At 44.4% G+C, this 72,089-nt stretch overlaps 1 protein-coding gene across 1 annotated transcript; it reads right to left on the bottom strand.

Moving 5' to 3' along the window:
• Positions 1-23,254: 23,254 nt before the first annotated feature.
• On the bottom strand, positions 23,255-38,294 carry LOC126212671 (piggyBac transposable element-derived protein 4-like). The gene is made up of 2 exons (XM_049940092.1): positions 37,531-38,294; positions 23,255-23,300 (listed from the first exon to the last, which is right to left on the bottom strand). The coding sequence occupies exons 1-2, from the start codon at positions 38,292-38,294 to the stop codon at positions 23,255-23,257; spliced, it is 810 nt and encodes a 269-aa protein (XP_049796049.1).
• Positions 38,295-72,089: the final 33,795 nt, after the last annotated feature.

Genomic DNA, 72,089 nt, shown 5'->3' with positions numbered 1-72,089 from the left:
TGTGCTGTTTCAGCAAGACAACGCACCCGCACATCGAGCTAACGTTACGCAACAGTTTCTTCGTGATAACAACTTTGAAGTGATTCCTCGTGCTCCCTACTCACCTGACCTGGCTCCTAGTGACTTTTGGCTTTTTCCAACAATGAAAGACACTCTCCGTGGCCGCACGTTCACCAGCCGTGCTGCCATTGCCTCAGCGATTTTCCAGTGGTCAAAACAGACTCCTAAAGAAGCCTTCGCCGCTGCCATGGAATCATGGCGTCAGCGTTGTGAAAAATGTGTACGTCTGCAGGGCGATTACGTCGAGAAGTAACGCCAGTTTCATCGATTTCGGGTGAGTAGTTAATTAGAAAAAAAATCGGAGGCCTTAGAACTTGAATGCACCTCGTACAACGTGCTGACATCAGGAAAGTTCCCAACCGATTTGCCATACACAAACAGCAGTTGACCGGCGTTGCCTGGTAGAACGTTGTTGTCATGCCTCGTGTAAAGAGGAGAAATGCGTACCGTTTCCGACTTTGACAAAGGTCGGATTGTTGCCTATCGCGATTGCGGTTTATCGTATCGCGACATTGCTGCTCGCGTCGGTCGAGATCCGATGACTGTTAGCAGAATATGGAATCAGTGGGTTCAGGAGGGTAATACGGAACGCCGTGCTGGATCCCAATGGCCTCGTATCACTAGTAGTCGAGATGACAGGCATCTTATCCGCACGGCTGTAACGGATCGTGCAGGCACCTATCGATCCCTGAGTCAACAGATGGGGACATTTGCAAGACAACAACCAGCTGCACGAACAGTTCGACGACGTTTGCAACAGCAGGGAATATCAACTCGGAGACCGTAGCTGCGGTTACCCTTGACGCTGCCTCACAGACAGGAGCGCCTACGATGGTGTACCCGACGACGAACGCGGGTGCACGAATGGCACAACGTCATTTTTTCGGATGAATCCAGGTTCTGTTTACAGCATCAAGACGGTCGTATCCGTGTTTGGCGACATCGCGGTGAACGCACATTGGAAGCGTGTATTCGTCATCGCCATACTGGCGTATCACCCGGCGTGATGGTATGGGGTGCCGATGGTTACACGTCTCGGTCACCTCTTGTTCGCATTGATGGCACTTTCAACAGTGGACGTTACATTTGAGATGTGTTACGACCCGTGGCTCTACCCTTCATTCGATCCCTGAGAAACCCTACATTTCAGCAGCATAATGCACGACCGCATGTTGCAGGTCCTGTACGGGCCTTTCTGGATACAGAAAATGTTCGACTGCTGCCCTGGCCAGCACATTCTCCAGATCTCTCACCAACTGAAAACGTCTGGTCAACGGTGGGCGAGCTACTGGCTCGTCACAATACGCCAGTCACTACTCTTGATGAACTGTGGTATCGTGTTGAAGCTGCACGAGCAGCTGTACCTGTACAAGCCATCCGAGCTCTGTTTGACTCAATGCCGAGGCGTCTCGAGGCCGTTATTACGACCAGAGGTGGTTGTTCTGGGTACTGATTTCTCAAGATCTATGCACCCAAACTGCTTGAATGTGTAATCACATGTCCAATGAATACCCGTTTATCATCTGCATTTCTTAGACGTGTAGCCAGTGTATATACCGCTTGGCATCCTCCACTTGCAGCTCTGGTAGCAAATTTCGCTGAATGCTTTTACAATCTCCACGTAATACCTATGGCTTCACCCAAATATGTTCCCTTTTATCCGCCGGTTTTCTTCCAAAAACACGCACAGTGCAATTGTGCTAGTAGCAACTGGAGCGGGTAGTAATTTGCTATTCGCCATCTTTAAATTTGACGACAGTGTAGTACCCCTTTTCTAGCGCCACGTGCAAGGTCTTTGTCAAAGACATGCGATGAATGTTTGATCATATTTGTTTGTCAAGGAGATACGATAGTCAGTAATACGGGCCTTAACAAGTACCAGTGGCTGCACGGGGGACTTTAAACGGTTCTCGGCTGCCGTCGACGTGCGATGACGCAACATGTGCGCTTCGAGTCGCCGCCTGCCCCCCGTAGCTGTAGTGGGTACAGAACCGGTTCCCTAGGCGAGTACAGCACTGGCTGCCCCTTACTGTCAGCCGGAAAGCTGGCGCCATACCAGGAATCGACGCGGCGGCCTTCGGCACACGTAACCCGAGGTCGTCTCACTACACACACACACTCACGTTGCGTAACTACCGTAAGCGGGCACCGCAAGCACGGCTGTAGTGGACCCAGGTATACACCCCGTTTGTTATAACAATAAACCTCATGTGAACATTTGTCCATCAGACCAAGAAAATATTACAGGGTGATTCAAAAATAATACCACAACTTTAAAAATGTGTATTTAATGAAAGAAACATAATATAACCTTCTGTTATACATCATTACAAAGAGTATTTAAAAAGGTTTTTTTTCACTCAAAAACAAGTTCAGAGATGTTCAACATGGCCCTCTCCAGACACTCGAGCAATATCAACCCGATACTCCAACTCGTTCCACACTCTCTGTAGCATATCAGGCGTAACAGTTTGGATAGCTGCTGTTATTTCTCGTTTCAAATCATCAATGGTGGCTGGGAGAGGTGGCCTAAACACCATATCCTTAACATACCCCCATAAGAAAAAATCGCAGGGGGTAAGATCAGGGCTTCTTGGAGGCCAGTGATGAAGTGCTCTGTCACGGGCTGCCTGGCGGCCGATCCGTCGCCTCGGGTAGTTGACGTTCAGGTAGTTACGGACAGATGAGTGCCAATGTGGTGGCGCTCCATCCTGCTGAAATATGAATTGTTGTGCTTCTTGTTCGAGCTGAGGGAACAGCCAATTCCCTAACATCTCCAGATACTGTAGTCCAGTTACAGTAGCACCTTCGAAGAAAAAGGGACCGAAAACGTTATTGGCTGAAATGGCACAGAAAACGTTCACCTTAGGCGAGTCACGTTCATACTGAGTTGTTTCCCGCGGATTCTCAGTGCCCCATATACAGACATTGTGACGGTTGACTTTCCCGTTAGTGTGGAAAGTTGCTTCATTACTAAACACAACCTTTCAAACGAAAGATTCATCTGTTTCCATTTGAGCAAGGATAAAATCACAGAAATCGATTCTTTTAATCCTATCAGCTGCAGACACTGCTTGAACCAATTTCACACGATAAGGTTTCATAACTAACCTTTTTCGTAGGACTCTCCATACAGTTGATTGTGGAATTTGCAGCTCTCTGCTAGCTCTGCGAGTCGATTTTCCTGGGCTGCGAACAAATGCTTGCTGGATGCGTGCTACATTTTCATCACTCGTTCTCGGCCGTCCAGAACTTTTCCCTTTGCACAAACACCCATTCTCTGTAAACTGTTTATACCAACGTTTAATACACCACCTATCAGGAGGTTTAACACCATACTTCGTTCGAAATGCACGCTGAACAACTGTCGTCGATTCACTTCTGCCGTACTCAATAACACAAACAGCTTTCTGTTGAGCGTTCGCCATCTTAGCATCAACTGACGCTGACGCCTAGTCAACAGCGCCTCAAGCGAACAAATGTACAACTAAATGAAACTTATAGCTCCCTTAATTCGCCGACAGATAGTGCTTAGCTCTGCCTTTTGTCGTCGCAGAGTTTTAAATTCCTAAAGTTGTGGTATTCTTTTTGAATCACCCTGTAGATACAGGCTCCCAGATAGATGCCATTTTCCTTGACTTCCGGAAGGCGTTCGATACAGTTCCGCTCTGTCGCCTGATAAACACAGTAAGAGCCTATGGAAAAAATGGTTCAAATGGCTCTGAGCACTATGGGACTTAACATCTGAGGTCATCAGTCCCCTAGAACTTAGAACTACTTAAACGTAACTAACCTAAGGACATCACACACATCCATGCCCGAGGCAGGATTCGAACCTGCGACCGTAGCAGTCGCGCGGTTCCAGATTGAAGCGCCTAGAAGAGCTCGGCCACTCCGGCAGGCAGAGCCAACGCAATATCAGACCAGCTGTGTGGCTGGACTGAACAGTTTTCAGCAAACAGAACACAGCATGTTGTTCTCAATGGAGAGACCTCTACAGACGTTAAAGTAACCTCTGGCGTGCCACAGGGGAGTGTTATGGGACCACTGCTTTTCACAATATATATATAAATGACCTAGTAGATAGTGTCGGAAGTTCCGTGCGGCTTTTCACGGATGATGCTGTAATGTACAGAGAAGTTGCAGCATTAAAAAATTGCAGCGAAATGCAGGAAGATCTGCAGCGGATAGACAAATGTAATGTATTGCGAATACAAATGGTTCAAATGGCTCTGAGCACCATGGGACTCAACTGCTAAGGTCATTACTCCCCTAGAACTTAGAACTAGTTAAACCTAACTAACCTAAGGACATCACAAACATCCATGCCCGAGGCAGGATTCGAACCTGCGACCGTAGCGGTCTTGCGGTTCCAGACTGCAGCGCGTTTAACCGCACGGCCACTTCGGCCGGCTATTGCGAATACATATAAAGCAGGATCCTTTATTGCATGATTATATGATAGCGGAACAAACACTGCTAGCAGTTACTTGTGTAAAATATCTGGGAGTATGCGTACGGAACGATTTGAAGTGGAATGATCATATAAAATTAATTGTTGGCAAGGCGGGTGCCAGGTTGAGATTCATTGGGGGAGTCCTTAGAAAATGTAGTCCATCAACAAAGGAGGTGGCTTACAAAACACTCGTTCGACCTATACTTTGGTATTGCTCATCAGTGTGGGATCCGTACCAGATCGGGTTGACGCAGGAGATAGAGAAGATTCAAAGAAGAGCGGCGCGTTTCGTCACAGGGTTATTTGGTAAGCGTGATAGCGTTACGGAGATGTTTAGCAAACTCGAGTGGCAGACTCTGCAAGAGAGGCGCTCTGCATCGCGGAGTATCTTGCTGTCGAGGTTTCCTGAGGGTGCGTTTCTGGATGAAGTATCGAATATATTGCTGCCCCCTACTTATACGTCCCGAGGAGATGACGAATGTAAAATTAGAGAGATTCGAGCGCGCACGGAGGCTTTCAGACAGTCGTTCTTCCCGCGTACCGTACGCGACTGGAACAGGAAAGGAAGGTAATGACAGTGGCACATAAAGTGCCCTCCGTCACACACCGTTTGCTGGCTTGCGGGGTATAAATGTAGATGTAGTAGTTATAGATGTAGAACAGTACACTACGTATTCTTCCGCATTTGCCGGAATCTCATTGGATTTGATTTCACGTGCAGCGAAAGCAAAGCTGTCTCGAGTACAGTCAAGTAAGATAATGAGGATATGTTTTACGCTGTGCGTTACGCGTACATCGGCTCAGCGATAATGCGGGAGACAGCTTTACCGGCGCATTTAACTTGGACAGCACTGGCCAGCAGCTAACGTGCAGTGATGACAGCATTTGAGGTCATCCGAAGACCAGTATCAGTTGCAAAGCGATTTAGAAAAGATTTCTGTACGGCGTGGCACGTGGCAGTTGACGCTAAATAACGAAAAGTGTGAGGTGATCCACATGAGTTCCAAAAGAAATCCGTTGGAATTCGATTACTCGATTAACAGTACAATTCTCGAGGCTGTCAATTCAACTAAGTACCTGGGTGTAAAAATTACGAACAACTTCAGTTGGAAAGACCACATAGATAATATTGTGGGGAAGGCGAGCCAAAGGTTGTGTTTCATTGGCAGGACACTTAGAAGATGCAACAAGTACACTAAAGAGACAGCTTACACTACACTCGTTCGAACTCTGTTAGAATATTGCTGCGCGGTGTGGGATCCTTACCAGGTGGGATTGACGGAGGACATGGAAAGGGTGCAAAAAAGGGCAGCTCGTTTTGTATTATCACGTAATAGGGGAGAGAGTGTGGCAGATATGATACGCGAGTTGGGATGGAAGTCACTAAAGCAAAGACGTTTTTCGTCGCGGCGAGATCTATTTACGAAATTTCAGTCACCAACTTTCTATTCCGAATGCGAAAATATTTTGTTGAGCCCAAGCTACATAGGTAGGAATGATCATCAAAATAAAATCAGAGCTCGAACAGAAAGGTTTAGGTGTTCGTTTTTACCGCGCGCTGTTCGGGAGTGGAATGGTAGGGAGATAGTATGATTGTGGTTTGATGAACCCTCTGCCAATTGCAGAGTAATCATGTAGATGTAGATGTAGATATAAGGGGAGGTTTACTATCTTCTGGTTCAAAAACTGGATTATTTTTAAATTGCTTTTTTCGATCCATAAAGGTGTTTAGAATCCACCCCTGAAACTGTTTCTCCGAATACGGAAGCGAAATGTTTATTATTCGCGGTTGAAGAAAAAAATGCACCTGCCTGAAATCGGCCTTTTTCACGCACCAGTTGTTTTTTCTTTCGGAGGACGAGTTATTGTACCGCTGCTTGGGAGGAAACACACAAAATTCAAATGAAAGTCTGAACGCGTGTGTCTGGAAGTTAGCCCCCATCATTTGCATTCTGGTGCGAAGACTGTGGAGAGTGCGGCTTTCCTGGCAGTGAGCAGCTTCAACGAAGGGTGTTCAGCAATTCTGAAGACCATGACACCGATGGACGCCACCCTGGGACTCTATTCGACACAGTTCGCCGAGCATTCGGACGACAACCGCATTCGAACGGCCGAAATCCGCTTGTCACCGGCCGTACGAGCGGCTGTGGAGCAACGCGGGACGGCCCAGATCGATCAGAACGCCCTCTGTCAGGAACAGGAAGGACTAGTTTATGAACGCGGAATAGCAGCCTGAACGTACGTTGCATAATATTGCATTTATATCTAGTCATAACTTCAAACGCGTTTTTCTCGAAGTGACCTTTCTTTTCCTTTTTTTTTTTTTAATCGCGCGGTATGGTAACTTCAAATCTACTGAACCGATTGGCATGATTATATCCGACGAAGCTACCTAAATTGTCTAGGAGTTTTACCACTTTTATTCCGATCCATCAACTCTAAATATTTTTACTTGACCGACGAAGTCGAAAAATCGACGAAAAAAAAAACAGTTTTGTTTCAAATGACCGCCATTTTGTTTCCTATCGTCCAAATAAGCGAGGTAAAACTCCTAAAGAATCTTATATAGTTCGCTAACGTCGACTCAATTTTGATTTCAGACGAGCCGGCTGACCTGTGACGTACCGCGCGTGCAGGTCTACATCGAAATTTTGTTTCGTTCCGGCGGCACTTCCGCCTTTGCTCTTCGACATTTCCGGTGGAAAAAATTCCAGTTCGTTGAGGAAATATCAATAAGCATTTTGACCAAATTTGACATTGATATCTTTAACACATACCGAGAAAAAAATTCTCAAAAACATGCGTTTTTCGGGCCAAAGATAGTAAACCTCCCCTTAAGATGTAAAAAGACACGAGCAGAGAACAGCATAGCTTTCAATATCATTTAATTTTTAAACAGAAGCAAATAATGCTAAAAATTATAAGTGGTCGGACAGAAAACATTACATGCTCTAGATCATACCTAACGCAGTACTGCAATTAAAAAAAGAGTGATGAGAATTCCTGACTTTTAACGATGGTAATTTCTCTGCATGAGCTACGTGCGACGCAAAAGTGCACTTATGGGATTTTAACACACAGTTAAGTACTGCAGCCACTGAAGGTATTACAGCCAGTCGTCTGGGGCTCTACTCGACATCCTTCATACCGATCAGTGCACTAGGTTAGTAGCGGTGCTGGCATCATTTTCGGTTCTTTACCCGACTTTCCTATTCAGTAAGCTTCTGAGACCTCTTACTGAATGGTCTTGCCGCCGATTTTTCGATAACTTTGGATTTCGGTATGGCCCTGTCGTTCGGTTAGCTGTGGTTTATTTACACCTATAATTTGTTATTTTAAACATATTTAGCGATTGTAGCTTTGGACTTAGTGACTATGTTACTACAGACTCACCACAAGATGCGTCCAGTTGGAAAGCGACTTCATAATACACTATGTTCCTTTGTTGGAAATATGGTTAGGCTAGCTTGTTACTGTGAATGATAAAAAAACGCTTTCGTTCAATATTCTCTCAAAATACCTGATATTTTTATGCAATTAAGAGTTTAAAGATCATTAAATATCAAGACATCGGCTCTGCTTACGTATATTACATGAGTGTTATCTGAAATTACTAGTGACTTTGGAGCATATACTGTATTCAAACATTATGAATCACGTCGAAGGGAACGATCTATTGATACGTAATCACCATGGTTTCAGAAAACATCGTTCTTGTGCAACGCAGCTAGCTCTTTATTCGCACGAAGTAATGGCCGCGTTCGACAGGGGATCTCAAGTTGATTCCGTATTTCTGGATTTCCGGAAACCTTTTGACACCGTTCCTCACAAGCGACTTCTAATCGAGCTGCGGGCCTATGGGGTATCGTCTCAGTTGTGCGACTGGATTCGTGATTTCCTGTCAGGAAGGTCGCAGTTCGTAGTAATAGACGGCAAATCATCGAGTAAAACTGAAGTGATATCAGGTGTTCCCCAGGGAAGCGTCCTGGGACCTCTGCTGTTCCTGATCTATAGAAATGACCTGGGTGACAATCTGAGCAGTTCTCTTAGGTTGTTCGCAGATGATGCTGTAATTTAGCGTCTAATAAGGTCAGCCGAAGACCAGTATCAGTTGCAAAGCGATTCAGAAAAGATTGCTGTATGGTGTGGCAGGTGGCAGTTGAGGCTAAATAACGAAAAGTGTGAGGTGATCCACACGAGTTCCAAAAGAAATCCGTTGGAATTCGATTACTCGATGAATAGTACAATTCTCGAGGCTGTCAATTCAACTAAGTACCTGGGTGTTAAAATTACGAACAACTTCAGTTGGAAAGACCACATAGATAATATTGTGGGGAAGGCGAGCCAAAGGTTGCGTTTCATTGGCAGGACACTTAGAAGATGCAACAAGTCCACTAAAGAGACGGCTTACACTACACTCGTTCGTCCTCTGTTAGAATATTGCTGCGCGGTGTGGTATCCTTACCAGGTGGGATTGACGGAGGACATCGAAAGGGTGCAAAAAAGGGCAGCTCGTTTTGTATTATCACGTAATAGGGGAGAGAGTGTGGCAGATATGATACGCGAGTTGGGATGGAAGTCATTAAAGCAAAGACGTTTTTCGTCGGGGCGAGATCTATTTACGAAATTTGAGTCACCAGCTTTCTCTTCCGAATGCGAAAATATTTTGTTGAGCCCAACCTACATAGGTAGGAATGATCATCAAAATAAAATAAGAGAAATGAGAGCTCGAACAGAAAGGTTTAGGTGTTCGTTTTTCCCGCGCGCTGTTCGGGAGTGGAATGGTAGAGAGATAGTATGATTGAGGTTCGATGAACCCTCTGCCAAGCACTTAAATGTGAATTGCAGAGTAGTCATGTAGATGTAGATCATGTAGATGTACTCTTTTCCGCAAATGGTTTACCCATTTAAGGCGGTGCAGTCATGGACTGTGCAGCTGATCCTGGCGGAGGTTCGAGTCCTCCCTCGGGCATGGGTGTGTGTGTGTGTTTGTCCTTAGGATAATTTAGGTGAAGTAGTGTGTAAGCTTAGGGGCTGATGACCTTAGCAGTTAAGTCCCATAAGATTTCACAAACATTTGAACATTTGACAAAGGTACAGTTAGTCGCTGGGCGCGGAGGGTGACGTCATCAGAAGGCGGTTCGGCGGAGCTGCACGATCTGCAGCGGCCGGCGAGACCATCGACGGCTGTCACACCTGACATGTTGCAAAGAGCTGATGCCGTCATTCGCGAGTGCAGTTTTCGCTGCATCTGTCAATCAGCAAAAGGACGTGTGAGTGCAATTACCCGCAGTATCGGGTATTCGACGAAATGGGAGATATTATACTGCGTGAAGAGTTTGACAGAGCACTGAAAGACCTGAGTCGAAACAAGGCCCCGGGAGTAGACAACATTCCATTAGAACTACTGACGGCCTTGGGAGAGCCAGTCATGACAAAACTCTACCATATGGTGAGCAAGATGTATGAGACAGGCGAAATACCCTCATACTTCAGGATGAATATAATAATTCCAATCCCAAAGAAAGCAGGTGTTGACAGATGTGAAAATTACCGAACTATCAGTTTAATAAGTCACAGCTGCAAAATACTAACGCGAATTCTTTACAGACGAATGGAAAAACTGGTAGAAGCGGACCTCGGGGAAGATCAGTTTGGATTCCGTAGAAATGTTGGAACACGTGAGGCAATACTGACCTTACGACTTATCTTAGAAGAAAGATTAAGGAAAGGCAAACCTACGTTTCTAGCATTTGTAGACTTAAGGAAAGCTTTCGACAATCTTAACTGCAATACTCTCTTTCAAATTCTGAAGGTGGCAGGGGTAAAATGCAGGGAGCGAAAGGCTATTTACAATTTGTACAGAAACCAGATGGCAGTTATAAGAGTCGAGGGGCATGAAAGGGAAGCAGTGGTTGGGAAAGGAGTGAGACAGGGTTGTAGCCTCTCCCCGATGTTATTCAATCTGTATATTGAGCAAGCAGTGAAGGAAACAAAAGAAAAATTCGGAGTAGGTATTAAAATTCCTGGAGAAGAAGTAAAAACTTTGAGGTTCGCCGATGACATTGTAATTCTGACAGAGATAGCAAAGGACTTGGAAGAGCAGTTGAACGGAATGGACAGTGTCTTGAAAGGAGGATATAAGATGAACATCAACAAAAGCAAAACAAGGATAATGGAATGTAGTCAAATTAAGTCGGGTGATGCTGAGGGAATTAGATTAGGAAATGAGACACTTAAAGTAGTAAAGGAGTTTTGCTATTTAGGGAGTAAAATAACTGATGATGGTCGAAGTAGAGAGGATATAAAATGTAGACTGGCAATGGCAAGGAAAGCGTTTCTGAACAAGAGAAATTTGTTAACATCAAGTATAGATTTAAGTGTCAGGAAGTCGTTTCTGAAAGTATTTGTATGGAGTGTAGCCATGTATGGAAGTGAAACATGGACGATAACTAGTTTGTACAAGAAATGTGATGCTACAGAAGACTGCTGAAGATAAGGTGGGTAGATCACATAACTAATGAGGAGGTACTGAATAAAATTGGGGAGAAGAGAAGTTTGTGGCACAACTTGACTAGAAGAAGGGATCGGTTGGTAGGACATGTTTTGAGGCATCAAGGGATCACAAATTTAGCATTGGAGGGCAGCGTGGAGGGTAAAAATCGTAGAGGGAGACCAAGAGATGAATACACTAAGCAGATTCAGAAGGATGTAGGCTGCAGTAGGTACTGGGAGATGAAGAAGCTTGCACAGGATAGAGTAGCATGGAGAGCTGCATCAAACCAGTCTCTGGACTGAAGACCACAACAACAACATCGGGTATTCAAAAGCGTGTGCAACATGGGTGCCGGGGTGCCTGACGGTGGATCACAAATCGCACAGAAAAAAAAAAAACATTTGTCTCTATTTGTTGCAACGTTTTGAAGCTGAGGGAAAGGTCTCCGGAGTTTGACTGGTGATGAAACCTAGGTTCAACATTTTGAGCGAGAAACAACAGTGGATAGAATGGCGCCGTTCCGATTCCCAACAGAAGAAAAAATTTCAAGCAACTCGTTCCGCCGGTAATGTCATGATCATCGTGTACTGGGACTGTGAAGGTGTCTTTCTCATTCATGTGATACCAAGAGGCAGTAGCGTTAATTCAGAAGCATATGCCGACACATTAACAAAACTCGAGACGCGCTTCCGCCGACTTCGGCGCCACAGCAACCAGGAGATGTTTTGCTCCAACACGATGACGCTCGACCCCAAACAAGTCTGGGGACGGCTGAACTCTTCGCAAAAGAGGGTCGGACAGTGTTACACCATTCACCCCACAGCCCTGACCTACCCCCCTCGGACTTCCACTTGTTTGGCCCATTCAGCCATTAAAGGTTGCCTTTCGTGACAGACTTTTTGAGGATGATGACGAGGTGATTCGCACAGTGAAACACTGGCTCCGCCACCAGGACAAGCATTGGTACCGACAGCGCATTCACGCCCTGGTTTCGCGCTGGAGGGAGCCCATAGAACGAGATGGAGATTAGTGGAAAAATAGGGTATATAGATAAAACACTATTCTCTTGTGTGTGTAATTCTCATTAAGTTCAATATACGAGGTGCGGCTAGAAAAAAACCGGACTGATGCTGGAAAAAACATTTATTTACAATTATTTACAATTTCATGTTATCTCCTTCAATGTACTCTCCTCCTCGGTCTCTACACCGCTCCATACGAATTTTCCACTGTTCATAGCAATGCTGCAGATCATTTTCCGTAAGTCCATACATTACTTCCGTCGCTTTTTCTTTTACTGCTTCAACAGTCTCAAATCTAGTTCCTTTCAAAGCTGACTTGACTTTAGGGAAAAAGTCACAGGGGGCCAAATCAGGTAAGTAGGGTGGATGATCTAAGATGGGAATGTTGTGTTTTGCCAAAAACGTCTTCACTGACAACGCACTGTGAGCTGGGGCATTGTCTTGGTGAAGGATCCATGACTTTTTTCCCCACAAATCGTTCCGTTTTCTCCGTACTCGCTCACGTAGGGTAGCCAGGACGCTAATGTAGTAATGCTGATTCACTGTTTGTCCCTCTGGTACCCAATCAATGTGCACAATCCCTTTGATGTCAAAAAAAAACAATCATCATTGCCTTGAATTTCGATTTTGACATTCGTGCTTTTTTTTGTCGTTGAGAACCAGGAGTTTTCCAATGCATCGATTGGCGTTTAGTTTCGGGATCGTAAGTAAAAAACCACGATTCATCGCAAGTAATAACATTTTATAAGAAGGTGGGATCACTTTCAATGTTTTCCAGGATGTCAGAACAAATCATTCTTCGGCGTTCCTTCTGTTCAATTGTGAGACACTTTGGAACCATTTTTGAACACACTTTGTTCATGTTGAAACTTTCACGAAGAATCTGCCTAAGACTTTCCTTGTCAACTCCTGTTAACTCAGATACTGCTCTGATTGTTAAACGGCGATCTTGTCGAACAAGTTTACCGATTTTTTCAATGTTTGCATCAGGTTTTGCTGACAATGGTCTGCCAGTGCGAGTGTCATCACTGGTGTCTTCGCGGCCATCTTTAAATCGTTTAAACCACTCAAACAATTGTGTTCGCGATAAACAATCATCGCCGTACACTTGTTGTAACATTACAAACGTTTCACTTGCAGATTTTCCTAGTTTGAAACAAAATTTGATGTTAACACGCTGTTCTTTCTGTACACTCAACATTTTCCGACGCACAGACAAAACGTCAACTACTTAAAACAGACGCCACGGGCAGACTGAGTGCAGGAGGCAGATGAAACTCGAGCAGTAGGCGGAGCGAGAGTCACGTGACAGTCCACGCGACTTTCAGCCTTATTGCGTTCGTTTTATTGTTTCACCAGTACTAGTCCGGTTTTTTTCTAGCCACACCTCGTACACTATTGGCCATTAAAATTGCTACACCACGAAGATGACGTGCTACAGACGCGAAATTTAACCGACAGGAAGAAGATGCTGTGATATGCAAATGATTATCTTTTCAGAGCATTCACACAAGGTTGGCGCCGGTGGCCACACCTTCAACGTGCTGACATGAGGAAAGTTTCCAACCGATTTCTCATACACAAACAGCAGTTGACCGGCGTTGCCTGGTGAAACGTTGTTTTGATGCCCCGTGTAAGGAGGAGAAATGCGTATCATCACGTTTCCGACTTTGATAAAGGTTGGATTGTAGCCTATCGCTATTGAGGTTTATGGTATCGCGAAACTGATGCCCGCGTTGGTCGAGATCCAATGACTGTTAGCAGAATATGGAATCGGTGGGTTCAGGAGGGTAATACGGAACGCCGTGCTGGATCCCAACGGCCTCGTATCACTAGCAGTCGAGATGACAGGCATCTTATCCGCACGGCTGTAACGGATCGTGCAGCCACGTCTCGATCCCTGAGTCGACAGATGGGGACGTTTGCAAGACAACAACCATCTGCACGAACAGTTCGACGACGTTTGCAGCAGCACGGACTATCAGCTCGGAGACCGTGGCTATGGTTCCCCTTGACGCTCCATCGCAGACAGGAGCGGCTGTGATGGTGTACTCGCTACGGACCTGGGTGCACGAATGACAAAACGTCATTTTTTCGGATGAATCCAGGTTCTCTTTACAGCATCACGATGGTCGCAGATTGGAAGCGTGTATTCGTCATCGGCATACTGGCGTATCACCCGGCGTGATGGTATGGGGTGCCTTTGGTTACACGTCTCGGCCACATCTTGTTCGAATTGACGGCACTTTGAACAGTGGACGTTACATTTCAGATGTGTTACGACCCGTGGCTCTACCCTTCATTCGATCCCTGCGAAACCCTGCATTTCAGCAGGATAATGCACGACCGCATGTTGCAGGTCCTGTACGGGGCTTTCTGGATACAGAAAATGTCCGACTGCTGCCCTGGCCAGCACATTCTCAAGATCTCTCAACAGGATCTATGCACCCAAATTGCGTGAAAATGTAATCACATGTCAGTTCTAGTATAATATATTTGTCCAATGAATACCCGTTTATCTGCTGCATTTCTACCTGGTGCAGCAATTTTAATGTGCCAGTAGTGTAAAATTTTTTCTGGGCAACGCTCGTATTTTATTGTCGATACCAGTTTCGGCAATTCATTATGCCATCTTCCGGCTCCGTATGCACCTCTCAAAATAATCGATACTGGCATACTGGGTCCCTTTGTTTGTGGCTCTCGTGAATTCTCATGTGCTTCCTTCGAAGACTTGACTGCCACAGTGAAGGAATCTGGAACGCGCTGTTGGTGTCTGGAGACACGTGGAGGAGGGGTCGCCTCAGAAAGGTAAACAGGTTGGCGAGGAGGGCCGCAGCTCCCGTCAGCCTGCAGATAAGGCAGTCACGCTCGTGTCCTATCTCGCCTGCCCCGAGTCAGCCTTACAAACAGACCACCCCGTGTCGCAAACCCACTGCTCTTAGCGCGTGCGTGGCACACTGGCCGACGCCAAGTACCACACGTGAACACCGCGGGCGGGGGGTGCACTTGAGAGGGTCACTCCAAAACAAATGCACACTAATTTTTTTTAAACACTATCTTTTATCCTAGATGTTTGAAAGTTTTACAGTGTGTAAATACATGCTTTAAGAAACAATATTTTCATTAATCCACATAATTTCCATCCCTCTCAACTGCCTTACGCCAGCTTGGAACCAGCGCCTGTATACCCGCACGGTAAAATTCTGGACCGACCTGTTGCAGCCACTGTGTGGCAGCGTCACAAGGGAGTTGGTTGGTTGGTTGGTTTGGGGAAGGAGACCAGACATCGTGGTCATCGGTCTCATCGGATTAGGGAAGGATGGGGAAGGAAGTCGGCCGTGCCCTTTGAAAGGAACCATCCCGGCATTTGCCTGGAGCGATTTAGGGAAATCACGGAAAACCTAAATCAGGATGGCCGGACGCGGGATTGAACCGTCGTCCTCCCGAATACGAGTCCAGTGTCTAACCACTGCGCCACCTCGCTCGGTGCACAAGGGAGTCATCATCTTCAAACCTTGTTCCACGAAGAGTGTCTTTCAGTTTCCCAAAGAGATGACAGTCACATGGAGCCAGGTCAGGACTGTAAGGCGGGTGTTTCAGTGTTGTCCATCCGAGTTCGGTTCTTTGACTGACACGTGGCTCTGCATTGTCGTGCAACAGCAAAACATCCTGCTTTTGCCGATGTTGTCGAACACGACTCAGTAGAGCTGGAAGTTTCTTCAGTGACGTCACATATGCATCAGAATTTATGGTGGTTCCACTTGGCACGATGTCCACAAGCAAGAGTCCTTCGGAATCGAAAACCCCGTAGCCATAACTTTTCCAGCAGAAGGTGTGGTTTTGAATTTTTTTTTTTCCTTGGGTGCATTTGCATGATACCTCTGCGTTGATTGCCTCTTCGTCTCCGGTGAAAAATGATGCAGCCATGTTTCATCACCTGTCACAATTCTTCCAAGAAATTCATCTCCACCATTCTCGTACTGTTCCAAAAGTTCGCTGCATACCGTTTTTCTTGTTTCTTTGTGAGCCACTGTCAACATCCTGCGAACACACCCGGCACAAACCTTTTTTAAAGCCAACACTTTCAGTATTCTTCCCCTATCCCAACGTAGCGTGACAATTCGTTGACTGTGATGCGTCTGTCAGCAGTCACCAATTGGTTAACTCTCGGCGCATTGCCTGGAGTGTGTGCAGTACGAGGCCTGCCGCTGCGAGGACAATCCTCAATATTGCCGTGCCCGCTTTCATCACGTAACCTGCTCGCCCACCGACTAACTGTACTGCGATCGACAGCAGCATCTCCGTACACCTTTTCCGAACTCTTGTAGATGTTTCCCACTGTCTCGTTTTCACAGCACAGGAATTCTATGACAGCACGTCGCTTCTGACGAACGTCAAGTGTAGCAGCCATCTTGAAAAGACATGCTATAACGGCGCCACTCACGGGAACTGGTTGAACTAAGTTTGAAAACAAGCGGGATGGGTGTAAATCATGGAGGTATAAGGAGGGGAGATGCCATGACGTGACAAACTTGAAGCCGACAGAAACCGAGCTCCGCCATTGCAGTTTGGTCAGAAGACTCGTTTCTGATTGTGCTACTGTCTAGAGCTGCTGAAGGTTTCTTCATTTTAAAATGCCGGTTTGCGTTGTTTACGGGTGTACTAACCATTGGAATAGTGCTACCAAGTTAAAAGGAATCACGTTCCATGCGTAAGTGGCCCCGTTCGTAAAATATTGTCGTTTATATTCGTGAGATGTGCGGCCTTGTTTACGTTTTGTGAAACTCTTTTCTTCTTATTTTATTTCAGATTTCCGATCAATGAAGCTCGTAGGGCTCTGTGGGTTCATATGCTTATTTTTCTTGACAAAGCACAAACGATGTTTGTATTTACAAATGAAATTTTGTATAAGTGTGTAAACGAGTAAGAAATATCATCCGGTATGTAAACTAGCATAGCTTTCGGGTTCTGCTTTCAGTTTACATCGACACAAATACAGTAAAAGGTGAATTGAGTTATTTTTGATCATTCGAAGTTCGTATCCAAAAGAAACACTTAAGTTAACGAGACCAAATCAGTTGTATTGCTGGGGCAAAAACGCATTAAAAACAAAACGAAAACACCTGAAAAAGCTATTCTGACGTTGTGTTATGCATGTAAACATTGTAACACTCATCATCTGAAATTATTTCGCAGACATAACGTTAAATATGAAGAACACGCAATTCTAACAAGAGCTCTGTCACTGTTTTGACCAATCAAACATGGCGGCCCACCGGCTTCAAACAGACGTACAGCAGACGGCCATAGTGCCATCTCCCCTCCTATACACACTGTACAACTTTCAAACATGCAGAATGAAAACTGTATTTTTAGAATATTAGTGTGCATTTCTTTTGGAGAGACCCTCGTACTTTCAGATCTGTACCACACACATCTACATCTGTGTACGCCGCGGGCCACAGTACGGTGTGTGGCGGAGGGTACTTTGTGGACGACTGCCCCCCACCCCCCTGTTTCCCGTACCAGTCCAGTCGCGAATAGTTCGTCGGAGAAACCTGGTAAGGCTCTGTGTAAACTGCAATCTGCCTCATTTCGCCTTCACGGTCTTTTCGTTGCGGTAAGTTTCGACTGGTGTAGATACGTACGCGCTCGGAATTACGACAGTATAGGACACTGTGATCCGCAACGCCTCTCTTGTACCGTCTGCCGCTGGCATTGGCAGTGCATCTCCCTGCGACGTGTCCGCGCCCACTGAATGAACCTGTTAGGAAGCGCGCAGCTCTTCTCTGGATGTTCTGTGCTTCCTCTATCAGTCCTACCTGATACTGATCCCATGTTGAGCAAGTGGTCGAGTGAGGATTTTGTAAGGCGCGTCGTTTGTGCGGGAGACTACCTTTCCTGTGGGTTCTACGAATGACTCTCACAAGGGAACATTCCCAAGTGACAACGCACGATCTTGATGGAACTTGGTGAGTATGTAGAGGCCCCGAACTAATGCAATACGTACTTTTAGTTTTTGCCCAATTTCACTTTTAAAGGGTAAAACACACCACGAAAGGAAAGGTAATGTGTTGCATTTAAAACCTGAAATGTAATTAAGGTTCTTCTACACTGCATAATAAACTTTCCTAACAATCTGAAATTTTGCAAAATACCTCACCACTATAAATAAATTTTGAAAAATAAAGAACTACCCATAGCCACGCCGTCGTTTGTTCAAAATACACTACTGCCCATTAGAATTGCTACACCAAGAAGAAATGCAGGTAATAAACAGGTATTCATGGGACAAATATATGTGATTACATTTCCACGCAATGTGGGTGCACAGATCCTGAGAAATCAGTACCCAGAACAACCACCTCTGGCCGTAATAACGGCCTTGATACGCCTGGGCATTGAGTCAAACAGAGATCGGATGGCTTGTACAGGTACAGCTGCCCATGCAGCTTCAACACGATACCACAGTTCATCGAGAGTAGTGACTGGCGTATTGTGACGAGCCAGTTGCTCGGCCACCATTGACCAGACGTTTTCAGTTGCTGAGAGATCTGGAGAATGTGCTGGCCAGGGCAGCAGTCGAACATTATCCAGAAAGGGCCATACAGGACCTGCAACATGCGGTCGTCCATTGTCCTGCTGAAATGTAGGGTTTCTCAGGGATCGAATGAAGGGTAGGGCCACGGGGTCGTAACACATCTGAAATGTAACGTCCACTGTCCAAAGTGCCGTCAATGCGAACAAGAGGTGACCGAGACGTGTAAGCAATAGCAACCCATACCGTCACGCCGGGTGATACGCCAGTATGGCGATGACGAATACACGCTTCCAATGTGCGTTCACCGCGATGATGATGATGATGTAAACAGAACTTGGATTCATCCGAAAAAATGACGTTTTGCCATTCGTGCACCCCCGTTCGTCGTCGAGTACACCATTGCAGGCGCTCCTGTCTGTGATGCAGCGTCGAGGGTAACCGCAGCCACGGTCTCCGAGCTGATAGTCCGTGCTGCTGCAAACGTCGTCGAAACTGTTCGTGCAGATGGTTGTTGTCTTGCAAACGTCCCCATCTGTTGACTCAGGGATCGAGACGAGGCTGCACGATCCGTTGCAGCCGTGCGGATAAGATGCCTGTCATCTCGACTGCTAGTGATACGAGGCCGTTGGGACGCAGCACGGCGTTCCGTTTTACCTTGCTGAACCCACTGATTCCATATTCTGCTAACAGTCATTGGGTCTCGACCGACGCGAGCAGCAATGTTGCGATACGATAAACCGCAATCGCGATAGGCTACGATCCGACGTTTATCAAAGTCGGAAACGTGATGGTACGCATTTGTCCTCCTTACACGAGGCATCACAACAACGTTTCACCAGGCAACGCCGGTCAACTGCTGTTTGTGTATTAGAAATCGGTTGGAAACTTTCCTCATGCAAGCACGTTGTAGGTGTCGCCACCGGCGCCAACCTTGTGTGAATGCTCTGAAAAGCTAATCATTTGCATATCACAGCATCTTCTTCCTGTCGGTAATATTTCGCGTCTGTAGCACGTCGTGGTGTAGCAATTTTAATGGCCAGTAGTGTATTTAAAACATTAATCCTTCTGACATCGTGAGAAATCGTAAACGCTACCATTCTGCAATCTCATTTTTAAATACAAAATCATGTCATTTAATTTATGCAAAATAATAAAATTAATACAGTGAAGGATTAGTGTCGAGGTCCAGTGTGCCGGCCAGCCTGTGGATGGTTTTTAAGGCGGTTTTTCATCTACCTCGGCGAATGCGGGCTGGTTCCCATTATTCTGCCCGAGTTACACTATGTCGGCGGTTGCTGTGCAAACATCGTCTGGTCATATGCGTACACCATAATTACTCTACCATGCAAACATTTGGGGCTACACTTGTCTGGTATGAGACGTTCCCGGGGGGTCCACTAGGGGCCGAACCGCCCAATAACCCTGGGTTCGGTGTGGGGCGGCGGTGGGGTGGGTGGACTGCTGTGGCCTGTTGTGGGGTTGTGAACCACTGGGGGCTACGGAGGGACGAGGCCTCTCTGTCGTTCAATACACCATACACACACAACGTGACCAAAAGCTTTCTGTCCACAGCCTGTAAACAATCTTACTTTAATTCATCTTTGAAAATTAATATTGTTGTATGTGTTTGCTATTTGATTATTATTTGACTACTGTGACATGTGTGGTGTGGAGTACTTCAAAAGTGTGCATTAGCTACTGTTACTACGAAAAATTTCCGCTAGCATGAGTTTCTTAGAAGTAGATACCTTAGAAGCAACTCAAATCGCTTGATACGGGCAAGTCTTCAGGTCCAGATTGTATACCGATTAGGTTCCTTTCAGATTACGCTGATACAATAGCTCCCTACTTAGCAATCATATACAACCGCTCGCTCACCGATAGATCTGTACCTACAGATTGGAAAATTGCGCAGGTTGCTCCAGTGTTTAAGAAGGGTAGTAGGAGTAATCCATCGAACTACAGACCTATATCATTGACGTCGGTTTGCAGTAGGGTTTTGCAGCATATACTGTATTCAAACATTATGAATCACCTCGAAGGGAACGATCTATTGATACGTAGTCAGCACGGTTTCAGAAAACATCGTTCTTGTGCAACGCAGCTAGCTCTTTATTCGCACGAAGTAATGGCCGCGTTCGACAGGGGATCTCAAGTTGATTCCGTATTTCTGGATTTCCGGAAAGCTTTTGACACCGTTCCTCACAAGCGACTTCTAATCGAGCTGTGGGCCTATGGGGTGTCGTCTCAGTTGTGCGACTGGGTCGTGATTTCCTGTCAGGAAGGTCGCAGTTCGTAGTAATAGACGGCAAATCATCGAGTAAAACTGAAACGATGTCAGGTGTTCCCCAGGGAATCGTCCTGGGACCTCTGCTGTTCCTGATCTATATAAATGACCTGGGTGACAATCTGAGCAGTTCTCTTAGGTTGTTCGCAAATGATGCTGTAATTTAGCATCTAGTAAAGTCATCCGAAGACCAGTATCAGTTGCAAAGCGATGTAGAAAAGATTGCTGTATGGTGTGGCAGGTGGCAGTTGACGCTAAATAACGAAAAGTGTGAGGTGATCCACACGAGTTCCAAAAGAAATCCGTCGGAATTCGATTACTCGATAAATAGTACAATTCTCGAGGCCTGTCAATTCAATTAAGTACCCGGGTGTTAAAATTACGAACAACTTCAGTTGGAAAGACCACATAGGTAATATTGTGGGGAAGGCGAGCCAAAGGTTGCGTTTCATTGGCAGGACACTTAGAAGATGCAACAAGTCCACTAAAGAGACCGCTTACACTACACCCGTTCGTCCTCCGTTGGAATATTGCTGCGCGGTGTGGGATCCTTACCAGGTGGGATTGACGGAGGACATCGAAAGGGTGCTAAAAAGGGCAGCTCGTTTTGTATTATCACGTAATAGGGGAGAGAGTGTGGCAGATACGCGAGTTGGGATGGAAGTCATTAAAGCAAAGACGTTTTTCGTCGCGGCGAGATCTATTTACGAAATTTGTCACCAACTTTCTCTTCCGAATGCGAAAATATTTTGTTGGGCCCAGCCTACATAGGTAGGAATGATCATCAAAATAAAATAAGAGAAATGAGAGCTCGAACAGAAAGGTTTAGGTGTTCTTTTTTCCCGCGCGCTGTTCGGGAGTGGAATGGTAGGGAGATAGTATGATTGTGGTTCGATGAACCCTCTGCCAAGCACTTGAATGTGAATTGCAGAGTAATCATGTAGATGTAGATGTAGAGTATAAAGTTCAGTCTCAATTTAATTATTCTTATTGGCATGAGGACCTGGCGACCGTTGGTTATTTTCATTAACGACATACTTTGAAAACCTTTTTTTCCAAATTTTCCACTAACTACTGTTAATTAAAAACTAGTTTACGTAATAAAAATATATAAAGTTAACCGAACTTTATTTCCAATCGTCGTTGCTAATATACTGATTGGTGGTGGTTGGGTTATAGCTTCATGTACTTCCCTCGGTTTTGCATTATTTTTCGGAGTAGATGCCTTTTCTCCACAGATTAGGGACTTAGGTACACTGTCATAAAGAAAAGCCTAATTATAAGCGTAGGCTTCCGCGGCCTTTGTCTTCTTCAATAAAATTCTTCAGGGTATCAGACCGCATCGTCATAATTTAAAATGCGCCAACGTTTCGGCCAGCGTTGCAGCTAGCCTTCATCAGGGCCTTACGTTAACTGCTAAATGAACACACTTGGTTCCTTAAATAGCTGCACGAGAAAACCGTGTCGTTACTTGATTGGCTGTAAAAGGAGGAGGAGGAGGGGTGAAAGGTATGCTTTATTGGTGTTTCCTTTATTATGTGTCATTGGCTGAAATAGCTGTTTTCTATTGGTCTTTATATTAATCCACCCCATTGGAGGAGACGGACGAATAGCGAACAGGTGATGGCTGTGACGTCACACTGTTTCCATGCTGTCCAGAAGCCGGCTGCGGCGTGCCATTGCTTTGTGTGTTCGCGACCACTGCTGCGGCTCTCCGCGTGTCTGCATGGGCCGCCACGGCTCTGCCGCCGCTCCGTAGCCCTGCTATTGCAGGCAGCCAAGACCTCGGAAGCTTGTACCCGTCCTCTCTATTCATGTTGGCGGGTCTTTTGGCAGCCAATCAAGTAACGACACGGTTTTCTCGTGCAGCTATTTAAGGGACCAAGTGTGTTCATTTAGCAGTTAACGTAAGGCCCTGATGAAGGCTAGCTGCAACGCTGGCCGAAACGTTGGCGCATTTTAAATTATGACGATGCGGTCTGATACCCCGAAGAATTTTATTGAAGAAAAGCCTAATTAGTAGGAGAGGAAGGAGGGTTATAATACCACCAACAAGTATCTTCAACCCAAGAACGAAAATTTTCGCAGAAGACACTTACTTAACAGACAATCTCAATGAAGGTAATGTTTTTCTTTTTTTTAAAAAAAAAAGTATTGCGTTCACACTCATGATACAGGAATACCAGTTCCTAGTTCAAAATTGTCCAGGAGGTTGCTTTTGTTTGGCGGGCGTTAGGAGGCGCCGTAGGTGTGGAAAGAGGCTCCAAGATAAAAAAAAAAGGGAGAAGAAAGAGTAGACCGCTGGTGACAAACAGCAGGTACAGCTACGAGTCTGGGACAAATTTTGAACGACACGAACTCGTCACAAGTGTTTCTGTCTACTCTCAGCGGCTTACCGTCCAGTCTCCGCCCGTTCCCACTCGCTCAGAAGTACTGACCTGGAAATAAAGGAGAAAAATACAGCTATTACTGCGTGTAAACAGAAATTGCACCACTCAAAAATTAACAAAGAACAAGAAATTATACAAGGTGTATCAAAAAGAATCGTCCGATTTGGAACGTCTATGTTTCTGAAACTAATAAACATATACAATGAATTTTCTTTTTTCATGAACGGGAAACACAAAAAAAATTTTTAATATGTTTTCATAGGTGTTCAGTGAGATGTACGGCATATGTCAGTGCGGTATTCAGATTGTTGCCACACTGCAGCCAGCATGTCTCGAGTTACAGCTGCTGTTACGCAATGTCTCTGTTCATTCATTGCTGTTGGTAACGGAGGAACATAGATTATTTTATAAACCCCCACAAGACATTCTCACATACAGTCAGATCCGGTGATATTGGAGGCTTAATCGTTTGGTCCAGTGCGACCGATCCATCGTTCGGTAATCCTCTCATTAAAAACCCTCCACACTCCCAGATGCCAGTGTGGCGGTGCCCCATCCTGTTGGTAAACGAAGTCGTTCCAATCTGTCTCCAACACTAGGAAAAGAAAGTTCTCAACCATATCGAGATATGTGCTTCCTGTAACAGTCTACCTGGCAAACAAAACTGGACCATACATATTTTCTCGTGAAACTACACAGAACACATTAAATTTTGGAGAGTCCCTCTCATGTTGTACAATTTGATGTGGTTGTTCCGTACACCAAATTCTCACATTATGACGCTTCAAAAAATGGCTCTGAGCACTATGGGACTTACCATCTATGGTCATCAGTCCCCTAGAGCGTAGAACTACTTAAACCTATCTAATCTAAGGACATCACACAACACCCAGCCATCACGAGGCAGAGAAAATCCCTGACCCCGCCGGGAATCGAACCCGGGAACCCGGGCGTGGGAAGCGAGAATGCTACCGCACGACCACGAGATGCGGGCTATGACGCTTCACCTTCCCATTTAAACGGAACGTTGCCTCGTCACTGAACAGTAAGCGTGGAAGAAAACTGACGTTCTCCACCTTGCTAAGAACGAAATTACGGAACTTCACATGTTGTTGTTTGTCACCTTCACGAAGAGCTTGCAGTAGGTAAGTTTTGTGCGGTTTCGTGTGTAAACGTCGACGCAACACACGCCAGACGGACTTCTGGCACATGTTGAACTTCAAAAAATGGCTCTGAGCACTATGGGACTTAACTTCTGAGGTCATCAGTCCCCTAGAACTTAGAACTAATTAAACCTAACTAACCTAAGGACATCACACACATCCATGCCCCAGGCAGGATTCGAACCTGCGACCGTAGCGGTCGCGCGGTTCCAGACTGTAGCGCCTAGAACCGCTCGGCCACTTCGGCCGGCCATGTTGAACTGTGGAGCTGCACGGCGAACGGATTTCTGCGGATTCCTTGTGAAACTGTGGCGGAAGCGTTCGACGTCTGTGTCAGACACTCGGGAAAGGCCCAGCGATTTGCCTTTACACCAACAACCTGTTTCCCGGAATTGTTCGTGCCGTCGTCTAATGCCCTGTGCTGTACGAGGATCTACAACATACCTGGTACGAAAGTCACGCTGAACAGTTATTACTGACACGCACTGAGCAAAATGTACAACAGAAAACGCTTACTGTTTTCCTGGCACCATTTTCACTAGAACTGGAGTGTGCGCACACTGCTGCTACCTAGCGGGAGCCATATAAAACTCGAGAGTTTGCTCTTTCCAACAGTATGTTGTTCATGCACACAACTCAAATACGATACAAGCTTTGATTTTTTAAAATCGCATCATTCTTTTCGATACACTCTGTATACAGCCGTTTCCAATGTAGCGCAGTTAAATGTTAAAATGCGAGGCGCATGTACTGTGTTTCCTCCCTGATGCTCATTTCATGTAGGTGTGAAGTACAGGATCTCTCAAAAGGTAGTTTCCAACTTTTGAGCTCATGAATGCGAATTTCGACATGCCGATGGACGCGATTCGTCCCTTCAAATCCACCTTTCCCGTGCACTATGACGCAGATTAAACTAAACTAAAAAATGGTTCAAATAGCTCTTAGTACTATGAGACTTATGAAGTCATCAGTCCATAGAACGTAGAACTACTTAGACCTAACTAACCTAAGGACATCACATACATCCATCCCAGAAGCAGGATTCGAACCTGCCACCGTAGCAGCAGCGCGGTTCCGGACTGAAGCGCCTAGAACCGCTCGGCCACAGCAGCCGGCTGCAATACGTCCATATCAAGTTTTTTGTTCAGAATCACGCATAGTATCACGCCTCAAAGCATATACGTTTCCTCCTGACTCACCCTGTATAGGGATTTGACAAATCACGACAGGCATACATTTTCAGGAAGACTCTATGGCCGGCCGGTTGTAGGCGTTTGAGTCCGGAACCGCGCGACTGCTACGGTCGCAGGTTCGAATCCTGCCTCGGGCATGGATGTGTGTGACGTTCTTAGGTTGGTTAGGTTTAAGTAGTTCTGCGTTCTAGGGGAATGATGAGCTCAGATGTTAAGTCTCATAGTGCTCAGAGCCATTTGAACCATTTAAAAACTCTATTCATTTCTTCATTTACAGGGTTATTACAAATGATTGAAGCGATTTCACAGCTCTACAATAACTTTATTATTTGAGATATTTTCACAATGCTTTGCACACACATACTAAAACTCAAAAAGTTTTTTTAGGCATTCACAAATGTTCGATATGTGCCCCTTTAGTGATTCGGCAGACATCAAGCCGATAATCAAGTTCCTCCCACACTCAGCGCAGCATGTCCCCATCAATGAGTTCGAAAGCATCGTCGATGCGAGCTCGCAGTTCTGGCACGTTTCTTGGTAGAGGAGGTTTAAACACTGAATCTTTCACATAACCCCATAGAAAGAAATCGCATGGGGTTAAGTCGGGAGAGCGTGGAGGCCATGACATGAATTGCTGATCATGATCTCCACCACGACCGATCCATCGGTTTTCCAATCTCCTGTTTAAGAAATGCCGAACATCATGATGCAAGTGCGGTGGAGCACCATCCTGTTGAAAGACGAAGTCGGCGCTGTCGGTCTCCAGTTGTGGCATGAGCCAATTTTCCAGCATGTCCAGATACACGTGTCCTGTAACGTTTTTTTCGCAGAAGAAAAAGGGGCCGAAAACTTTAAACCGTGAGATTGCACAAAACACGTTAACTTTTGGTGAATTGCGAATTTGCTGCACGAATGCGTGATGATTCTCTACCGCCCAGATTCGCACATTGTCTGTTCACTTCACAATTAAGAAAAAATGTTGCTTCATCACTGAAAACAAGTTTCGCACTGAACGCATCCTCTTCCACGAGCTGTTGCAACCGCGCCGAAAATTCAAAGCGTTTGACTTTGTCATCGGGTGTCAGGGCTTGTAGCAATTGCAAACGGTAAGGCTTCTGCTTTAGCCTTTTCCGTAAGATTTTCCAAACCGTCGGCTGTGGTACGTTTAGCTCCCTGCTTGCTTTATTCGTCGACTTCCGCGGGCTACGCGTGAAACTTGCCCGCACGCGTTCAACCGTTTCTCCGCTCACTGCAGGCCGACCCGTCGATTTCTCCTTACAGAGGCATCCAGAAGCTTTAAACTGCGCATACCATCGCCGGATGGAGTTAGCAGTTGGTGGATCTTTGTTGAACTTCGTCCTGAAGTGTCGTTGCACTGTTGTGACTGACCGATGTGCGTGCATTTCAAGCACGACATACGCTTTCTCGGCTCCTGTCGCCATTTTGTCTCACTGCGCTTTCGAGCGCTCTGGCGGCACAAACCTGAAGTGCGGCTTCAGCCGAACAAAACTTTATGAGTTTTTCTACGTATCTGTCGTGTGTCGTGACCATATGTCAATGAATGGAGCTACAGTGAATTTATGAAATCGCTTCAATCATTTGTAATAGCCCTGTACTTGCCGATAATTATAAATACGTTAGTTCAAATGGTTCAAATGGCTCTGAGCACTATGGGACTTAACATCTGTCGTCATCAGTCCCCTAGACTTAGAATTACTTAAACCTAACTAACCTAAGGACATCAGACACATCCATGCCCGAGGCAGGATGCGAACCTGCGACCGCAGCAGTCGCGCGGCTCCGGACTCAAGCGCCTAGAACCGCGAGACCACCGCGGCCGGCGTTAGTTCTAACTAAATTTAATTAAAATGGCAAGTGCTCAAATATTTTTTTAAAATATTATTTCTTGTGGAGAAGTGGTACAAAGGTGTATCACTTTTCAACATAATCTCCTCCACGCTCAATGCAAGTCCTCCAGTGGTTACAAAGTGCATAAATTCCTTTAGAAACAAATTCTTTTGGTAATCCGCGCAACCACTCATGCACCGCGTGGCGTACCTCTTCATCAGAACGGAAATTATTTCCTCCCATTGCGTCTTTGAGTGTTCCAAACATAAGGAAATCGCTTGGCGCAAAGTCTGGTGAGTATGGTGGGCGAGGCGGGATTCGAACCTGCGACCGTAGCAGTCGCGCGGTTCCGGACTCAAGCTCCTAGAATCGCTAGGCCACCGCGGCCGGCAAACTAACCTGAACTCCGCCCGAATAAGCCATGGAAGCCAAAAGGACCGACCGGCCGCCGTGTCGTCCTCAGCCCACAGGCGTCACCGTTTGGGGATACGGAGAGGCATGTGGTCAGCACACCACTCTCTTGGCCGTATGTCAGTTTACGAGACCGTGAGAGGCACCCACTTGCCTTTCTCATACTGTGGCATCAAGCAGTCAGGCCTGCAAGATGGGTGGTTTGCCAAGCGAGTGGATTAGCAACATGAATTCTCGTATCTTACGATTTTGTTACAAATTATCCTCCTGCATGAATAATACGCAACGGAAACACGCATCTGACTATAGAACTCTGTCTGCACACTACGCACTGGCAATACCACACTTACTTTTTGTCTTTGATTTAACGGCTTTTATACAAATTCGGGACATTATGATAACATACAATTTAATGAAATAGGCCACTAATCTCTTTCTTTTCACTATTTGATTTATTCATTAGCACACAAATTCTACAACCTACGACAATATCATAAGAGAATTTCCATACTACGGTCTCGTAATCTATCTACCACAACTGTGCACTCCCTGGACCGGATGGTGGATCTTTTATTATACCTCACACTTCGCCTCTCACAATCATTCTCCAGAAACATTCCTCCAGATCGAGCGATGCAGAAGGAACAGGCATACCCACAAAATCTTCCGAAACTACCTTGCTACTCCCATGCAAAACACACATATTCAAATTACAAGACATACCCAATACAACAATCTGAAATAATACACAAGAACCGTTACAACTTCATCATTTTCCGCTTTCCCACTTCAATCAATATTTAACCCAGTTTCACTCGACACTGCCCCAATTTGTAATTCCAGTTTCCTACTGTGAACTCTGGAGATAAACGCTCGTCTTCCTGTGCAATGCAAGCCAAGTGGCGTTGCTGGAAAAACGGCCGACTCACCTTGATTTTCTCTCAGAGTTTAAATTCAGCGTCACACGGAATGATATTTCTTAAATACTTCAATTTATGATACACACGCAATTCTTAAATATATCAGCTTATTGTACACACGCTATTAATTCTCAAATATTTCAGCTTATGGTACACACGATATTAATTCTTAAATATTTCAGCTTATTGTACCCACGCTAGTATCTCAACTTATAACTACACGTGGTCCCTTTGTGACCGTTGGTTTACTATAATCCCTTTAAAATTACCTGCCTCACTTTGTAATTTTCCCCACAAAAGATCCTAGGAAAGAGAAATGATTAGTTCTAACTACTCTTAAGTATTCCACATCCATACCATGCCTCCACGCTTTCATTACGGAGCACAACAAAAAACAGGTCTTCACAGCAGAAGGTTCAGCGCCAGAGTGCCGAGTCTGAAACATGGCCGTCTTTTCGTTCTCTCGCACCTCTCTCGAAGTGGGAGAAGCACCTTGCTACCTTATTGGTCGGCCACATTTCAAACGCTCAAAAGCTCTGGTAACTTCCATCTCTTTGGTCTCACCAAAGGTACCCAAAGGATCGACTCAAAGATGCTCATATCGATTCACTATCTGTGGTTAGCAGACGACCATACATTCATTCATTTACACCACACAGATCTCACCAAACGGGATGTAGGGATTTATTTTGCGGAAGTGCACATGTGATCAATTAAATAAATAACTTGTCATTCTTTCCCACACTGGTATCCGGCTTCGCTGTATTAATTGAAATTATTGAGTTACTTTTACACAAAAAATGTGTTGTTCTGACAAGAATTTCGTACCTATTCTCAATGTTGGGCGGTACTGTACCCTTTCAACCGGAGCCGCTACTTCTCAGTCAAGTAACTCCCCACTTTGCCTCACAAGGGCTGAGTGCACCCCGCTTGGCAAACAGCGCTCAGCAGACCGGATGGTCACCCATCCGAGTGCTAGCCCAGCCCGACAGCGCTTAACTCCAGTGATCCGACGGGAACCGGTGTTACGACTGAGGCAAGGCCGTTGGCATATGGCAGACTCAGGGAAGAAAATGTCTCGAGTTCGTGAATCATGTTAATGTTACTATTTAATTAAATCCCATACGGAATGAACATGAATTTTCAGTCCGCAGCGAAGTGTGCAGTCATTTGACACTTGTCAGCACATTAAAATTGTTTATCAGAGCGGGACTGGGCAGGTGCAGGTGCTCCAGCGGCTTTTTAATTACATACGTTTTTTATTGGGCCCTCCTTCCTCCCCTCGAGTCCTTGCCTCTGCTCGCCACTAATCTGCCTTGTCAACCTGCTCCAGTGCCGTTACAGTTCTTCTCTGGAACACCTAATCAAAAGGGGAACCTCTTGAAATATGAATTAAAATAATACATTTCTTTTCTTAGTAATGGATGTAAGACCCCCCCCCCCCAGCACTATATGTTTCTGTACGAAATTTAGCCAAAATTGATTCTGATGAACACTTGCCGTATTCTCGCCAACAACCTGCAATGGGGCACCGTGTCAGACGCTTTCCGGAAATCTAGAAATATGGAATACGCCTGTTGCTCTTCATCTGTAGTTCGCAGTATACCATGTAAGAAGAGATCAAGCTGAGTTTCACACCAGCAATGTTTGCTAAACCCGTGCTGATTCGTGGACATAAGCTTCTCAGTCTTTTCTGAAAGTTTCATATATTCTGAGAATATATTCAGGAATTCCGCAGAGAACCGAAGTTAGGTAGGCTATATCGGACTGTAATTTTGCGGGCCGTTCTTTTACCCATCTTATAAACTGGAATGACCTGCGCATTTTTCCAGTCACCAACACAGCATGTTGTTCTCAATGGAGAGACCTCTACAGACGTTAAAGTAACCTCTGGCGTGCCACAAGGGAGTGTTATGGGACCATTGCTTTTCACAATATATAGTGTCGGAAGTTCCGTGCGGCTTTTCGTGGATGATGCTGTACTATACAGAGAAGATGCAGCCTTAGAAAATTGCAGCGAAATGCAGGAAGATCTGCAGCGGATAGGCACTTGGTACGGGGAGTGGCGACTGATCCTTAACATAGACAAATGTAATGTATTGCGAATACATAGAAAGAAGGATCCTTTATTGTATGATTATGTGATAGCGGAACAAACACTTGTAGCAGTTACTTCTGTAAGTGGAATGATCATATAAAATTAATTGTTGGTAAGGCGGGTGCCAGGTTCACATTCATTGGGAGAGTCCTCAGAAAATGAAGTCCATCAACAAAGGAGGTGGCTTACAAAACACTCGTTCGACCTATACTTGAGTATTGCTCATCAGTGTGGGATCCGTACTAGGTCGGGTTGACAGAGGAGATACAGAAGATCCAAAGAAGAGCGGCGCGTTTCGTCACAGGGTTATTTGGTATGCGTGATAGTGTTACGGAGATGTTTAGCAAATTCGAGCGGCAGACTCTGCAAGAGAGGCCCTCTGCATCGCGGTGTAGCTTGCTGTCCAGGTTTCGAGAGAGTGCGTTTCTGAATGAGGTATCGAATATATTGCTTCCCCCTACTTATACCTCCCGAGGAGATCACGAATGTAAAATTAGAGAGATTCGAGCGCGCACGGAGGCTTTCCGGCAGTCGTTCTTCCCGCGAACCATACGCGACTGGAACAGGAAATTGAGGTAATGACAGTGGCACGTAAAGTGCTCTCCGCCACACACCGTTGGGTGGCTTGCGGAGTATAAATGTAGATGTAGATGTAGGCTTCATGCTGGGCGAGAGAATCACGGCGACGAACCCAGCGCGCACACACCTTTGATTACCCCAACTGGTCGACAAGTGTGACAGCACTACCAAGAGACGTCGTGTTGAATAGGAAGGTGTTTGATTGTGGTCCGTCGATCACCTCCAGTGAGAGTGTCCACACGTTTCAGCACTGCACGAGTCACAGCTGCGTGCGGCCGGCCGACACGCGGCTGATCGGACAGGTCTGCGCGAGTTCGTTGCGATGGCGACAGTTGCCTCGCCCAACCACTCAATGAGCTTTTGTTCAGTGCCAGCTCTCCGTAGACATACCGCAAGCGCCTATCAATACATATGACGCTCTGGTCTTCCGAAAAAAAAAAAAATAACCCTCAATGACAACTGTCTACTAGGGACACATGTCCGGTACAGACGCCATTTTGAAAGCTACGAGACGACATATCGGAACTTCATGAAACTATAGGGACTACAGCGGGAACATTCCACGATCTCCAAAAAGAAATTCCGCAATTTTGAGCCGAAACTGGTCGAGAAAAAAGTGTATTGCATTACTTACTGATCGGCCTTCGTACAAAATTCTCTTTCCATATATATTCACAATCCTGTTCTTCGATGATAGGATTTATGTTTAGTCGTAAAATAAGAAATTCACGTGTGCTACAAGAAAGTAAACATGTGATATTTTGTTAATGATATGATGATCTCTTCAAATTTTTTCTACATTAAACTGCTCTGGTCCGTGTTTGTTAATTAAACTGCATGTTGTTGTTTTGTGGTCTTCAGTCCTGAGACTGGTTTGATGCAGCTCTCCATGCTACACTATCCTGTGCAAGCTTTTTCATCTCCCAGTACCTACTGCAACCTACATCCTTCTGAATCTGCTTAGTGTATTCATCTCTTGGTCTCCCTCTACGATTTTTACCCTCCACGCTGCCCTCCAATACTAAATTGGTGATCCCTTGATGCCTCAGGACATGTCCTACCAACCGATCCCTTCTTCTGGTCAAGTTGTGCCACAAATTTCTCTTCTCCCCAATACTATTCAATACTTCCTCATTAGTTATGTGATCTACCCAGCATTCAGCATTCTTCTGTAGCACCACATTTCGAAAGCTTCTATTCTCTTCTTGTCCAAACTATTTATTGTCCATGTTTCACTTCCATACATGGCTACACTCCATACGAATACTTTCAGAAATGACTTCCTGACACTTAAATCAATACTAGATGTTAACAAATTTCTCTTCTTCAGAAACGCTTTCCTTGCCATTGCCAGCCTACATTTTATATCCTCTCTACTTCGACCATCATCAGTTAATTTGCTCCCCAAATAGCAAAACTCCTTTACTACTTTAAGTGTCTCATTTCCTAATCTAATTCCCTCAGCATCACCCGACTTAATTAGACTACATTCCATTATCCTTGTTTTGCTTTTGTTGATGTTCATCTTATATCCTCCTTTCAAGACACTGTCCATTCCATTCAACTGCTCTTCCAAGTCCTTTGCTGTCTCTGACAGAATTACAATGTCATCGGCGAACCTCAAAGTTTTTATTTCTTCTCCATGAATTTTAATACCTACTCCGAATTTTTCTTTCGTTTCCTTTACTGCTTGCTCAATATACAGATTGAATAACATCGGGGAGAGGCTACAACCCTGTCTCACTCCCTTCCCAACCACTGCTTCCCTTTCATGTCCCTCGACTCTTATAACTGCCATCTGGTTTCTGTACAAATTGTAAATAGCCTTTCGCTCCCTGTATTTTACCCCTGCCACCTTTAGAATTTGAAAGATAGTATTCCAGTCAACATTGTCAAAAGCTTTCTCTAAGTCTACAAATGCTAGAAACGTAGGTTTGCCTTTCCTTAATCTTTCTTCTACGATAAGTCGTAAGGTCAGTATTGCCTCACGTGTTCCAGTGTTTCTACGGAATCCAAACTGATCTTCCCCGAGGTTGGCTTCTACTAGTTTTTCCATTCGTCTGTAAAGAATTCGTGTTAGTATTTTGCAGCTGTGACTTATTAAACTGATAGTTCGGTAATTTTCACATCTGTCAACACCTGCTTTCTTTGGGATTGGAATTATTATATTCTTCTTGAAGTCTGAGGGTATTTCGCCTGTTTCATACATCTTGCTCACCAAATGGTAGAGTTTTGTCAGGACTGGCTCTCCCAAGGCCGTCAGTAGTTCCAATGGAATGTTGTCTACTCCGGGGGCCTTGTTTCGACTCAGGTCTTTCAGTGCTCTGTCAAACTCATCACGCAGTATTGTATCTCCCATTTCATCTTCATCTACATCCTCTTCCATTTCCATAGTATTGTCCTCAAGTACATCGCCCTTGTATAGACCCTCTATATACTCCTTCCACCTTTCTGCTTTCCCTTCTTTGCTTAGAACTGGGTTGCCATCTGAGCTCTTGATATTCATACAAGTCGTTCTCTTATCTCCAAAGGCCTCTTTAATTTTCCTGTAGGCAGTATCTATCTTACCCCTAGTGAGATAGGCCTCTACATCCTTACATTTGTCCTCTAGCCATCCCTGCTTAGCCATTTTGCACTTCCTGTCGATCTCATTTTTGAGACGTTTGTATTCCTTTTTGCCTGCTACATTTACTGCATTTTTATATTTTCTCCTTTCATCAATTAAATTCAATATTTCTTCTGTTACCCAAGGATTTCTACTAGCCCTCGTCTCTTTACCTACTTGATCCTCTGCTGCCTTCGCTACTTCATCCCTCAAAGCTACCCATTCTTCTTCTACTGCATTTCTTTCCCCCATTCCTGTCAATTGTTCCCTTATGCTCTCCCTGAAACTCTGTACAACCTCTGGTTCTTTCAGTTTATCCAGGTCCCATCTCCTTAAATTCCCACCTTTTTGCAGTTTCTTCAGTTTCAATCTGCAGTTCATAACCAATAGATTGTGGTCAGAGTCCACATCTGCCCCTGGAAATGTCTTACAATTTAAAACCTGGTTCCTAAATCTCTGTCTTACCATTATATAATCTATCTGATACCTTTCAGTATCTCCAGGGTTCTTCCATGTATACAACCTTCTTTCATGATTCTTAAACCAAGTGTTAGTTATGATTATGTTGTGCTCTGTGCAAAATTCTACCAGGCGGCTTCCTCTTTCATTTCTTAGCCCCAATCCATATTCAGCTACTATGTTTCCTTCTCTCCCTTTTCCTACTGACGAATTCCAGTCACCCATGACTATTAAACTTTCGTCTCCCTTCACTACCTGAATAATTTCTTTTATCTCGTCATACATTTCATCTATTTCTTCATCATCTGCAGAGCTAGTTGGCATATAAACTTGTACTACTGTAGTAGGTGTGGGCTTCGTATCTATCTTGGCCACAATAATGCGTTCACTATGCTGTTTGTAGTAGCTTACCCGCATTCTTATTTTCCTATTCATTATTAAACCTACTCCTGCATTACCCCTATTTGATTTTGTGTTTATAACCCTGTAGTCACCTGACCAAAAGTGTTGTTCCTCCTGCCACCGAACTTCACTAATTCCCACTATATCTAACTTCAACCTATCCATTTCCCTTTTTAAATTTTCTAACCTACCTGCCTTGAGTAGTCCCCGCCTGGAGATCCGAAGGGGGGACTATTTTACCTCCGGAATATTTTACCCAAGAGGACGCCATCATCATTTAATCATACAGTAAAGCTGCATGCCCTCGGGAAAAATTACGGTTGTAGTTTCCCCTTGCTTTCAGCCGTTCGCAGTACCAGCACAGCGAGGCCGTTTTGGTTATTGTTACAAGGCCAGATCAGTCAATCATCCAGACTGTTGCCCCTGCAACTACTGAAAAGGCTGCTGCCCCTCTTCAGGAACCACACGTTTGTCTGGCCTCTCAACAGATACCCCTCCGTTGTGGTTGCACCTACGGTACGGCCATCTGTATCGCTGAGGCACGCAAGACTCCCCACCAACGGCAAGGTCCATGGTTAAACTGCATACATAGTAAAATTAAACATGTGGTGGAGAATATAGTATTTACTTTTCGTACAGTTAAACAAATAGTAATAGCAAAATTAAAAGAGAAAGTTACACCAAACAATGCTTTGTATCTGTTGCCCTCATATCTGCCTGGAAACAGTGCGTGTAACTTTACACGAAGCTCCATGTTGTCTTGTGCCGTCAGCTGATTGTGTTACTGATTTGAATGCGTACCCTTCATCGTCGTTTTCGCGCTTAGCGTGTCTCAAGAATTACACGCAGGTGATTGTGCACGCTGCCTGGCTCCTAGATGAGACTCGAAGAGTCCAGTGTTGCAGTGACAAACTGTCGATGAATTCCTGTATGTCAGTAGCCATGAGTTAGACAAAGATGAAAAAATTCAATAAGAGCACAGTTGCCTGAGACTGCGTCATGTGTGTGTGAGTTGCGTTTGCGTGTGTTCGCGTGTCTGTCGTCTATTTTTGACGAAGGCCTTACTGGCCGAAAGTTTTCTGTGTGACGGTCTTTTTGTTGTGCAAATCTGCGACTCGGCATTTCCTGTACAGAGGGATCTTTTGCTGGTTCTGGCGCCCCAAGCGGCAGCTCGTGACGTTCGAGACGTAAGCCGGCCGTGGTGATTCCGCGAGAGAATGGTAATTAAAACTCTCTGCTGCCCGCACTAAACGCGCCAGCTAAAATGCCCGCGATAGCGTGCGCTTTCTCCGCGGCGCAGTGCGCATGCGCCGCTGCTGCTCTGTTTGACCTTCACGAGAGCGCCAGTTGACTGTTGACGGGGGCAGCGGAGGTGGAGGTGGGGGTAAAACAAGTGCCGGCCGGCGCAGCTGACTGCGCGCTTTTAAACGCGACTTTCTCCTGTTACTAGAGAGGGAGAGAGAGGGCGCGCCTGTGAAAGGCTACTCCGCACCCTGACGGCAAAAGCTAATCCCCCGTCGCCGACTTTCGGTTTCACACACAGCTACCAGCGTTATGACGGATTATCCGTTTCACTGGCTCGCGGCGTTTTCATTTTAAGAATCGGATGTGGCGGCTCCTCCGCCGACATTACTCGCGGAGCATCTCTTAACCCTTAAATGCATGATTTCTTATTTCAAGCTGTAAAAATTACCATGTTTAGTTTATAGTGCCTACATTTCGAAAAAAATATTGAAAATTTTTTTAAATTAAATTAACAAAGCACTATTGTTGAAAATCGCTTTGTAGCTGATCAGCTACATTTTGAGTTAACACCTTACGAGCCACAATAAATGTGCTTACTTTGCTCCCTCAATTTTGACCAAATCTCTCGTAATTTAATTGTTGATTATGATTAAATACTTTGTATAGGAAGGGAAAAATCCTAAAATAATAAATAGGACATTAATGTTGTAAATATTGAGCATTTATTGTATATTTTATACACTTTTATATATGAACAATAAGGTATCTAGTTCCAACAGGTTTGTACCCAAGCATGTGATAATCACTTTACATGAAAAGTTTGAAAACAGTTCTTTTGTTTGTGCAAACACAATGCAACTGCACATTTATTACACTGAACCCAGGAAAATCCCTTGCATCCTGGCATTTTGCACCTCTGTCTCACTTGCAAGTACGAAGGCAGGTGACCTACTTGATCCAGCCTTACATCTTGTGGAGGTACATGTGCTGTGGGCCCCTTTGTCTTCTTAGCTTGTATTTGGTTTTCGAGTTCATTACTTGGCCTTCCACGTTTTACTGAAGTTTGACCTGAGCGACACAAACAGTGAGCAATTTCCATTCGAAATTCGGAGAGTTTCATAGTTCTCCTAATCCCTTTGGTTTCTGCTACTCTCCTATACAACAGCCAGGAATTGACTACTCCCATGTCCAGGAGATGGTAAAACAATCTTATATACCATTTTCGACTTTTCACAAGAATTTTATGTCGACCCATTATGCTGTCAAGAAGGTCAACACCTCCCATATGTTTATTGTAGAGCTTAATTATTTGTGGACAAGGTATTGTTATTCTTGACTTTGTTTTTTTGTCATACCTCCCTGCTTCATGAATAGGCTGCTGTCCAGCAAGTGTAGAAAGCAACAACACACTCTTGTTATCTTTCCACACTACATTTGATATGTCGACACCATCCACTGTTGCGACGCGCTCTACTGATGCACCTCGTGCCATTTTCTTCAGCTCAGCTTCTGAAGGGAGCTTGCAGTCTGGCACTCTGTTTCTTCTGACTGTCCCAAGTGAGTAAATTCCTTGTTTATGTAACCATACAAGCAGTGGCAGACTTGTGTAATAATTGTCACAGTACAGTTTGTGGTTCATATTTCTTGGTAGTATGCTACTGAGTCGAACCACAACATTTGCACTTGCTCCCAAGTCTTCCTCCCCAGTCACTCTTTTTTCTGGTTCATTTTCATCTCCAGTGAAAATCTCAAAATCGTAGGCATAACCAGATATGCCACTAATAACAAATAATTTGTATCCATATTTATGAGGCTTGTTTGGCATGTATTGTTTCAAATAACTTCTAGCCTTTGTTGAACATATCTGTTCATCAACAGAAACACACTCCTCAACAGGTATTGTTTGAAACCGAGATCTCATCAATTCTATTATGGGTCTTATCTTGAAGAGTCTATCATGACCTTTTTCACCCCTGGGTATCATTGCACTGTTGTCATTGAAGTGAAGAAACTTACGTATTTGCTCATACTGATTCACTGTCATTGTTGTCTTGATCAGATGAGTACCAGTAACTTCTCTCCAGTAATCCCTCGTATTAGGTACATGAACTATTGACATTACGAGACAGATGCCTATAAATTTTTTTATGTCATCACAGGATAAATCTATTGGTCTATCAGGATTACACTGCACACTGTATCTATGAGACTCTTCGACAATTAGATCAAACAATTTAGATGGAAATATATGTTTGAAGAATTGGTATGGAGTATTTAAGTTTATTACTTCTTCTGGTAACGAAGTTTGCCATGAAATTGTGACTGCAGTTCGAGCATAATCAACTGTTTATCTTTCCAAACCACACTCCTGCTGTTTTTGGTAACATTTTTGCTGCTGCATGGCAGTTTCAGAGCATTATCAGACAACTGTGACGTCGATTCCTTCATTATAACATCAGATTGTCTTGTTCCAGAAACATCTTCAGTCCTAATTACTGGTACTTGACTTTCTTCGTCACTACTGTCACTATCACAATCAACAGATTCTGGAGCAACATGTCTCATCTTGAATAGAATCGTCAGAGAAACACTCAAGATCGTTATCACTGCTTAGTGGAATCTCTAACCATTCCATAAGCATTTCTTCTTGACTCTTTCGAGACATTTTTACGTCAGCGCCTGAAATGCAGTAAATGAAAAATGTCGCTGATAAGCTACATACACAAAAACAGGCCTCATTTCAAATCTATCGCAAAGACACTCGAATTAACTGTTTACACCATATCTACTTACGTTTTCAAAATGAAAAAGTAATTTTCAAACCCAGAAATCAGTGCACAAACACCAAAAACACACCTCAACTTTCCGCCAAAACACACACTTGGCAGTATGTCCACACAGCTCACTGTCGAACTGCTTCAGCTCGTCCTGCCATCTATGATCGCTATGAAGAACTACTAGAAACTGCAGCGGAGTGTATACACTTAGCTACATAACGAATTTGATCGAAAATGTTTCTCCATATGGAATAAATCGAAGAAATGAGGTCTGTAGCTTATCAGCTACAGTATGCATTAAAGGGTTAAGACGCAGTCGCTGTTTCTGCTCAAATTAACCCTTAATCACAGTCGTGAGTACTTCTCACGCGACTACTGTCGTGCGGTCCCGCGGACCGCGTTCAGAAGGCGGGAAAAATACCTAAAAATCACTAATCTAGCGCTACTTTTTGAATTTAGTACTACATATTTATTCTTCAGTTATATATAAATGGTAACATATGCACAATATATTGTTTCGGTGCTGTGAAAAAGACCTATTCATATTGTACTCTAAATTCTCATTGAAATTTATGTTGACAAACTGCCTATTGGCTTCTGTCTCGGGTTCTTCGGCCGACGATCTAATGATTTTTCTGACGTTTCGCCAGCACGAGTGGCTGGCATTGTCAAAGCTTCACCCTCCATTGCCGGTGGTGAACTGGAGCCGAGCTTTTTTTTCCTTTTTTTTCTTTTTTTTTTATACTATTCACTTCCGCTCCTGCACTTTTCCTAAAATAGTGTTTGGCAATATAGAATTGTTTTGTTAACTTATAGACTAATTACAATTTTTACAATTTTTGAAGCAGTAGGAGTGGAATTACAGTTAGAAATGGAGCTAGTAATAGAAATGAAAATAAGAACAATAATACAAAAGTACAAAAGTAAGGGCGACAGTGGAGGCGGGTTTATGTGCCGATTTGTTGCTATCGATTAGGTGGGGTTTATGGTGGCGGGCGGTCGCGGTTCAACGCCTGGAGGTGAGGGGGGGTAGGAGTGTCGTTGTTCTGTATGTGTAATTGTCTTGCGTGTTCGTGTTGGTGTATAGTTTCAGGGAAGGTGTGGAGGGTGTTGTTTATGATTGTTCTTGGTGGGTAGGTGTATTTGTATTTGGGTTTGTTTTTGTGTCTTGGTCTGTGGGTGTATATTGTGTGTAGGTCGGGTCGGGAGGTGAGGGTGGTTTTCGCATAGCGGGCTCTCAGGATGGCTAATGAGCCGAGCTCGCGGCCGCAGACTATATGTACCTGGCGCGCCAACGTCCGAGGGCTTCTCCGCGGTCATTTCCGGTGCGGTTCTCCTCTTGCTACCTGCGACGGTCGTTCGCTGCAGTACGGGAAGCCAGGATCCGTTTACCTTAAGGCTTTCCTCTTTCTTGTTCAAACTGTTCGCGTGTTTTTGGATTTCTACAGCTTCTCTGAACCAGCGCGTGTGATAGTGCTTCTCTACAGCCAGAACTTCCGTGTCGGCGAATTTTATTACGTGGTCGGTCTCATTGAGTGCGTGCTCTGCCACGGCCGATTTCTCCACCTGCCCCAACCTGCAATGTCGCTTATGCTCTTTGATCCTGGTGTTAATGGATCGTCCAGTCATTCCGACATAAACTTTTCCGCATGTGCATGGTATACGGTATATTCCCGACATGTCTGCGGCCGCGAGCTCGGCTCCAGTTCACCACCGGCAATGGAGGGTGAAGCTTTGACAATGCCAGCCACTCGTGCTGGCGAAACGTCAGAAAAATCATTAGATCAACGTCGGCCGAAGAACCCGAGACAGAAGCCAATAGGCAGTTTGTCAACAAGTGGCCACGAAAGCCTCAACAATTTTGAAATTTATGTTGTTGTTGTTGTGGTCTTCAGTCCTGAGACTGGTTTGATGCAGCTCTCCATGCTACCCTATCCTGTGCAAGCGTCTTCATCTCCCAGTACCTATTGCAACCTACATCCTTCTGAATCTGCTTAGTGTATTCATCTCTTGGTCTCCCTCTATGATTTTTACCTTCCACGCTGCCCTCCAATACTAAATTTGTGATCCCTTGATGCTTCAGAACATGTCCTACTAACCGGTCGCATCTTTTTGTCAAGTTGCGCCACAAACTCCTCTTCTCCCCAGTTCTATTCAATGCTTCATCATTAGTTATGTGAAAACCATCTAGTCTTCAGCATTCTTCTGTAGCACCACATTGAAATTTATAGTGATGGACAAATATCGAAATATCTAAGTGTAGTCCGTTACTTGAAACTTGGTTACTGTTGATCAAGTACCATCAGTGTTAAATTTAACGAATATTCATCACAGCGAATTAAACAGAAAAAATGTGCACTACTGAAAGTGGCCACATTTCGCGCCACCTTACACGTACTGCGGACACACCTTACAAGAGCATTCCAAACAAATTGGGACCTTGCACTTGCGACACAAATAACTTGTCTTTATCTTCTTTCTTGGTGGACAAATGCGACATGTCTTCCTTCAATCCCTAGGTAGTTTGTCCTCCTTTTCCAGCTCTTCGTGGAGATGTACTTCAGTTCATAGAACTCGACCGATAGAAAATCTCAATTCTCGTGGGAGGCGTTTATTCATTATCCATTCGCGCAGTGAAGGTTCAATCAGTTCTTTCGCTCGGCCTTTCATGAAGTTCATCCTGGTAAGCACAGTTATTTCCTTGAATGACTGATGAACAATATATGCATTGACAACACTCACGTCAAGAATACGGAAAAACACGGCCATGGTCCAGCGTTGTGTGCGGCGACTTGAATAATATTTAGCACACTTTTCGCCTACAGTATCAACACCACCCTTTGTGTTATTAAAGTGGGCTATTATTACAGGATTTTTACTTTCCCCGTCACCTTCTATGGAGTGATGTATTGTTGATACAAGAATTACAGCTCTTCCTTTCTTAGGCACATGCGAAATGAGCGTGATGTGTTTGGTAAATCCATACAAAGTTGGTCCAACCTCACGTCTACGGGAAGGCAAGAAAGATGCCGGAATTTCCTTTCGGTTCTTCCGCATTGTTCCCACTGTGGTCAAACCATTTTTCCGTAGCACGTCTGCAAGTTTGATTGACACACACCCGTTATCAGCAGCAATGTTTCGGTTAGTATGTGCTATTGGCTTGCACAATCTGAGGACAGCCTGAGTGGGAACGGCGTATTTGTTCTCGTCTCCACAGTAGAGATAGGTCTTGAAGATGTAGTTAGTCCTGGAGTCGGCGAGCCATTGAAGCTAGAGGCCGTACTTCGCCGGTTTAGATGGAATATGCATTTTGAATGTACAGCATCCTCTGAAACCGATTAACATTTCATCGCCGGCCGGTGTAGCCAAGCGGTTCTAGGCGCTTCAGTCTGGAACCGCACGGCCGCTACGGTCGCAGGTTCGAATCCTGCCTCGGGCATGGATGTGTGTGGTGTCCTTAGGTTAGTTAGGTTTAAGTAGTTCTCAGTTATAGGGGACTGATGACGTCAGAAGTTAAGTCCCATAGTGCTCAGAGCCATTTGAACCATTTTGAACATTTCATCAACTGTAGCATTACCCCAAGAATATAGGATCGCTGCGAATTTTCGTTGAATTTATGTATAATGTTTGTTATAGCAGCTGATGGATCAGAAACCTTACGTAACTCCGTGTCATCACGGTTGTCAAATCTCAGGCAGTTGCGAATTCCAGGAAATCTTGCTGATGACATAGTGATACGGAAAATATCACGGCCAGTCCTATCAGTACGGAAGGGAGAACGCATATTCGATTTCAATGTTGTTGTTGTGGTCTTCAGTCCTGAGACTGGTTTGATGCAGCTCTCCATGCTACTCTATCCTGTGCAAGCTTCTTCATCTCCCAGTACCTACTGCAACCTACATCCTTCTGAATCTGCTTAGTGTATTGATCTCTTGGTCTCCCTCTACGATTTTTACCCTCCTCGCTGCCCTGCAATACTAAATTGGTGATCCCTTGATGCCTCAAAACATGTCCTACCAACCGATCCCTTCTTCTAGTCAAGTTGTGCCACAAACTTCTCTTCTCCCCAATCCTATTCAATACCTCCTCATTAGTTACGTGATCTACCCATCTAATCTTCAGCATTCTTCTGTAGCACCACATTTCGAAAGCTTCTATTCTCTTCTTGTCCAAACTGGTTATCGTCCATGTTTCACTTCCATACACTCCATACAAATACTTTCAGAAACGACTTCCTGACACTTAAATCTATACTCGATATTAACAAATTTCTCTTCTTCAGAAACGATTTCCTTGCCATTGCCAGTCTACATTTTATATCCTCTCTCCTTCGACCATCATCAGTTATTTTACTCCCTAAATAGCAAAACTCCTTTACTACTTTAAGTGTCTCATTTCCTAATCTAATCCCCTCAGCATCACCCGACTTAATTTGACTACATTCCATTATCCTCGTTTTGCTTTTGTTGATGTTCATCTTATATCCTCCTTTCAAGACACTGTCCATTCCGTTCAACTGCTCTTGCAAGTCCTTTGCTGTCTCTGACAGAATTACAATGTCATCGGCGAACCTCAAAGTTTTTACTTCTTCTCCATGAATTTTAATACCTACTCCGAATTTTTCTTTTGTTTCCTTTACTTTTCCTTTACTGCTTGCTCAATATACAGATTGAATAACACCGGGGAGAGGCTACAACCCTGTCTCACTCCTTTCCCAACCACTGCTTCCCTTGATGCCCCTCGACTCTTATAACTGCCATCTGGTTTCTGTACAAATTGTAAATAGCCTTTCGCTCCCTGTATTTTACCCCTGCCACCTTTAGAATTTGAAAGAGAGTATTCCACTTAACGTTGTCAAAAGCTTTCTCTAAGTCTACAAATGCTAGAAACGTAGGTTTGCCTTTTCTTAATCTTTCTTCTAAGATAAGTCGTAAGGTTAGTATTGCCTCACGTGTTCCAACATTTCTACGGAATCCAAACTGATCTTCCCCGAGGTCCGCTTCTACCAGTTTTTCCATTCGTCTGTAAAGAATACTGCAGTGTATATCATAAGGCCGATGAAACTCTCCATTTCAGACATTGTACAAGGTATGACTTCTGTTGTATTCGTGTATTTTCCACGAATTTTTTCAAGTTTCTCATTTGTCCAGGTGAGTATTTCGTTCAGCATATCACCACTTAAAATATAGCTCCAGGCAGTCAGCGGGTCGATCTGTGATTGTCCTCTGAGTTCGTGTCGAAGTGCTGGTGTCTTCAATATATTATGACCTGGAATTCTGACACGCCTGTTTGGTTCTACTGCCGACCACTTGAACCTGTTTATGCCAGAGAAGTATTTCCCAGCACTTTCCTCATCTTCATCGCTATCTGATTCTCCTTCAGACCTCTCCTCGTCACTTTCACTCTCGCCAGACACACTGGATTCCGAATAATGCTCCCTACGTATAAACCACCATCCTCCACATCAGAAAAGTCAAAATCGGACATGTCGCTCCCATCAGTAATCTTTGAAAGTTTTTCTTCAAAATTTGGATCGTCTGTTCTCACAAACGGGGGACCAGGATTACCTGACATAGTTCCAAAGTTATTGTCACCGACAGATGCAAAGAACAAAACAACCACAAAGAGAAGGAATAATGTTCAGTGAGTCACTGACTTACACTAACGCAGTCGCGCGGTCCCGTGGACGTCGTTTCAACGAAACAGAAGCAAACACAGCGATTGCAACAATGACTGCCGTGGCAGTAAGCAGCAGACCGAGAATAAGGAAGCTACTGGGCCGCCCAGCTCTTCAAGGTCAGTGGCGTTTCTAGAAGCAGGGGCGTGGAAAGTAGCGCGGTCCCGGGGACCGCACGACTGTAGTTGACGGTTAAACCGAATCGGAATTGAAGGTAGCCTTGCAAGGTATGAAACTATACAACTGCAGTAACTATATCTAGCCTCATTAAACAAGTCTTTCGGTTGACGCCACACTGTGTGACTCGCGTGTCGATAATGACGAGATGGGTGATGACAACATCGAGCGCCAGAGCCGAGAAAATCGAACTTTTTTTTTTTTTTTTTGACGGTCAGTTCATAATATTGTGAAAAAGTAAATAAATGAAAGTAAGTGGCACGAGGGGTTTCGAACACGGCTGGTCCACATGGCAGTCCAACATCGTGACCACTTAAATAACTGTTGGAAAAAGTTACGATAGCTACACTTGCACAATCTTAACGTTCTGTCACTTTGCATAAAAGAGTCGTTACAAACAAAAGCAACAAAAGAAAATGTTCCTCCCGGGCTATAAGACGTGTGGTTCCCTTCCGGAACATATTTTAGAACGTCGAAGACGAGGTATGTAGACTTCCGGACCCGATGCTTATTTGGCACCAGTGAATGCGGGTAATTTTTTTATTGTATATTTTGTTTCTTATACAGGGTGTATCATAATGGATGGCGCAAACTTACACGGCTGAAAGTACATGATAATAGAAGCACAGCTCTAAAACGCATACCTTAAGAGCTATGAGATATTCTCGATTGTCGATAATCTGAAACAAATCTCTTCTACTCCAAGCTGTTTGCTTTCCATATTTTGGGAAGTGGTAGTATGGACCAAAACAAGAAAAAAATGTGCAATAAACATGTGCTCTAAAACGCATACCCTTAGTTATGAGCACTTGTTCATTAGAAGAGTTGTGTTCCAAAGTACCGAAGATGAACAGGTGCTCATAGCTGTTATGGTATGCATTTTAGAGCACGTGTTTACTGCACATTTTTTTCTTGTTTTGGTCCATACTACCACTTCCCGAAATATAGAAAGGAAACAGCTAGCAGTAGAAGAGATTTGTTTCGCAATATCGACAATCGAGAATGTCTCACAGCTCTTAAAGGTATGTGTTTTAGAACCGATGTTTACTTGACATCTGTGCTTCTGTTATCGTGTACTTTCAGCCGTGCAAGTTTTCGCCATCCATTATGATACACCCTGTATACATACGGAGCACCAGAAAGTCTTCAAACACCTTCAGTAGAAAATTAACGTAATTTTTGTGGTTCAAAATGGTTCAAATGGCTCTAAGCACTAGGGGACTTAACAGCTGAGGTCATCAGTCCCCTAGACTTAGAACTACTTAAACTAACCTAAGGTCATCACACACAGACATGCCCGAGGCAGGATTCGAACCTGCGACCGTAGCAGCAACGCGGTCCGGACTGAAGCGCCTAGAACCGCTCGGTCACAGTGGCGAGCAATTTCTGTGGTAGGTTGGAGTTGGCATGAGTATCGAATGTTGGTCCTCCAGAAATGTTCTGTAATCACCAATGGCGTGCTCTGCGGTTCTTAATATGTAGTACACAGTAGCCAGTGTTATGAACCTCTTCTTTCACCTCGTCGTCGGAGCTCAATCGCTGGGACCACATTAACGGTGACAGGTACTGTGCGACTCTGAAAAAACTCAAACGGGCAATTCAGAACCGGAGAAGAGGAATGTTGAGCAAGGGCGTACACATTGTCCATGACAACGCTCGCCCACACATCGCTCGGCAAACCGTTGCTCTCCTGCAACAGTTTCAGTGGAACGTAATCACCCACCCACCACATAGTCCTGACTTGGAGCCCAGTGACTATCACCTGATCCCTAGGTTAAAAGAACATTTGGCCGGAAAGCGGTTCAGCTCCGACGACGTGGTGAAAGAAGAGGTTCATAACTTTCCGAACAGCATGGCGGGGAGCTGGTATGACGTGGACATACAGAAACTGCCACAGCGTCTACAAAAATGCACCGACAGAAATGGTGATTATGTCGAAAAATAGCTAAATGTTCAAGCTGTAAACTGATGTAAACCAGTGTAGAGATAAACAGGTCTACGTACCTTACTTTTGGGATTACCTTCGTAGTTTAGACAAGACGAGAATAGAAGCTTTCGAAACGTTGTGCTACAGAAGAATGCTGAAGGTTATATGGTTACATCACGTAACTAATGAGGAGGTACTGAATAGAATTCGGGAGAAGAGGAGTTTGTGGCACAACTTGACTAGAAGGAGGGATCGGTTGGTAGGACATGTTCTGAGGCATCAAGGGATCACCAATTTAGTATTGGAGGGCAGCGTGGAGGGCAAAAATTGTAGAGGGAGACCAAGAGATGAATACACTAAGCAGATTCAGAAGGATGTAGGTTGCAGTAGGTACTGGGAGATGAAGCAGCTTGCACAGGATAGAGTAGCATGGACAGCTGCATCAAACCAGTCTCTGGAATGAAGACCACAACAACAACACAATTAAAAAAGATTATACATAAAACTTGTTCAAAATGGAACGTGTATAGTTCGGAAACCTAGCCAAACTGTACAAATATTTCAGTCCCGCCGCATTTCATACACCTGAATATTTTGCATAAAGCGAAACGTGCCTGACGCGAATACTTAATGCAAATTTAATGATTTACTTAGTAATTTATGGTATAATGCGGAACAAAGCATATACAGTACTAAAAAACGTATTGTAGAGTGCCTTAGTAACTCACGTCCTTACTACGAAGCTACTTTCTAACACCAAGACCTGACAATGCAGTTATGTGAAAGAGGTGACTTTTGTTGTTTCGCTGAACAATGATTTTACGCTGTAAGGCTAAGCATTCGAAAGAAATGCATTCCCGCATTATTTTCTGCCAGTTTCACATGACTTGGGTGCCAACATGACGTCCAATAAAAGGTGTGTATCTAACAACGAATAGATTAAGGTAGTCGAGGCGGTGAGAAAAATAAGCTCTCCATGTGTGAATAATGTTGCGTTCCAAATGAGGTGAAACACGATTTACAAAACTTTAACTAACAAGGCGAAGATACAGGATGAATAGGTGCAAGGAAACGGGCAAATGAAAAGAAAGGCGAAGAACAGGGCACTTGAAATTAACGAGATACTGTGGGGATGATTCGTAAGTGCGTAGACAAAAAACTTATCTTTTTTTGTCGTGGACCCACGTTGTTGAATGAGAGTGGGGCAGTGAAAGTCGCTAAAGGGACTGGGATTACGAGATTAACGCACCACACAGGATGGCTGGGCAGTTTCAAAACTAGACGGAATATCGTGTTGAATGAAGTGTGTGGGGAAAGGGAAGTGTAGCACAAAATGGAAGACAATACTGCAGTACCTAATTGCGAATAATGGCCCGAACGCTGATTACTCTGCTATTCACAATAAAGTGCCTGGCAGAGGGATCAATGAGCCACCTTCAAGCTGTCTCTCTGCCGTTCCACTCTCGAACGGCGCGCGGGAGAATCGAGCACTTAAATTTTTCCGTGCGAGCCCTGATTTCTCTTATTTTATCGTGATGATCATTTCTCCCTATGTAGGTGGTGTAACGCCGGAAATGCATATCCTCCTATTTCCATCTGTTGTACTGTAAGTTTTTTCCTTAATTTGTTACCTGAATATATGACATTTCTGTGCCTTTATATATTGTAATTGTTTTACTATTTGTATATATATATATATATATATATATATATATATATATATATATATATATATATATATATATGTATGCATTTATGTCGGTGTATAATTGGTTTGTTTCGTAAATATTATTTGTATTTTTACGCTGGGTCTTGCCTAGGGAAAACTGCTATCGAACGATTACATCGATAGGTCGTGTGAAGAATCAAAGTGTGTAGGATCTTTGGTAGTGTTAACTCTGCCGCGTGGAGCGCGGGCAGAGCAGTCGGGGTCTGGCTGGAGTAGCGAGTGGAGCAGGTGTGTGGTGTGACGCTCCCGCGAGTTGCCGCGCTTTCGGGGTTTGGCAGCATGTAATTGCGCTCGGCTCGCGATGATAGTTTCTGACATGGTGTCGCGGACGGGAAGCATTAGCTGGCGCACATCAAGAGCCCGTTTCGCCTGGTGACCGTGTCGAGAAGGAGGCGCGCCAACATCCAGCTTCTGCAACAGCGACGGCCGACAATGAGTGACCGTCGCCACCTCCTCGATCGACGGCTTCAAACCTTCAATCAACTAACAAGGAAGACTAAAAGCACGTAAAGTTTCAGAACTGTATGGCAGACCTCAGCTTTTCAAATTGTTCCATTTGCCTCGCAAAATTACAGCAACTCAGCATGAACCTTTGTTGCTCATTGTCCCAATTGCATTACCAAGCAGGGTCCCTTCCTTTTCCGAAATGAAACCGAGTGTCGTTGAAATTCAGACGCCAGCATTAAAGTACTATCATTGCATTTCATTACTTTAGTTTCCAAGTGCAGTTAAAGCATAGCTGGCTACAATAGTTAGATTACACAAGCACAAATTAAGAGTACGAGTTTTGTTAGCATATTTTAGCTTACCTGTGACAGCAGCTCAGCTTGGTACGTACTAAATTTTATTATTGTTAATTATTCAGAATCATTTAATTCAAGTTCAAAGTTAAATCTCTTGTTTCTAAATTGCGTAGAGTCAAGTTGCTTTTGAAATGATTGTTGAGGTAGTCCAAGACTAACCGTATTCTGCTGGATTTCGATGTGCTTCAGAAAGAAAGCTCACTATTAACTTCAGTCACTAAATTAACTTTCGATTTTCCAGATTTATTAATTCTTTTGCTAAATTAAGTCAGAATGTAGCGAAATTTATTACTTCTGACAAACTTTCAGTTTTCACACTACACGTGTCAACCTTCAGTTGCCACGCTTCTAGTGCTAATTATATGTGTAATAACCTTTCTTTTTCAGTTACTATAGTAATTGTCCTTAGGACAGGCGACCGTGATTTCCCCCAAATCTCAAATATCTAATTACCGCTAGTTAATTGTTGACGTAACGGCCGCACATTTACTTTCTTTATTAACTTTACCCCTTTTCAAAATTAATTTCCACCAGTTTCATTTGCATTTTTCCTTTCATTTAGATGTAACCCTTTCCTCCCTCTTTACCGACAGATTAACTTCGGTGACGATTGCTTTTCCAAAATTCCCATTAGGTACACGCGGTTTAATTTTTCACTGTCATTAAGGTCGATAAGTGAGGGGGAGGTTACAGTGGGTGCCAACAGAATGTTTTCGCAATCGGAGGAGAAAACTGGTGTTTGAAATTTCATGAGAAGATCCCGTCGCAACGAAAAACGCCTTTGTTTTAATGGTTGCCATTCCAATTCACGTATCATATCTGTGACACTATCTCCCCTATTTCGCGATAATACAAAACGAGCTGCCCTTCTTTGTACTTTTCCGATGTCATCCGTCAGTCCCACCTGATGCGGATCCCACACCGCACAGCAGTACTCCAGAATAGGGCGGACAAGCGTAGTGCATACAGTCTATTTAGTAGACCTGTTGCACCTTCTAAGTGTTCTGCCGATGAATCGCAGTCTTTGGTTTGCTCTGCCCACAATAATATCTATGTGATCGTTACAATTTGGGTTATTTGTAATTGTAATCCCTAAGTATTCAGTTGAATTTAAAGCCTTAAGATTTGTGTGACTTATCGCGTAATCGAAATTTAGCTGATTTCTTTTACTACTCACGTGAATAACTTCACAATTTTCTTTATTCAGAGTCAATTGCCACTTTTCGCACTATACAGATATCTTATCTAAATCATTTTGCAATTCGTTTTGGTCATCTGATGACTTTACAAGACAGTAAATGACAGCATCATCTGCTAACAATTCAAGACGGCTACTCAGATTGTCTCCTATGTCGTTAATATTGATCAGGAGCAATAGAGGGCCTATAACACTTCCTTAGAGAACGCCGGATATTATTTCCGTTTTACTCGATGACTTTCCGTCTATTACTACGAATTGTGACCTCTCTGACAGGAAATCACGAATCTCAGTCCCACAGCTGAGGCGATATTCCCTAGGCACGCAGTTTGGTTAGAAGACGCTTGTGAGGAACGGTGTCGAAAGCCTTCTGGAAATCTAAAACTATGGAAGCAATTTGACATCCCCTGTCGATAGCACTTATTACTTCATGAGTATAAAGTGCTAGTTGTGTTTTACTAGAACGATATTTTCTGAATCCGTACTGACTACGTGTCAGTAAATCGGTTTCTTCGAGGTACTTCATAATGGCCGGCCGGAGTGGCCGAGCGGTTCTAGGCGCTACAGTCTGGAGCCGCGCGACCGCTACGGTTGCAGGTTCGAATCCTGCCTCGGGCATGGATGTGTGTGATGTCCTTAGGTTAGTTAGGTTTAAGTAGTTCTAAGTTCTAGGGAACTGATGACCTCAGAAGTCAAGTCCCATAGTGCTCAGAGCCATTTGAACCATTTTGAACTTCATAATGTTCGAATACAGTATATGTTCCAAAACCCTACTGCAAATCGACTTTAGGCGCTACAGTCTGGAGCCGCGCGACCGCTACGGTTGCAGGTTCGAATCCTGCCTCGGGCATGGATGTGTGTGATGTCCTTAGGTTAGTTAGGTTTAAGTAGTTCTAAGTTCTAGGGAACTGGTGACCTCAGAAGTCAAGTCCCATAGTGCTCAGAGCCATTTGAACCATTTTGAACTTCATAATGTTCGAATACAGTATATGTTCCAAAACCCTACTGCAAATCGACTTTAGGCGCTACAGTCTGGAGCCGCGCGACCGCTACGGTTGCAGGTTCGAATCCTGCCTCGGGCATGGACGTGTGTGATGTCCTTAGGTTAGTTAGGTTTAAGTAGTTCTAAGTTCTAGGGGACTGATGACCTCAGAAGTCAAGTCCCATAGTGCTCAGAGCCATTTGAACCATTTTGAACTTCATAATGTTCGAATACAGTATATGTTCCAAAACCCTACTGCAAATCGACTTTAGGCGCTACAGTCTGGAGCCGCGCGACCGCTACGGTTGCAGGTTCGAATCCTGCCTCGGGCATGGATGTGTGTGATGTCCTTAGGTTAGTTAGGTTTAAGTAGTTCTAAGTTCTAGGGAACTGGTGACCTCAGAAGTCAAGTCCCATAGTGCTCAGAGCCATTTGAACCATTTTGAACTTCATAATGTTCGAATACAGTATATGTTCCAAAACCCTACTGCAAATCGACTTTAGGCGCTACAGTCTGGAGCCGCGCGACCGCTACGGTTGCAGGTTCGAATCCTGCCTCGGGCATGGATGTGTGTGATGTCCTTAGGTTAGTTAGGTTTAAGTAGTTCTAAGTTCTAGGGAACTGGTGACCTCAGAAGTCAAGTCCCATAGTGCTCAGAGCCATTTGAACCATTTTGAACTTCATAATGTTCGAATACAGTATATGTTCCAAAACCCTACTGCAAATCGACTTTAGTGATATGGGCCTGTAATTACTCCTACTTCCCTTTTTGGGTATTGGTGTGACTGGAGGAATTTTCCAGTCTTTAGGTACGGATCTTTGTCTGAGCGAGTAGTTGTATAGAAGTGCTAGACATGGAGCTATTTTATAAGCATACTCTGAGAGGAACCTGACAGGTATACAATCTGGACCGGAGGCCTTGCTTTTGTTAAGTGATTTAAGCTGCTTTGGGGAGAAGAGAAGTTTGTGGCACAACTTGACTAGAAGAAGGGATCGGTTGGTAGGACATGTTCTGAGGCATCAAGGGATCACCAATTTAGTATTGGAGGGCAGCGTGGAGGGTAAAAATCGTAGAGGGAGACCAAGAGATGAATACACTAAGCAGATTCAGAAGGATGTAGGTTGCAGTAGGTACTGGGAGATGAAGAAGCTTGCACAGGATAGAGTAGCATGGACAGCTGCATCAAACCAGTCTCAGGACTGAAGACCACAACAACAACAAAGTTCTAGGGGACTGATGACCTCAGCTGTTAAGTCCCATAGTGCTCAGAGCCATTTGAACCAATGCTTTCGCAAACATCTACGCTTCGAGTAGGCTCCTGAACTAATTGTTCAAAATAATTTTCTGAGAATGCGTTCAGTACAATTTCGGATGACGTTTTATGCCTGCCGCCGGCTTTAAAGGTATAATTTTTGCAGCATATCGAGGGTAGATTAAAGTCGCCACCGACTATAATGAGTGTGGTATGATATGAAAATGTTACAGTTGTGCTTCTCTTCCTTAAATGGTGAATTCTGTGGGCTTATTCTTCCTGGCAAATGGATAATTACATCGTCAATAGGACAATCAACGTCAGGGTGAGTGTTGAACAGAGCTAGGCCATTAAGTCGGTCCTCCTTCACTGTTGACCTCAGCCATGTCTTTGTACGCTGCAATGTTGAAAAACTTCTTTCTACTGTAGCAGCAGATGCAGGTATGTTTTAGCTATACAGGGTGAAACGTATTTAAACCGACAAACTCTGGGAGGTTGTAGGGGACATCAAACAAATATTTTTCCCTAATGTCATTTTTTCCTATGAGGAGTATTTAAACTGGTAGAGGAAGATTTCTCTGTCGGCAAATTAATTAAACCAACAAACACTTATCCATTTTTTTACGAACTAGGGACAACACATTAAGACAACCCAATTTCAATTACAGTAGATTTTCAAAAATTCCTCCATTGACACGTAAACAAAGGTTACACCGCCGGATAATGTTCTGTCTGACACGGGCAAAAACCGCAGGAGTATCCTGAATTATTCCTGCTGCTGCTGCTATCCGGGCAAGCAGATCCTCTTCTGATGCAACAGTTGCGCAAACAAGGCTGCGCACCTCTCCCCACACAAAAAAGTCCAGAGGGGACATATCTGGGGATCGAGCAGGCCACGGAACAGGACCACCTCTGCCAATCCACGTTTCTGGGAACCGTCGGTCCAGGAATCGACGCACACGAAGACTGAAATGTGCCGGCGCCCCGTCATGTCGGAACCACGTGCGTTGTCTTGTAGGGAGCGGGACGTCTTCCAGCAATTCTGGCAATGCTCTGACGAGAAAATTGTAATAGAGCCTGCCATTCAGTGGCCTAGTTAGCTGATACGGCCCAATTAAACAGTCCCCAACAACACCGACCCACACATTAACGAAGAACCGCACTTGATGAGCGCTAGTAACTGCGGCATGTGGGCTATCCTCTCTCCAAACATGCGAATTGTGCGTGTTGCAGACTCCATCACGGCCGAACGTTGCTTCAACGGTAAACAGCACAGAGGATGGAAATGTAGGATGCATTTCACACTGTTCCAGGTACCACTTCGAGAACTGTGCTCTGGGTGGATAATCAACTGGTTCCAGGTTGTGGACACGCTGTAAGTAAAATAGACGTAACAGTTGCTTTCGAAGAACTGTTCTTACATTCGTCTGATTCGTCCCCATGTTACGTGCAATTGCACGAGTGCTGATTGAAGGATCCCGCTACACATGCTGCAAGACAGCTGCCTCAAATTGCAGCGTTCTTACCGTGCGACGGCGTCCCTGTCCAGGTAATCTGCCAAATGACCCGGTCTCACGCAGACGTTGGTACACAGCAGCGAAGGTCGTATGATGCGGGGTACGGGGATTAGGACATTGTTGTTGATGAACCCGCTGTGCAGCTCGTCCGTTGTGGTGCGCTACGCAGTACAGCACCAACCATATCAGTGTACTCACTCCAGATGTATCGCTCCACTAGTAAACAGAGACAATGCACTACTACACTGGTGGACAGCAGTTGTCTACAACTGAAGAGCGTAATACGCCCTGCCCTCTAACAACTGAAGAGTGTAATAGGGCCTCCACCGGTTTAAATACTCCTCATAGGAAAAAATGACATTAGGAAAAAATATTTGTTTTGATGTCCCCTACAACTTACTTCCCAGAGTTTGACGATTTAAATACTTTTCACCCTGTATAAGCACTGACATGTAGGCAAGGGATTAGATAGCAAATATGTAACCTCCCCGGAGAATTTTGAAATGACAAAGATTAAATGTTATTGGGAATGGAAGCTAGTGTGACCTTCCCACAAAAATTTTAAAGACAATATTTAAATGACAATGAAAATCGTGCTAAGTGTAACCTCCCAGCAAAAAACAAAATTTAATGACAATGAATGAGAACTAGCAATCTGAGTCATGTGTAAGCTCCCCACAAAAATGAAAGTCAGTTCAATAAAAAATGTAATCTCAGTGACAATGAAAACGCAAATAGACCGAAATGTCGATCTTAGGCCCTGTTCTTACCTCAGTAAAACTGCATCTGCTCTTATTTTTCGCCACAGCTTGGAGGAAATGCATCGCAAAAATTCTTTGAACTTAAGTAAATTTTTTCTTTAAGGACATGCATGGGAAATTTTCTTTCAATAAAATGTCTGTTTTGTTAAAATGCTTGGTTTGAAAACAAAATTATTATTGGGGCGATTCTTGAACAAATTAATTACACTTAAGATGCATTACATTATCAGATGAGCGCAATGCTGCTCTCGCGCGCTACTACATGCTCTCGCGATTCGCTACGTACAACTACTTTCTCGCAACAGAACTCGCGACCGACTGCAACTGCCGACTCCCTACATGCAACTGAACTCTCGCGCGGTCAAGCGCAGACTAGCAACGATAAATAACTCTCTGGTCAGAGATTCTGTCATGCCTCGCCATCGCTGCTACTGAATACGTACGTGTTTCAAATTGTGTCTTTCTGACATGTATGCAGTAAATGCAAAAATGTGAACTGTGGCAACCTTATTACCAAATGTGTTTAAACAACAACAAAGCACTATTATTCTTTTGTTGCTTGTTGAAGCACAAACAGGCAGACATACACTGGAGAATGGAAAATGTGTACGGGGCAGCATGTTTGTTGAAAGCCACCACTGTGGAATGGTGCGCCACGTTCTGTGCTCGTCGCAGTTCGACAGAGGATGCTGGTCGATCTTGGAGAGATTAGGAGTTATGCCAACTCAAGTGCGAGTCGCTCGGGCACCTGCTCTATAGTCTTGATCTCTCCCTATGTTATTTACATGCCTTCAGTTCCTTTAAAAATGTCTTGAAGGATCAGTGATTCCTGTTAAACGATGATGTGCAGCAGGCAGTCTCATTCTGGAAACATCCCCCAGGCTGTGGCTAAGCCACGTCTCCGCAATATCCTTTCTTCCAGGAGTGCTAGTTCTGCAAGGTTCGCAGGAGAGCTTCTGTAAAGTTTGGAAGGTAGGAGACGAGGTACTGGCAGAAGTAAAGCTGTGAGGACGGGGTGTGAGTCGCGCTTGGGTTGCTCAGTTGGTAGAGCACTTGCTTGCGAAAGGTAAAGGTCCCGAGTTCGAGTCTCGGTCCGGCACACAGTTTTAATCTGCCAGGAAGTTTCATATCAGCGCACACTCCGCTGCAGAGTGAAAATCTCATTCTGGTCACTACTACACTCTCGGACAGCAATTGCCTACAACTGAAGAGCGAAATAAGCCCCCCAACCGGTTTAAATAATCCTCATAGGAAGAAATGACATTAGGGAAAAATATTTGATGTCTCCTACAACCTACCAGAGTTTGTCGGTTTCAATACTTTCCACCATATATATATATATACACACACACACACACGTTTCAAAAATGACCGGTATATTTGAAACGGCAATAAAAACTAAACGAGCAGCGATAGAAATACACCGTTTGTTGCAATATGCTTTGGACAACAGTACATTTTCAGGCGGACAAACTTTCGAAATTACAGTAGTTACAATTTTCAACAACAGATGGCGCTGCGGTCTGGGAAACTCTATAGTACGATATTTTCCACATATCCACCATGCGTAGCAATAATATGGCGTAGTCTCTGAACGAAATTACCCGAAACCTTTGACAACGTGTCTGGCGGAATGGCTTCACATGCAGATGAGATGTACTGCTTCAGCTGTTCGATTGTTTCTGGATTCTGGCGGTACACCTGGTCTTTCAAGTGTCCCCACAGAAAGAAGTCACAGGGGTTCATGTCTGGCGAATAGGGAGGCCAGTCCACGCCGCCTCCTGTATGTTTCGGATAGCCCAAAGCAATCACACGATCATCGAAATATTCATTCAGGAAATTAAAGACGTCGGCCGTGCGATGTGGCCGGGCACCATCTTGCATAAACCACGAGGTGTTCGCAGTGTCGTCTAAGGCAGTTTGTACCGCCACAAATTCACGAAGAATGTCCAGATAGCGCGATGCAGTAATCGTTTCGGATCTGAAAAATGGGCCAATGATTCCTTTGGAAGAAATGGCGGCCCAGACCAGTACTTTTTGAGGATGCAGGGACGATGGGACTGCAACATGGGCCTTTTCGGTTCCCCATATGCGCCAGTTCTGTTTATTGGCGAAGCCGTCCAGGTAAAAATAAGCTTCGTCAGTAAACCAAATGGTGCCCACATGCATATCGCCGTCATCAAACCTGTGCACTATATCGTTAGCGAATGTCTCTCGTGCAGCAATGGTAGCGGCGCTGATGGGTTGCCGCGTTTGCATTTTGTACTGATAGAGGTGTAAACTCTGGCGCACGAGACGATACGTGGACGTTGGCGTCATTTGGACCGCAGCTGCAACACGGCGAACGGAAACCCGAGGCCGCTGTCGGATCACCTGCTGCACTAGCTGCGCGTTGCCCTCTGTGGTTGCCGTACGCGGTCGCCCTACCTTTCCAGCACGTTCATCCGTCACGTTCCCAGTCCGTTGAAATTTTTCAAACAGATCCTTTATTGTATCGCTTTTCGGTCCTTTGGTTACATTAAACCTCAGTTGAAAACTTCGTCTTGTTGCAACAACACTGTGTTCTAGGCGGTGGAATTCCAACACCAGAAAAATCCTCTGTTCTAAGGAATAAACCATGTTGTCCACAGCACACTTGCACGTTGTGAACAGCACACGCTTACAGCAGAAAGACGACATACAGAATGGCGCACCCACAGACTGCGTTGTCTTCTGTATCTTTCACATCACTTGCAGCGCCATCTGTTGTAACTACTGTAATTTCGAAAGTTTGTCCGCCTGAAAATGTACTGTTGTCCCAAGCATATTGCAACAAACGGTGTATTTCTATCGCTGCTCGTTTAGTTTTTATTGCCGTTTCAAATATACCGGTCATTTTTGAAACACCCTGTATATAGACAGAAAAATACGATGCCGCGGAAGCGCGTGCTACATAGGAAAGTATAACTACTCGATAAGTCGAATGAGATCTATATCTATACGTCTTTTTTGCGTTGACAGAGCCAGGTTTTGCACCTCGTGGCCAAAATTGGAACTTTTTCCCAGCGCAAATCCATTACGCGGTAACGCATTTAGAATACCTACCATAGTTTGCTGCCATACGATAATTACAGTCCACATTTGACCTCTGTAGCCTAGACGGGCGAAAAGACGATAATAAATCTAAACGTTGAACACGTCTGTCTCACTAAGCCCGTTGTGTGAACGCAAGTAATGTTCTCAGCAATAGGGGTGCGGACAGCGTGGCGTATAGAGGTTTGCATTCAAATTCAAATGGCTCTGAGCAGGCAGAGGCAGGATTCGAACCAGCGACCGTAGCAGCAGCGCGGTTCCGGACTGAAGCGCCTAGAACATCTCGGGCCGGCCGAAGTGGCTGTGCGGTTAAAGGCGCTGCAGTCTGGAACCGCAAGACCGCTACGGTCGCAGGTTCGAATCCTGCCTCGGGCATGGATGTTTGTGATGTCCTTAGGTTAGTTAGGTTTAACTAGTTCTAAGTTCTAGGGGACTAATGACCTCAGCAGTTGAGTCCCATAGTGCTCAGAGCCATTTGAACCATTTTTGAACATCTCGGTCACAGCGGCCGGCGAGGTTTGGATTGGTTAGCGAAGCGTGCACGGATAGCCGAAATCTTTAAGTCGACCGCTCGCGATAAATGGGAACTCCGTTTTCGAGACCGAGGCTGGCACAAATTTTCATGTGTCACCCACAGGTAATATTTCCGTAGCTGTGTAAGACGTGTGTATTTCTATTGTCTATTGTCAAACCACAATTTATGTAAGACGTTTATATTTTATTAATAGGATTAAGTAGGAATAATTTGTCATGTTGGAAATAATTGTGGTAGCAGGGAATGTCTGCACCAAAGTATTGTTGGCGGGAGAGACCGCAAATTGACATAATTTTAAAAAGGGCGGGAGAGACCGCGTATGGATAGAGTTTAAGAAAAGAGTGGGAAAGACCGCGCATTGATACATTTTGTAATGGTAGCAGGGATTGTCTGCACCAGAAAGCATTGTTGGCGTGAGAGACCGCACTTTAGCGTTCGTAGGAAGTCAGTAGTAAGCGAGATGTGAAGCGAGTCGGTAGCAGGTCTGAAGCGAGAGGTTGAGAGGAGCGGTGTGCCTGCCAGCCACCAGCTATGATTTACAAGAGATTATAAACGGATGTACAGAGACATCAGCTAATTATTATAATAAGAGGAAGTAATATTATTGAATTAAATTTTTGAGAAACTCAAGACTACTGAAGGTATGTTTGCGCAATGCTAGTTGTAAGATTATTGTAAAAAGTAAGTCCCACTTGAACGTTTGTAAAACCATTTCATCCAGAATATAATTAATTTTTGCCAGCAATATTGCATTACTGATTATAATGCATCCCAAAAACCATCAACGTAAAACTTTGCAGAATTTTATTGTTGTCAAGAAAAAGTTTAACTATGAATTATGTAACGTCAGCTTTGCTGTTAAAGAATAACGTCAGCTTTGGTAAGAAATACAGCCACTTATTATGACAGCCCACCAGCAGCTAATAGTGTACAGTAAACGAGAGTAAGTATATTCGTGTCGCAGTTCGATGTAGCAGTAAGATGGCGATCCAGTAACAGTAAGAAAGGTAAGGAACAGTTTTGGGTTATTGCAGGTAACGACTGAGAGCCACGACGACGACACATTCTATGTTTCGGCGAAATAATCAGAAAATCACTTTTAATAAGCAGCATTTAAATTTGTATGCGAAGATTGAGAAAGAGAATTAATTTCAAAGGGAAGATTTCATTTGTTATTACTAAGCAAGAGATAGAAATCCTAAGGGCAGGTTTCACGGGTTATTGTAGAAGGGAAGGTTGCGTAACAAAAGAGATATAGAGGAGGCGGGAAGGTTTCAGCTAATACATCTAATATCAGAAATAATTCGCAGTTGGCGAATAAATTTCGTAAACGTGAAACTGCGTTGGTTCGCGCCGGGTTCAACTACTCTCACACAACCCAGGGGCCAAGGAGTTGAAGTCCTACCACTGATGCAGCCTCTTATTCTCAGTGTTGAAATGAAATGCCCTGTGGCTAGGGCCTCCCGTCGGGTAGACCAGAAGCCTGGTGCAACTCTTTTCAGTTGACTTGCGCGTCGACGAGGATGAGATGATGATGATAATGAACACATCACCTAGTCCGTGAGCGAAGGAGAACGCAGCATGTCATTCTCAATGGAGAGAAGTCTTCCGAAGTTAAGAGTGATTTCAGGTGAGCCGCAGGGCAGTGTTGTAGGATCGTTGCTATTCACAATATACACTCCTGGAAATGGAAAAAAGAACACATTGACACCGGTGTGTCAGACCCACCATACTTGCTCCGGACACTGCGAGAGGGCTGTACAAGCAATGATCACACGCACGGCACAGCGGACACACCAGGAACCGCGGTGTTGGCCGTCGAATGGCGCTAGCTGCGCAGCATTTGTGCACCGCCGCCGTCAGTGTCAGCCAGTTTGCCGTGGCATACGGAGCTCCATCGCAGTCTTTAACACTGGTAGCATGCCGCGACAGCGTGGACGTGAACCGTATGTGCAGTTGACGGACTTTGAGCGAGGGCGTATAGTGAGCATGCGGGAGGCCGGGTGGACGTACCGCCGAATTGCTCAACACGTGGGGCGTGAGGTCTCCACAGTACATCGATGTTGTCGCCAGTGGTCGGCGGAAGGTGCACGTGCCCGTCGACCTGGGACCGGACCGCAGCGACGCACGGATGCACGCCGAGACCGCAGGATCCTACGCAGTGCGGTAGGGGACCGCACCGCCACTTCCCAGCAAATTAGGGACACTGTTGCTCCTGGGGTATCGGCGAGGACCATTCGCAACCGTCTCCATGAAGCTGGGCTACGGTCCCGCACACCGTTAGGCCGTCTTCCGCTCACGCCCCAACATCGTGCAGCCCGCCTCCAGTGGTGTCGCGACAGGCGTGAATGGAGGGACGAATGGAGACGTGTCGTCTTCAGCGATGAGAGTCGCTTCTGCCTCGGTGCCAATGATGGTCGTATGCGTGTTTGGCGCCGTGCAGGTGAGCGCCACAATCAGGACTGCATACGACCGAGGCACACAGGGCCAACACCCAGCATCACGGTGTGGGGAGCGATCTCCTACACTGGCCGTACACCACTGGTGATCGTCGAGGGGACACTGAATAGTGCACGGTACATCCAAACCGTCATCGAACCCATCGTTCTACCATTCCTAGACCGGCAAGGGAACTTGCTGTTCCAACAGGACAATGCACGTCCGCATGTATCCCGTGCCACCCAACGTGCTCTAGAAGGTGTAAGTCAACTACCCTGGCCAGCAAGATCTCCGGATCTGTCCCCCATTGAGCATGTTTGGGACTGGATGAAGAGTCGTCTCACGCGGTCTGCACGTCCAGCACGAACGCTGGTCCAACTGAGGCGCCAGGTGGAAATGGCATGGCAAGCCGTTCCACAGGACTACATCGAGCATCTGTACGATCGTCTCCATGGGAGAATAGCAGCCTGCATTGCTGCGAAAGGTGGATATACACTGTACTAGTGCCGACATTGTGCATGCTCTGTTGCCTGTGTCTATGTGCCTGTGGTTCTGTCAGTGTGATCATGTGATGTATCTGACCCCAGGAATGTGTCAATAAAGTTTCCCCTTCCTGGGACAATGAATTCACGGTGTTCTTATTTCAATTTCCAGGAGTGTACATAAATGACCTTGTGGATGACATCGGAAGTTCACTGACGCTTTTCGCGGATGATGCTGTGGTATATCGAGAGGTTGTAACAATGGAAAATTGTACTGAAATGCAGGAGGATCTGCAGCGAATTGACGCACGGTGCAGGGAATGGCAATTGAATCTCAATGTAGACAAGTGTAATGTGCTGCGAATACATAGAAAGAAAGATCCCTTTCATTTAGCTACAATACAGCAGGTCAGCAGTTGGAAGCAGTTAATTCCATAAATTATCTGGGAGTACACATTAGGAGTGATTTAAAATGGAATGATCATACAAAGTTGATCCTCGGTAAAGCAGATGCCAGAATGAGATTCATTGGAAGAATCCTAAGGAAATGCAGTCAGAAAACAAAGGAAGTAGGTTACAGTACACTTGTTCGCCCGCTGCTTGAATACTGCTCAGCAGTGTGGGATCCGTACCAGATAGGGTTGATAGAAGAGATCGAGAAGATCCAACGGAGAGCAGCGCGCTTCGTTACAGGATCATTTAGTAATCACGAAAGCGTTACGGAGATGATAGATGAACTCCAGTGGAAGACTCTGCAGGAGTGTTGAAGTTTCGAGAACATACCTTCACCGAAGAGTCAAGCACTATATTGCTCCCTCCTACGTATATCTCGCGAAGAGACCGTGAGGATAAAATCAGAGAGATTAGAGCCCACACAGAAGCATACCGACAATCCTTCTTTCCACGAACAATATGACACTGGAATAGAAGGGAAAACCGATAGAGGTACTCAAGGTACCCTCCGCCACACGCCGTCGGGTGGCTTGCGGAGTATGGATGGAGATGTAGAAATCTCAGCCGGGATCGGACTCGGGCGCCTTTGCTCGGTGTGGTTCGTTGCGTTTACTCTGGACGGACATCACATGACATCCGTTCAACTTGCCCGTTGATTCCTTTAGACAGTTTTTTTATTACAGAAGACAACCAGCCCTCTGACCGAACACGCTGAGCCATCCTGCCGGCCCCCACTCAGCTATCGAGGCGGTCATTCTGTTGCAGAAGCCGAAAATGCACTTGCTCTTGCACATTTTTTGCCCTAGATACAGCAAACTGGGCTGGCTAGACAGTCAGGGAAATAAAGTCCGAAACAGTCGCCATTAAGTTCCAGCAAAGTGCGGTGCGGAAGTGATGAACAAGACCCTTCCGTAGCCGCGCGAGATTAGCCGAGCGGTCTTACAAGGGGAGGCCGCCAATTGTGAAATTCAGACTCGATTCATACTGCGCATAATAAAAGCTCATGGCCAGAGGTGTAATGTGGCAAAGCACCAAGATGCACTTCTCAGCCGTTGTCGAGAAAATCGACAGTTAAAAGAAACTGTTGCGGTGAAATACTCTCTACGATTAATGATTTTCAACAGCGTCGTGGCGCAGCGGTAAGCGCTGGAGTTCGTAATCCGAAGGTCGCCGGATCGAATCTCGCGCAATGCAATTTTTTTATTATTATTTTTTTGTAATTCAAATATATATACATGTATATACCACCTCCATTTTTCCGTTGTTTAACAGGGTGTACCAAAGCTCTCCCGTCCGTACTGATTTTCGACGATGTTATAAGTTGCGCTAGGGACCACCGCATCTACCTTGTTTCGAAGTTAGCAGGCAACTACGCTGTTATGCGGCGGCTCGTTTCGGCCCATTCAACATCTGTCCTTCAAGTGTAACGAGCGAGTAACGGAGTTTATATTTCATACCTGCCACAGCAAATTTGTGTTCGTGGGGTCTCTATTCTAATTCGAACGTTTGACTTACGCTATACGTATTCGTCTCGGAATATCGTTTCTACGTCTTCCGTTAACTATACGTGGTTAACATTATGAAGACAATTAATAACATTTGTGAAATACAACTTTGTTTACGGAAAACATAATGATGTTCGAAGTCGCCAGTTTTTCCACGACAAATGATTCTCAACAACTTATTATATGCATAATTGTTGCAACTGATTGCCGGGAATATATATATATATATATATATATAGAAATACAAAAAACAAATACTAAAAAAAAAGTTGAATGGCGCGAGATTCGATCCGGCGACCTTCGGATTACGAACCCGAGCGCTTACCGCTGCACCACGACGCTGTAGAAAATTACCAATCGTAGAGAGTATTTCACCGCAACGGTTTCTTTTAACTGTCGATTTTCTCGACAACGGCTGAGAAGTGCATCTTGGTGCTTTGCCACGTTACAGCTCTGGCCATCAGCTTTTATTTTGCGCAGTATGAATCGAATCTGAATTTCACAACTGGCGGCCTCCCCTTGTTAGGCGCTGCAGTCATAGACTGTGCGGCTGATCCCGGTGGAGGTTCGACTCCTCCCCCGGGCATGGGTGTGTGTGTGTGTGTGTTTGTCCTTAGGATAATTTAGGTTAAGCAGTGCGTAAGCTTAGGGACTGATGACCTTAGCAATTAAGTCCCATAAGATTTCACACCCATTTGAACATTTTTGAACCCTTCCGTACCCATGGAAACTCAAGAAAATGTAGCAGCAATTGCGGGACTATTTCACATGTGAAACATACCGTGCTGTCCACGTGACTACATTTGAAGTAAGGGCTTTCTATAAACTCACTCCACTTTTACTTCGGCAACAGATGTAATAGTAATCCGCAATGCACATGTTGATGACGAGGAAGCCAAAGAAGAAGCAGAGAAGCAATATTATGCCCCTATAAAAATTAATACGTCTGAAGAATCTATTGCATCTGTAAGCGATGTTATGAAATTTGCAGCACACACAAATTCTCCGAAACTGTTGTACAGTGCAAGAAAAGTACGTAGAGAACCCAGTTTCGAAAAAAAATTCAGACAGGTTTCCCTCCCTGATATGTAGCGAAAAAGTGACATGTGTAGCAAGTAAACGCAGGAATAATATGTATGCACAACAATATACGAATTTAAAGTTGCTCTAAAATACAGATACGCGATATTATGTATCAGTTAGTCGAATGGTCTACTGTCCGTTGTACTGTGTACAGCAAGTGAACACCTACTGAGCACTTAAATACGCACTTGCTTAAAAATTTATGCTTTTGTTGCATGCTACTTCACAGATTTCATATAGCGTAGCGTGTTTTGTATCCGCAAACTTGTCAACTTTGGAAAATTGTTTTAGTCCCATACGACATCGTTTTGAGCGAGTTTTACTATAAACATAGATTAACAGCAACGAACTCGACCAATTCCGGAATGGCATAAGAGTCTGAAGACTCTGTTACAATAACGCGAGATTTTCGACCTAAGTAACTTAATACTGAAACAGTTTTACTTCAGTGATTTGTATACATGTCTTTGCCATAGACCTTGGAATCCACTGAAACGGCGGCTGTGTTTTACAATTTTCTATTGTTCTCATCATCTGTAACCTTTATTTCAGTTTCTAGTAGTGTTGAGATTTTCTTTTGTTCACATGTCATCAATTGTTGTGCTATTACATGAGCATTAGTCCACAGTTTTCATATGCACTTCTCATAAATTTGTGAGAAATTGGCTTATTTAACTGTATCTGTATGAAACAACAATTAAAAATAATGCGAAGAAGAAATTAAATTGTTTAAGTTTTCGTTTACTTGCGTCAAAAATCTAGCGTCATTACTTTGCAGTGCCGATAGTTTGAGTTGATGCAGTAGTGAATAACATTCATAATATGTTCTTTACAGTATGTGCGTACAATACATCGATAAAATGCTTCATATACTCTTCACTACTGCATGAACACAAGCAGTCAGCATTTCAACGTAATAACGCGGGATTTTCGACCTAAGTAACTTAATACTGAAACAGTTTTACTTTAGTGCTTTGTATACAGGGTGGCGCACGAAATGTGTAACCAATTGTTTCTTTCACAATTTACGACACACACTAACATATCACGCTGGGATCTCTACGGCAGTACCAGCAGAGCTTGGAAAAACAAATGAGTTACGAAATGACGTGTAATTCACGATACTGCCACTAGGAGACTAGTAAGCAGTTGAGATGGGCAAACTGAAACACGTAACTGTTTCGAAACAAATGAAACAGTACAATGTAATGTTTCGATACGCTGTTTCGAAACAGTGAAACAGTTTGTGTTTTGTAATCTCATAAACCTACACATTTTATCATCTTGAATGTCTTCTGTATAATTATGTCCATATAAACACAAGTGAGGTGCGAGAGCGCTAAATCATTTCGCAGAAAGTATGAAACTATCACTTGGGCGTCTTGGCAGTTTCGTATTTCCTGCAGCAAATGCACTGCTTTCGTGTCGTGTGACTTTCATACTTTTCAATTGGCTGAGAACAGCCATAGCTGAAGACAGAAGAACCACCACGAATGGAACTGGAGGTGGGAGCAAACTGCAGAAACAACCGATATGCTACTGAGAGTCCCACATTCCGCTAGTATGGGTAATATACCCATCCTGCTAATTTCCATGCACGCAAGGGAATCATTGTGGGTAATAGGCACAGTGACTATAGACTCACAAATAACGCCAAATAATTAGAATAAATAACAAAATATAACAGAAAAAATTTTGTCTTTCAAGGTGTTTCGAACCGTGACTATAAATTCACCATGCTTCCCAGCCCTACCCATTCACCATTACACTATCAGTGATATGTCAAACAGATTGCTTGCAATGACACCTACATCAAAATTATGTATATGTCTAATAACTGTCACTCTACGCCTTTTTTTATTCAAAATGTTGTAGGCTTACTTGCGTTTCTTAATACGATTACTGTACATGAAAAGAGAAGCGTATGTTATAAAAAAAGTGTAATTTAATCGAATGATTTTCACATATTTATTATTTTGAATGTGAATAGTATGCGTTGTTTCATTGTTTGGTTAGTGTTTATAAAGCAGATGTTACGCCATTTCGTAATAGGACAGTCAGCTAAAACGAAGCTTTATTTTCGGATATCTTAAGCTTCATGCTATTGCTTGTAAAAAAGACTTCGACACTCTTGACAGTGCTTCATGAAGTGGTATGTTGTGTTTCAGTACCTGTGCCGAGCCCGAATCTCGTCCGACACAGAGCGGAATGAAACATCACTGTTTCGATACAATCAGTCCGTTCCAAGCGCAGGTGGACTGAAACAGCCTTATTTTGAAACAACGATACAGTTTCTGTGTCTGGCTCGAGATCGAATCTGGTGCGGTTATCAGAGACAGGGGCGGAATGAAACACCACTGTTTCGAAACAGTTACTACAGCCGTTCCGAAACACTGAAACAGTTCCACGACTGACAATGGACGACTGACGACACAGCAGCCATCGGCAACTGTTTTACTTTTTCATGAAACAAAAAGCCTTGTTGTGACTCAAAGGCGTTTTCAACAACAGTTTAACACACGATGGGTCTCTTGCAAGAAGACCATCCACAGGTTGTACGATAAATTTGTACAGGGAGGAACAGTATTGGAAGCGAAGCGACCTCGGCCTAAGCCTGTTTGTTCGCCGGAGAATATTGAAGCGGTACGAGTTGCTGTACAGAGAAGTCCCCGGAAATCGTGTAGAAAGGCAGCAGTGCAACTGGGAATATCCAGACGCTGCGTTCAACGCATTCTTAGAAGTGACCTCCATATGTACCCATACAACATGACCTGTGCACAGAAACTCACTGAAGAACACAAGCAGCAGAAACTCTCAACAATGTTTGGTTTTCAGACGAGGCACATTTTCATTTAGACGGTGTGGTTAACAAAAAAAATGTACGCTTTTGGGCCACTGAAAACGCACAAGTGCTTCATGAACGACAACATTATGCTTCGACTATTACAGCGTGGGCATCAATTACCCGGTCACGGACATATTGGACCCTTTTTCTTTGAAGAAACTGTGAACAGCGAGCGTTATTTGAGCATGCTCCGCAATAGTTTCATTCCACACCTTCTTGCTACTGCCTTGTCCTTCAACACGCAGTGGTCCGTGTAAGATGGAGCCAGGCCATATACTGCAAACACTGTATTGGAGATTTTACACGAGCATTTCGACATGCGGATCATTTCACTCAGGTTTCCAGGTCGCTTCAATGACGGACAAAATTGGCCCCCCAATAGTCCAGACCTTAATCCGTGTGAGTTTTTTCTTTGGGGGAACTAAAGGAAAAAATTTTCCCGAAACGTCCACGTGATTTAATGCAGCTCAGAAGACTTATTCTTCAAGCTTGCAGTGAAATTACGGAAGACATGTGCCGTAGGGTAATCACTAACTTCAGCGTTCGTTTGAAGGAAGTTAGGAAACGAAATGGACATATTGAGCATGTGCTGAGTTAGAACAAATCTCCATGGACGGCTCTTCATTGTAATATATGTTCCTTTCAGATTGTATACGCAATAAAGTTTATATTCAAAAACAAAATGGTAACACATTTCGTGCGCCACCCTGTACATTATTAGGTCCAAATAAAATTAAATAGGACGTTTCTTACATCGTGTTTTGGTTGAAAGGCAACGATTTTTCACCACAAAAAGGAATAAAAAGTGAAAGCTAATGTAAACAACAACAGAACGTTATCCCAACGTGAACATCTACCTGACGATGAACTTAAGTTCGAAACCGGTAGCGGTGATATTTATATAAATAAATGGCATTATTAAAATTGGCTGCTTGCCGTTTTCTTCTCTGCAAGAATCAACCTGCATTTTGCACACAACCACAGTATCGGAATTTCAGTTTCCAACAAAATAGCACTTACCTTTTTATTTACAGTATTAACTGTCAGGACACCAAATCACAAATTTTTGTTCAAATAATCTTTAGAAGCGGCATTCTATATGACGTCATCACTATAATCGGCTGTCAATTTCAACGTGCTTTCTTTCGAGTTAACGCAGTTTACAGCACGTAAACCGCACTGAAATGTAGCCTCAACACACCACGCAGCGAAAACACACATGGGCACTAGTTGGTTGTCGTCTGCTAAATAGCGACAAGACATTCCCACCTGATCGGAGAAGCATGATCTCCACTTCGAAGAAATTGAGTACGCATGAATGCGGATGTGTGTTTGCGTGTTGTTTTGAAAATGTAAGCGCTAGCGCTAAGTTGGACAGAAAATGGCTGTGTGTGTACTAGACTTGGCCACTGTTTCTATGTTTCGATACAGTGTATCGATACGTGGAACTGTTTCAGTGTTTCGGAACGGCTGTGGTTCACTGTTTCGAAACAGTGGTGTTTCATTCCGCCCCTGTCTCGGATAACCGGACCAGATTCGATCTCGAGCCAGACACAGAAACTGTATCGTTGTTTCAAAATAAGGCTGTTTCAGACCACCTGTGCTTGGAACGGACTAATTGTATCGAAACAGTGATGTTTCATTCCGCTCTGTGTCGGACGAGATTCGGGCTCGGCACAGTTACTGAAACACAACATACCACTTCATGAAACACTTTCAAGAGTGTCGAAATCTTTTTGACAGGCAATAGCATGAAGCTTAAGATATCCGAAAATAAAGCTTCGTTTCTAGCTGACTGTCCTATTCTGAAATGGCGTAACATCTGCTTTATAAACATAAACCAAACAATAAAACAATGCGTACTATTCACATTCAGAATAATAAATATGTGAAAATCATTCGATTAAATTACACTTCTTTTTATAACATACCCTTCTCTGTTCATGCACAGAAATTATATTAAGAAACACAAGTAAGCCTACAACATTTTGAATAAAAAAAGGCGTAGAGTGACAGTTATTAGACATATATATAAATTTGATGTAGGTATAATTGCAAGCAATCTGTTTGAAATATCACTTATAGTGTAATGGTGAACGGGAAGGGCAGGGGAGCATGGTGAATTTATAGTAACGGTTCGAAACACCTTGCAAGACAAAATTTTTTTTCTGTTATATTTTGTTATTTATTCGAATTATTTGGCGTTATTTGTGAGTGTATAGTCAATGCGCCTATTATCCACAATGATTCCCTTTGTGTGCATGGAAATTAGCAGGATGGGTATATTACCCATACTAACGGAATGTGGGAATCCCAGTAGCATATCCATAGTTTCTGTAGTTTGCTCCCACCTCCAGTTCCGTTCGTGGTGGTTCTTCTGTCTTCAGCTATGGCTGTTCTCAGCCAAATGAAAAGTATGGAAGTCACAGACACGAAAGCAGCGCATTTGCTGCAGGAAATACGAAACTGCCAATACGCCTAAGTGAGAGTTTCACACTTTCTGCGATATGATTAGCGCTCTCGCACCTCATTTGTGTTTATATGGATGTACTTATACAGTAGACACTCAGGATGATAAAATGTGTAGGTTTATTAGATTACAAAACACAAAGTGCTTCACTGTTTCGAAACAGTGTATCGAAACATTAAATTGTACTGTTTCATTTGTTTCGAAACAGTTACGTGTTTCAGTTTGCCCATTTCTAGTGTGTACGCCTTTCCGAAGCTTCCAACAACAGTGCTTTTTGTGAACGAACGAGGCGGCTCTGGTTAGCAGCGCATCGACGCGCGCGCCATCTGTCCGCCGAAAATGTAAACTCGGCAAGCTCCAACCGTCGCCTGTCGCTCCCGCCGTATTATATAGCTGGTAATAACGGAAATAGCTAAATGGAACAGAAAGACGGTTACATACTGGCAGAAACATGCTTTGTACTTTCTGCGGAGTAGTAGATTACAACATGAATATATTGTCTGATCGATCAGACGTTGACAGCCCTAGTTTTGTACGCCTTAGAATTTTTTATTTAAATTTTGCTTTACATTTTGGTAACTTCAAAACAATGCGAGTTTTACCTGGTGGCAGGGACTTGTTGAGTGGGTCGGGTGCGGTTGAAAATGGTTAAAATGACTTCCGCGTCATGAAAAATATCGAGGAAGAGAGGGATGCAGGGCACTTTGAGAAGCGGCAACGTCACATCATTCCCTCAGAAGCGCACGGATCTCGGCTGGGAGTGTTGGCGCGCTCCTGTAATCCAAGCTACTGGGAGGCCGTTGTGTGGGAGAGAACTGCAGTTCAACTACAGTTACGGCCGCTTCATGAGCTCAGAGGCGTCCGCGGTGCTTTCGTCGACCTGTGACCTCAACGAAGATGCCCAGTGCAGAGAGAATTTCGTCGGATCGTCGCGCCGGAGTTGGAGAAGAAACAATACACGCTCGGGAAACCGCAGCGCCTACATGACATAACTTCCCTTCGGGAGAAAACGAGCACATTGACGGAAAATCCGTAAGCATGGTCAAGCAATTGATCGGTAACACTGCGCAAGCAGCACTTCGTGAAGACGAACTCTACCGAGACGATGAGACGAAAACATCCGCGCCCATTGAAGAAGAGTGAACGGGAAAGCGATAGTATCGCTCAACCACACAACATTTTTTCTTTAATTTTTTATTTTCATTAATATTCTTAGTTTTGCGGCGTTTCTTTTACCAATGAAAATACACCGAGCGAGGTGGCGCAGTGGTTAGCACACTGGACTCGCATTCGGGAGGACGACGGTTCAATCCCGTCTCCGGCCATCCTGATTTAGGTTTTCCGTGATTTCCCTAAATCGTTTCAGGCAAATGCCGGGATGGTTCCTTTGAAAGGGCACGGCCGATTTCCTTCCCAATCCTTCCCTAACCCGAGCTTGCGCTCCCTCTCTAATGACCTCGTTGTCGACGGGACGTTAAACACTAACCACCACCACCACCACCACCACCACCACCACCACCACCACCACCACCACCACCACCACCACCACCACCACCACCACCACCAATGAAAAATGGCTCTGAGCACTATGGGACTCAACTGCTGTGGCCATCAGTCCCCTAGAACTTAGAACTACTTAAACCTAACTAACCTAAGGACATCACACACATCCATGCCCGAGGCAGGATTCGAACCTGCGACCGTAGCAGTCGCACGGTTCCGGACTGCGCGCCTAGAACCGCGAGACCACCGCGGCCGGCACCACCAATGAAAATACGGTTGTGTAATCACAACTTAATTCACGCACCGCTGCAAAGATGAGTGGCAAGAGTCAGTGCTTTTTCAGAAACACGTGAAATCACTAGCAATGGCAGGCAGCGACGTTGTTATTACGGATTTACTTCAAACTTTGTTCACCTTTAGTGGGCCATTAAAACATTATAATGTGCAAACAGTAAGGTGCAATACTATGGAGATTCCAAGAAAATCGCAAGAGTTTACGCGTCTGTTATGTAACTTGACGTGGTCAAATGGTCAGCGTCCGTGTTATGGAAGACGAACGCGTATGAGCCGACCGTTGTATGCCTGTCGTGATTTGTGAAATCCCTTATACAGGGTGAGTCGGGAGGAAACGTGTGTGTTTTGAGGCGTGATAGTATTAGTGATTCTGAACAAAAAAACATCATATGGAGGTATGGCAGCCGGCTGCTGTGGCCGAGCGGTTCTAG

This window comes from Schistocerca nitens, chromosome 11 (assembly GCF_023898315.1).
Source record: "Schistocerca nitens isolate TAMUIC-IGC-003100 chromosome 11, iqSchNite1.1, whole genome shotgun sequence".
Classification (NCBI taxonomy): domain Eukaryota; kingdom Metazoa; phylum Arthropoda; class Insecta; order Orthoptera; family Acrididae; genus Schistocerca; species Schistocerca nitens.
This window is presented reverse-complemented; position numbering and strand designations above follow the sequence as displayed.

Bases quoted from the DNA above. Each gene is read 5' to 3' on its own strand.
- LOC126212671 (XM_049940092.1), bottom strand. From the start codon at position 38,294: ATGTCAATAGTTCATGTACCTAATACGAGGGATTACTGGAGAGAAGTT. The intron at 23,301-37,530 runs GTATGACAAAAA...CTTTATTTCCAG, and splicing joins CCTATTCATGAAGCAGGGAG to GTCAGTACTTCTGAGCGAGT.